This window comes from Brachyistius frenatus, unplaced genomic scaffold (genome assembly GCF_029030835.1).
Source record: "Brachyistius frenatus isolate BFR_SWC_R1_liver_20210118 unplaced genomic scaffold, ASM2903083v1 Contig_175, whole genome shotgun sequence".
In the NCBI taxonomy this organism is placed as follows: Eukaryota; Metazoa; Chordata; class Actinopteri; family Embiotocidae; genus Brachyistius; species Brachyistius frenatus.
The window spans coordinates 534,776-603,665 of record NW_027210774.1 but is presented as its reverse complement, the minus strand read 5'-3'; the positions used below and the strand labels follow the sequence as shown (position 1 = coordinate 603,665).

At 41.1% G+C, this 68,890-nt stretch overlaps 1 protein-coding gene across 1 annotated transcript; it reads right to left on the bottom strand.

The window, feature by feature from the left end:
- Nucleotides 1-14,440: 14,440 nt before the first annotated feature.
- ccdc88c (coiled-coil domain containing 88C) lies at nucleotides 14,441-68,285 on the bottom strand. Its single transcript, XM_069717430.1, is given in 32 exon segments — nucleotides 14,441-14,987; nucleotides 14,990-15,460; nucleotides 19,244-19,482; nucleotides 22,758-22,895; nucleotides 22,980-23,093; nucleotides 23,565-23,648; nucleotides 29,125-29,426; nucleotides 32,378-32,467; nucleotides 32,703-32,848; nucleotides 33,021-33,207; nucleotides 33,629-33,772; nucleotides 34,686-34,963; nucleotides 35,118-35,279; nucleotides 35,462-35,599; nucleotides 35,892-36,033; nucleotides 36,209-36,336; nucleotides 38,056-38,853; nucleotides 38,959-39,243; nucleotides 39,354-39,491; nucleotides 40,042-40,223; nucleotides 40,353-40,503; nucleotides 40,838-40,984; nucleotides 41,268-41,426; nucleotides 41,773-41,854; nucleotides 42,393-42,616; nucleotides 44,719-44,862; nucleotides 49,393-49,476; nucleotides 50,559-50,617; nucleotides 51,482-51,551; nucleotides 61,392-61,500; nucleotides 64,470-64,582; nucleotides 68,223-68,285. Coding segments are annotated over 32 exon segments (5,898 nt in total). The 5' UTR covers nucleotides 68,283-68,285; the 3' UTR covers nucleotides 14,441-14,657.
- Nucleotides 68,286-68,890: the final 605 nt, after the last annotated feature.

Genomic DNA, 68,890 nt, shown 5'->3' with positions numbered 1-68,890 from the left:
GTGACTCAGAGCGAACGGAAGGAGAAAAGTATTGCGAGGGAATGCAAAAGCAGTCCTGAAAAAAAAAATCTTTAGGGGCGCTGTATTAACAAACGTCAAAGTGAACCAAGAGCACTCGTCCAATATACTGAAGTTGGTTGCTGGTACGACGGTAAGGAGTGATCATAAACATTACACGCACTCAAAGCTCCCAATGCAATTCATTCATCAACAACGAAGATGAAGAGCGGTGCACTCAAAATGTCACCGTTATTGTGATGTTAATAAATGAATTGCATCAGGAGATCCAAGTGTGCATAATTTACTTAGCAGTCGTGAATTAAATGGCCTAAGCTATGTCGGGGGATGCAGCCTACAGCCACGTGGATGGAGAACAATGGAGAGGCCTTCATGAAAGTCAAAGCCTGACCACAATGCGACATTAACTACACATGCTTTGCACTTTACACCGCAGTGGGAAACCTTACGCGCCTGAGGATCAGGAATCTTGAGGCTGTTTCGGTTTGAGCTATTTCAATCCGGACATGCGCAACCTGGCCGTGACCAGACCACAAGTGGCCAGCAAAAGCACAGGTGGAAACACACTCAGGAAGTCATTGAGCTCTGATCTGTTCAGGCCACACTCTGAGGCACAAATCTGTACTTTCAGAAGTTAAAAGCCATCTGCATTCACGCGTACGCGTACATGTGCATGTGTTAGTACCCTTTTATATGGAAAGCCATTAGTTCCGGACTTTGGCCATATTTCCATTCATTAACTTTACTCCTGCTCCACACCACCTCGTTGTTGTTTGGGACGCCCGGATATGCACGGGGTTACATCCACCATATTTGAAGTGTCCACGTGTGTGTAGAAGTGTGATTATTTGTGCACATTTATTGTGGTAATAGCTGGATTGCAAAATCTGTGCTCTTATTTACAACTCCACTGTTCACTTAAAAGGTAAACACACCTTCATGAGAGGAAATTTGCCATTTGGGTATTGGTCTCTGTTACCAGGGTGGTGCCTCATTATTTTCAATAAATTTGTAAAAGTTTACGAACACTACTAATCATTTATAACCAAATCTGCTCCCGCTTGGGCATGACAGCTGGCATGCATAAATTGCCAAACCTTTTTAGCGCAGATGATGCATTTTCACACTCTGTGGCCATGCATGGCTGGGTAGATTATTAAACCAGACGAGTAGGTGAAAAGGATTTTGAATTAGTTAACCTGTTGCCTTTTGGAGATTGCAAAAACTGCAATATAGAGAACATGCGAAAACCTAAATAAACTAAATAAACAAACCAGATGAATAAAAGAATGCAACCTTCTTTAATCCTACAAAAAAAAGACTATTGACCTTTGTCTATTATGTTAGTTACACACCGCTGTGTCACGTGCTGGGGCGGGGGGGGGGGGGGGGGGGTTTGCGAGCCTGAAGGGGAAGAGAGTGCTGCACAGGGAAAACAACCTGAGGCTGGCAAGAGGTGGAAGACAAAAGTGCCGGCCCGCCAGCGGGAGGATGACCTAGCCCTTGTTGGACCTCCAGCAAGCTGGGTTTGATATGCTCGGTGCCATGTGTCTCAGGTTCAGCAACGGTTCGAGGTCACAGCTGGTCTCCATGGTGTCTGTGTACTGTATACAACACAAGCCCAGTCGATCTCGCTACCAAACCTGGAATCCACCTGTGACCTTCTCCCACAGTTCCACGCAGATACACAGCACCATCCACGTTACAGGAACGGTCTGCAGCACTGCGGTCGAGGGATGGGCATCTTCAAGAAAAATACTATTCGAAATTCCATTCCGCTCAATTCCACCGCACAACTGCATGCAAACACACACACACACACATAAAGAGGAGGAGAGACTCACTTGCACCGTGAATTCAGCAAATGTCATCCAACTTCTGAAACCCTCGCGTTGGGACAAATCTTGCGAGAAGCGCGTCTTAAATTTCATCTTGTTAAATGTTAAAAAAAAAAACGTGACATGGAGGGTAGTTACTTGCGGCCACTGCGCTGCAGCTCAGCTGCTCGTCACAGCTTTGGTGAAGTAAAGCCTTTTTAGTCTTCACTTTTGAACTTCCTCGTTCACAGGTGAATTTATATTTGACCAAAGACAGTGGGGGTTGTAATCATAATCCAGGCTATATTTACATACATAAATGGTCCAAAATGCACAAATTAGACAGGTTGTAAAGCCTGGAAGGTGTTCAGACAGTTGAACATCCCTTAAAAGTCTGGTACAAATGATGTGGGTGATCCCAAAGCTGACCCAAACTTGGTTATTTTGCTAATTTAGCTGCTTTTGAAGGTGGTTTAAAACAACATTTACTCATTTTATTTGTTTTAGGGAGCAAAGAGCAGACTGATCCCTGAGGACACACTGGGGACAAGTGGAGGAAGTGGAGGAAGAGGAGGAAGAGGAGGAAGAGAGCCAGCAGTGTCAGCTGGAGAAAGAGAATCAATAGATAGGCTTTTCTCTCTACTTAAAAAAAAAAGTTATTTATTCTAATGAATGAATTAAAATGAAATGTCTTAGATACATTATAAAGTAATACTATATAAGATTATCACATATTTATATCATTGCTGTTGTCCTGTAAACAGTGTACATAAATCAGTGCGCTGTGTTAAAATTCCATCACTGGTTATAATAACAAACTAAATCTGACACTGGGGGGAAAAAAAGCAATTTAATGGGTTGTTCAGCACAGTATTTAGTATTTAGTAATGAGTCATTTACCTGAAACATTATCAATTGCTTTATCTACTGAGCGCTTACCTAACTATTACTCTCTGGAAAAAATAACGTTGGAGTTGCAGCCATCACAAAAAAATTTAACAAGCAGAATTGTCGCCCTCAAATTAAAAAAAAAAAATCATCAAGTCTCAGCAAACTAGTGTTAACTGGTATTTTAAGTAATTTATCCTCCAGCACCTTGATGGGAACCCAATGTGCTACGGGGGCTACAAATATATGTAGATGTTATGATTTAAAAAAAAAAAAAAAAAGACACTGGTACAGCTATCAACTCCAAAAGTCTTTTAAAGTTCTTTTAATAAGAAAGCCTGACAGACAGTAACCGTCAGTAAAGGATGCTGTAAGACAGAAAGGGAGCGCACCGCAAAGGCAGGGATGATTTCTTATTGGTTAATGTCATACCTGACATTCTATTGGTTGGGAATTGTGACATGGGGCCATTTTGGGGTCGTTTCACAAACATGTGAGCGCGCAAACTGAGATCTGAGAGCAGAATTTCTGCCAGCATGGAAGCAGTCCGAGTGCAAGAAGGAAAGGTGAAGCCGGAGCACAGCAAGTCTGTGCAAGCAACAAGTGTATCTGAGTGCAGACGTACAGTTTTGAAAGAGGGCACTTTAAGTCCCCGAGCCAGCAGGGACGATTTGAGTCCCAGGGGAGACTTTTGAGAGAGAAAATCCAAATATTTGATTGTGAAAACAAGGAATCACGTTCTGAAATTGAAAGTGCATATGCTCTTGTGGATGCAAATAGAGCCAAAATGACACTAGAACTGCGTGAGTGGACACCAAGAGGGACCGAGTTGACCCTTTAAAATAGAGTCCAGTCATCCATTCATTTAATTACTTTTTACTGTTCCAGTATAAAGACAATCTAACAAACATAAACCAATAAAGCCTTTTTCTTCTCCGCTATACATCAGTCAGTCAGACTGTGAAAACCTACACAAAATCAAATGTGTGTGTGTGTGTGTGTGTGTGTGTGTGTGTGTGTGTGTGTGTGTGTGTGTGTATGTGTGTGTTTTTTTTTTTCTATGCGTTTTGATATTCTCATTCCAATAGCACCATCACATCAGATCACTGTAACTCTACAGATCCGCAAAGAACTGCGGCTGCGGAGAAATGCACAGATCACACCAGGTAATCCGGTGTATAATATATGCATATATCGTATATTCGCATAATCGTATTTATTCATTGACATGAAGCTCTCGGTCCATCCGCCCGCAAAAAAAAACAAACAACAACAAAAAAAGAACTACCACTTGAATACCTGCATCTGCAGCTTCCGGCAGTGACTTAATTAAATCCAGACAGAAAATGTGACTCCCGACACGATTGATCCAACTTTCGAGATTGAGATTAAAATCAAATGACGAACTCGGAACTGAAAGAGAAGTGGAACCCGTGTTCTCCCACGAGGCTCTGACGCTTCATCTGATCCATATTCAAATCCGACAATATGTCACTTCAGCTCATAATGAAAAAAAAAACAATAAAAAACAAAAACAAACCAATGTGTCGCTTTTAGCGTAGAGAAATAAATAGATTACACGTCAGAGGAACTCTGCTCGCTTGTTTCCCTGAAGTAGAAATATACAGAGAAGCTCTTGATTTCGACGAGAAGTTGTTTAAATACATATACAGGGAGAGACTTTCTTACCGTATCTTTCCGGTTTGAGGGTCTGCATCAAACTGACGCCTTCTCTCTCTGTGTCTCTCTGTCTCTCTCTCTGTCTCTCTCTCTGTGTCTCTGTCTCTCTCTCTGTCTCTCTGTCTCTCTCTCTCTCTCCTTACTGTGCCTACACGCGGAGATTGAAAATATGACTCAAAATATAAATACATATAAATGTATAATAGCTCTATCTCATTTTGCATGCATATCTTATTTATTGGTGACATAGCCTGTTGTGGAGTATTTAAAAAAAAAAAAAATTATTTTAGACTTCTAGGATGTTCAAGAGAACTTAAATTCGAATTTATGGGTGTGGATGTCACAAGAAGAATCAAACAACAATAAATATTAGACTATAGTGTCCTTATATAGTTCTGATGCATTTATCAGAAAGATATATGTATCTAATGCATCAATAGATTATTATAGATTAGATTAGATTAGTACAAAACAAGCACATATAATCAAATGCACAGATAAACATTCATGACTAAATAAAAAAAAAACAAATGATAAAATAGGCGAGTTACTGCGAGTTGTTCACCGCAAGGACCGCCAGTCACCCGTCCGTCCTCTGTCTGTCCTCCGTCCGTCCTCCGTCCCTCGTTTGTTTAGTGGAATAAAGACCGTATTTTGGAATTAAAACCCCGAGTCTGTGAGCCTGCGTTTGAGTCCTGGTAAAACACTCACCTCATAACAGATATATTATTTGACCTTCACCTTCACACATGTCTACCTGTCTGAAGTACTTTTAAATCTCACATTTTGAAATGTGTTTTCAGTGATGAATCCGCTAACAAAGACTTGAGTCGATGCATCGGCCCGCACTGACCGCTGTGCTGCAGTAAAAAAATAGAGACCACCTCAGATGGTCTCCCTCAGACCAGGGACACCAGGTGTTTAATGTGGCTGCCCCGTGTGGGTCCGGCAGCGCCACCAGCAACTCCCTGCTTAACTAAACAAAAATACAAATAAGCACAAACTTATTTATCTATATTTAAAGATTGTCGATTTCTTTAGCTACCTGCAGCCACCCTGTTCATCATGTTCTTATATTATTTTAGTTTTTTTATGGATGTTTGTATATTTTTGTTGTTGTAAATAGTTGTAACGATCCCTGAAAAACAATTAAACAATGTATTAACACATTTGAATTCATTTATTTCACTCCACTGCTAATCTCTAAAGTAAAGAAAGGAGCCCGTTCATTCTTTCTCCTGCCACTGGCTGGCTTTCCTCCTCCTCTTCTTCTTCTTCTTCTTCTTCTTCCTCCTCCTCCTCCTCCTGCCGCTTGCCTCGGCGTGTCCTCCGGAACAGAGACAATCAGGACAGTCTGTTCTTCGCTCAAATCAAACTTTGGCGTAAGCTTTGCTTCGCGTGACTTACAAAAGCTTAAGCAGCGAAGAAAGTTCAGGTCAGCTGTGTGATCACTCGCGTCGTTCTGACCGGACTTTGGAAGAGATACTCAACGGCCTGAAAACCTTGCGGGCTTTGCAACCTGTCAAATTCTCTTCACCTTGGACCAATTACGTACAAGCAGCCAGAGTTATGAACGCAGTCGTTACCGCGGCGGTGGTAAGCTACGAATCAAACTTTGAGCTTCAGTTTGAAAGCGAAGGCTGAAAAGGCTTCACTGTCAGAAAGCTACTGCACATTATCGTTCGGATGGGCGGCCGAGCTGCAGTCGGTGCAGCGGCTCCGAAGCGGCTATCTAACGTCGCCAACGTCCGGCATCATAACAAATACGTTTGAGCAAAACTTCGAGGTTGCAAGCCGCCTCGTTTCACGACAGCCGAGGGACTCCCACGGGTCTGCAACTCCGAAGAGAGCGTCCGTCAAACTGGGGAAGATTTTGGTCTGCTGTGTTTTCGTGTCGCATTTCGTATCAGTTCTGCTCACTCGAAACCCTGACTGAGACGATACTAAAATAGTTTCAGAGACCATCCACTGACAATAAATATTGATGGCTATTTCATGGCCCGGATCGGCTACCGTGTCATGACACGTGCCAACTGCCTGATTCGCATCCGGTTCAAATGACAAGAGTCAGTTTTTTTTTTTTTTTTTATGAATAAGAAGGTTGCAGTCCAAAAACAAAAAAAAAATCTACTCGCTCTACTATTACCGAGGCTGGATTCTGTCCACCACTGACCAGCTGGAGGTTTCCTGCACTTTGCCAACGTCTCAGACTCAGCCCTCCCCCCGGACTACCAGCTCCTCTGGACTCTGATCACTTCAATCATTCTGCATTTATCACAACTGTTCAGTAAACCTGTTCTTAAGCTACAGCTTTGTGTCCTGCGTTCTTCATTTAGGTTATCGCGCTAATTATAACAGCATTTTATTTGTAATTTTTTTTTTTTTTTTTATGTGGGATTAGATACGATGCCTATAAAACATATTCACCCTAACCCTTGGATGTTTCACCCTTTTGTTGCTTTTATACATGAAATCATGGTCAATATAATTTGGCTTTTTTTTTTTTTTTTTTACAAGAATTTGCAAAAAAAAAGCTTCTTTCATGTCAAAGTGAAAACACATTTTTACAAACTAATGTCAATTAATTAAAAATATATAGTGTAAAATAAGTGTTTGCATAAATATTCACCCCCTTTAAAGTGACTGACCTAATTCAACAGAGGTCCAGCTAGTTGATGCCAGCAGTGTCACAATTAGTGAAATGAAGATCACCTGAGTGCAGTTGATGTGTGTCAAGTGATTGTAGTATAAAAACACCTGTCAGGGAGGTCCAGTCTCTGGTTCATCAGTATTCATGCTGCAACTGCAACATGAAGACAAAAGAACACTCCGAGCAACTCAGAGAAAAGATCATTGGAAAGTATAAGTCAGGAGATGGCTGCAAAAAGATTTCCAACTCACTGGACATCCCACAGAGTTCAGTTAAATCCATCATTAAGAAATGGAAGGACTATGGCACTTGTTTAAATCTGCCTAGAGCTATCCGTCCTCACAAACTGAGTGACCGGGCGAGAAGAAGACTGGTGAGGGAGGCCACCAAGACACCTACGACCACTCTGGAGGAGGTAAAAGCTTCAGTGGTTTAGATGGGACAGACTGTACATACAACAACTGTTGCCCGGGTTCTTCACCAGTCGAAGCTGTATGGGAGAGCGGCAAAGAGAAAACCACTGTTGACAAAAATCACACATGAAATCTCTCCTGGAATTCGCCCAAAGGCATGTGGGAGACTCCAAGGTCAATTGGAAGAAGGTTCTTTGGTCTGATGAGACAAAAAATTTTTGCTTTTTCGCCATCAGACCAGACGCTATGTTTGGCGAACGTCTCAGACTCAGCCCTCCCCCCGGACTACCAGCTCCTCTGGACTCTGATCACTTCAATCATTCTGCATTTATCACAACTGTTCAGTAAACCTGTTCTTAAGCTACAGCTTTGTGTCCTGCGTTCTTCATTTAGGTTATCGCGCTAATTATAACAGCATTTTATTTGTAATTTTTTTTTTTTTTAATGTGGGATTAGATACGATGCCTATAAAACATATTCACCCTAACCCTTGGATGTTTCACCCTTTTGTTGCTTTTATACATGAAATCATGGTCAATATAATTTGGCTTTTTTTTTTTTTTTTACAAGAATTTGCAAAAAAAAAGCTTCTTTCATGTCAAAGTGAAAACACATTTTTACAAACTAATGTCAATTAATTAAAAATATATAGTGTAAAATAAGTGTTTGCATAAATATTCACCCCCTTTAAAGTGACTGACCTAATTCAACAGAGGTCCAGCTAGTTGATGCCAGCAGTGTCACAATTAGTGAAATGAAGATCACCTGAGTGCAGTTGATGTGTGTCAAGTGATTGTAGTATAAAAACACCTGTCAGGGAGGTCCAGTCTCTGGTTCATCAGTATTCATGCTACAACTGCAACATGAAGACAAAAGAACACTCCGAGCAACTCAGAGAAAAGATCATTGAAAAGTATAAGTCAGGAGATGGCTGCAAAAAAATGTCCAACTCACTGGACATCCCACAGAGTTCAGTTAAATCCATCATTAAGAAATGGAAGGACGATGGCACTTGTTTAAATCTGCCTAGAGCTGGCCGTCCTCACAAACTGAGTGACCGGGCGAGAAGAAGACTGGTGAGGGAGGCCACCAAGACACCTACGGAGGAGGTAAGACTTTTTATAGTCATTGTATGTCGAACATCCATCAAACTTGTCTGTCGGATTTGTGGATAGGTCTGTTCATGTGTGCTATGCCCACCGGAGCTACAAAAATAACTGTCCGCGGGATGCGCCGGACTGCAGAAGCAGAGGGCGCAACTTCCACACCAAAGTAGCACTGCACCAGTGCATCTTTAAACAACAACAACAACACCCCACCCCACCCCACCCCGCTGCAGTGTTTCGACCAACTTGGCGCACCCAGGTTCACCTTGGTCTGCGAAAATTGCGATTCTGTGCAAGCGCAGGAAAAAAAAGCTCACCGGAAACCAAAACGGAGTGTTGTGTCCCTTCTCACCACCACTGACGGGGAACCTGAACACATTGGATATTGAAATGGGCAGGACAAATCAGACTTCTAACTCAAAGCACAGCCAATGAGTCAACTAAATCTATAAAACATTACATTACATTTCGCTGACGCTTTTATCCAAAGCGACGTGCAATAAGTGCATTTCAACCATGAGGGTACAAATTCAGAACAACAACAATCAAGAAAGTACAATTTTCTTCAAGAAAGCCAAACTTCAAAGTGCTATCAGCAAGTGCCATTTTAAGTGCCACTAAAGTTCTACCTATCCACCAGCAATGCTTCAAATATAGATGTTGCTGCACGGAAAGAAACAACAACGTGTCAAAATTCAAACACCATCTTCAATCTGACAACATGGTCTTCCATATACAATTATCACAGCGTTGCATTGGACCGCCTCAATTAATGTCACCAATTTAGTACCGGGTCAAATTTGATATGCCGTCACAGTCTCAGCTTCTGTTCCCGAGTGACGGCGCCGATTAGAAAGGTTTGTCCCCTTTTTGTGATGACACTTTACTATTTTAACCTGTTAAAACATTTGCATGAAATGTTGTAATTAATTACCATACGAATTTGTGTTATGATCACGAATGTGTTTCGTGAGTTCACGAAGACCTTCGACTATCACGTTCTGATCAGTTCACACTCCAAGTGAATGTTTGCGCCCCAAAAAGGGGGGCGGATCAAACAATTACAACGTACAATTGTAATTGTACATTACAATTAACATGGTCATGTACAAGTGCGCATGATGGCGTCGTTTCAATTAAAAATGGCTTCTGCGCATTTCAATTTGCTGTCTTAAAACTGAAGCTTATCGACACGTATGCATACAGACACACGCGCAGATGATTTTAAGGATTTTTGGGAAGTAGCGATGCCGAGGTGCCTTAAGCGCAGGCAAAGACAAAGGCAACGCACAAAACCAAGAACAGGAAAACTGAAAGCGTTAACGTACAATTTCACTTCATTTCGCAAACATGACCTCACTACTGCAATTTTAGAAAATGTACAAATATCAAAGTTTTACAGAGGAGTCGTGTTTTTTTTTTTTTACCAGTTTACAGAAATGTATCTGAATTTTTTATTTATTTATTTTTTTCCAATATAAACATATATTCAACCTAAAATAAAGGTCAAGAAGATTAAAAAAAACATTTTTTTTTTAATATTTCCAATATTCAACCTGTTAATAAAAATCTAACATTTACAAATATTACAGGAAAAATAATTTAGCTTGTTGCATATCGACTTGACATTTGTTCAAAAATGTGTCTTGAGGTTACAGCGACGGATCTCAGCTCAGAGCTTCAGTTTCGCAACTCCGGTGTTACATCTCCCTCCTCAACGTGATCGTCATCGTGATTGCGGTGCCGTCGGGATGTTTTGCCGCTCGTTGTTCTGACGCCTACGCCTCACGTTGATCCCGCGCCCAGAACCTTTTTAAGCGGGTCTCAATTTTAACCGCCTCAGACCCGAGACCATGATATCCTCGTTGATCGTCTTAAAACGTTGCTTGGTGTGTCCGACAGCGTCTTAAACGGGCTCAGAAGCAACACGGAAGGGATGGAGTTCGATTCCAGCATTGGGGATCATGTGTCTAAGGAAAATAACAGCTGCTTCGGGGCTGCGCAAGGGAGCTGCTCGGTCCTTTGTTATCGTTGCTTTCTAAGTTTCAAGGCCCACGTTAACGAAAACGACATTTTTTTTTTTTTTTTCCCACCTTAGAAACATAGCCAAGGTGTTCCCATTTATAAAACAGACAGAGGCTCGAGAAGCAGATTCGTTTCTAGCCGACCGGATGACTGTAATGTACTTTTTTACTTGCCTCCCAAAGAAGAAAACAAAAACAAAAATTCAGCTCATCCAAAACTCTACAGATCAGCTGCATGTCATTTTCTTGCTGTAAAGCACTTTGAACTGAATTTCTTGCGTGAACGGTGCGATACAAGTAAAGTTGATCGTTATTATCATTATTATTATTATCAGTACAATCTCTTTCATCAACATCGTCAGCCGTCTTCAAGGTACAGGCTGCTTTTATTCACTTCTGCCACCTCTTCACTCTTCCATCTCATTCAAACGGGCGACGGAAATGGCATCAAGCATTTGCAATCCAACAGTGACAACAACACTCGTACCAAAACCGCCTATGTGCTTCAGACAGAAAGATGAAATTGAGATTAAAACAGTTCAACACCGAGGTCTTTTCGTGGGAAATGACACATTCCACTGAAATGGATCAGCTGTCATTTGGTGGTGCTTCGTTTGGTGGTTTGCCAGAATTGAAGGTGTTCAATTTAAAAAAAACAACAACAACAACTTTAGAAAATGATCTTAACCACACTTGGAAATAAGTGAATCTGAACGTGAGGTTTGGGCAATCTACCCTGGTTTCAGACTATTGCGGTAAATCAATGGGAAGGATTGTTGGTCATATCAAAAATGGCTATATTATTTTCAGATCAATATAACGAAACACCTTGATAGTGAAAACTGATTTTTTTTTTGTCTGGTCTGGGCACTAAAATTGTCTATATATATATATATATATATATATACTGGTGGGAATTTCTTGGTGTTTTTTTGGAGACCATCCGTTGTGTTGTGGCGCCCCACCGCGACCTCGCATGCAGTCACTGTCGGTAGCCACCTGATGCAGTGTGTCAGTGCCGTATGTCGAAATACTTGTCTTCAGTTTTGTTCTACCTTGTAGAGAATAGTAGAACTAAAGAAAAAAAAAAGTTCGATGAGTAGGTGTGTCCAAACATTTTTTTTTTAAAGTTTTTACTGTGATTTAAAACCAAAAATTAAAAAAAAAAATAGTTCTTACGACAGCACGACATCCAGCTCTGGAAATTATGAGGTGAAGTCTGCATTTTTATGACATGAAGTAAACAGGGTATCAATCGTTAATGCCCATTTAAGGAGATACACGTGATGATTGTGTCACCGGACGTCGTTGCTTTTTATTTCTATATTAGAGGTTGAAGAGACGCTGATGTCTGAGGTGACGCGGATAACGCAAAAATCTGTATTCAGGCATTATTGTAAATACGAAGGGATTCTGAACGTTAAGATTCGTGCAGCTGCTTGTCAAGTTTGCCAGCGCAGCGACAGCTGAACATTTTCTGTTTCAGTTTACTTAAGTGAGGGCTTAATACTGACGCGGCGTCTGATCTCGTGACTTGCGTCTGAGCTCACTCTCTTGACGAAAGACGACATTCTGGGACAGATCTCTGTTCACAGCAGGTTTATTAAACGGAAACGTGAGCATCTAACAACTAATTCTCTTGTGTGAAACCTGTGAACTGATCCAACTACCACGGAACCAAAGACGTGAATTCATACAGTCGTCCCGTTTTGACGACGGTGCATCTTGTAATAACAAGATGTGCGTTGCGCAGGAATGAGAATCATAACCGCACTTTTTGGTCTTTGGTGGATGCCGGGTGAATTTGCATATATCAAAATTTGAGCTTCAACTACAGGCTGTGTTCATTATCAGTTCATTTTCCAAACGATGACTTCTAATGTCGTGTGTCCCCCCCCTCCCCCACCTACAGTTCTAATATCCGGTATACAAAATAATAACGAACACAATGAAGTTTTCCACAGTTCAGACAGTATTTGGAATATTTCCTTGAAAAAACAAAAAACAAAAAACAAAATGGTTAAACAATTTCTGTTGTTGAATATTTTTCTGTGATTGACAAAAGTGATTCCGGAACTAATCGTTTCAGTTTTAATGAATATTGCAATATAAAATTGACATATAGAGATTGTATTGATATCACATCAGCTCCCGCTACAGATGGTACAATACTAAGCAGCTCCGCTGAGCATATTCGAACGTTTAACGTGCGCTGGCGTCAAACGATTCTACGAGAGACGCTGGGATGTTTTGTTCTCATTACATCGAGGGTTTGTTCACCGACAAAACAACCTATCAAAAAAACAAAACCAAAACAAAACAAAAAAAAAAAAATTGGTGTATTCAGTCATAAGTCTGAAATAGTAAGTTCATTCACATCCAGAGCGCGGTGGGCCCTGGATCCGGCCCGACTCTCCCGTCGCGCAGTGTTTACAACCGTCTGGCTAAGTTAGCGTGCAGCAGTACGCCCTGTCAAAACACAGCGGTCGAGCCAGTGTGTGAGTGTGTGTGTGTGTGTGTGTGTGTGTGTGTGTGTGTGAATTAAAGTCCCAAGTCGGCGGTCGGCGAAGCCACAAGTGACCCCCTCGAGGACAATGCCTGTGTGGCCGACTGTGTCATTATGTGCGTGCGCGTGTTTGCGAGGCGAGCGTTGGCTCGGGTCGAGCAACATTTCCAGTAAAGTGTCAAGAAGTGTTGCATGCTGGGACAGAATCTAAAGACGGAGGGAGAAGCACTGTAATTTAACTGGGAGGAGGCCTCTCCGTCTCCGTTCTATTTATCCACCCATCCTCTCCGGTCGCTCCGTCTTTAACCCCTTTTCTCCTTCACTTGCCTCGTCTCAGCTTGAATTCATCCATTTCCTCCCCACACACACACACACACACACACACACACACACACACACACACACACACACACACACACACCCTCGTCTTTTCCAGTGTTTGTTCTCGATAGCAGATGACCAGGGCAGAAAAAAAAAAGAAAAAAGAAAAAGGAAGAAGAGATATCTGATACATTCAGTTGCTCTGGGGTCTCTGGCACGGCTCCTCTCTTTAGTTCAATCGAACGGTTCGAGGCCGATTCCTGTTGCACACTTCTGCAGAATTGGTCAAATTCAGGTCGGCATTTGCGACGACCGCGTCACTCAGCAGTCCAACGGTTTCAGCTCAGCAGATGAGCCCGCTCTTAGTGTTCTGATCCACGGTGTTGTGGATTCTCAAGATATTGCAGCTTCCATTTTCCGTCTCTACTAAAAGCACTCTTTTAAATATTTAACATCTCAGTCATCATCTGGTCAAAACATCCACATTTCACACACACACCAAAAAAAAAATTATAACATTTAAAAAAAAAAAAAAAGAAGAGGTTCTTTGGTAGCTCCTTTGCCCCCAGAGAAAAATCCTTCTGCATCACAGTAAACATGGTGATGAGGCAGGCTATCAAACTCCAGCGTCCCCAGGGATCACCAACCGTTGTGGTGGTCGAGTTTAAATCTACAGAAGACCGCTAAAGACTCGAGTCAAACTTATGTCGCCTCCATCTCAGATTCAGCCCGTGATGAAAAGTGATGAGAGGAAATTGAAATCCAGCGGTTGAAAGTGTGACGTGACGTGAAATCCCAGCAGCTCCAGAGCTTATAAAGTTTCCGTACAGACTATTTGAATTGGGCGTATTGGCAGGCGGCACGGTGTTACGGTATCAAATTTGGTTGTTCATCTACGAAAACCTCCACTGAGAAAAAAAAACATACATTTTATTCTTTTACGCGGCGATGTTTTCCAACGTGGCTTTGTTTTCCCAGGAGTTAGCCAGAACCCCCCCCCCCCCCCGCCCCCATCCGATGCTGCGCTGGGACCGAAGAACTTCACCGCGGTCTTCGAAGGGTTCTGACCGTCGTCCACAATCCACCGAGCCTCGACCAAAAGACCGATAAATTCTATCTGAGGGTTTTTGATACGGGAACATGAGCGCCGATGCTTGTCAGCCCCGGCGGAGTATTTGGTTCCCGTCTTTACACGCAGCCACACTCGCGTACTCACGCCCACTGCTTGCAGTGTTTAGACGCAGCCGTACTCGTACCACACCGTCTGGGGGTCGTTGTTGGGGTCGGGCGACGCCGGCGTGCTTTTGGGGCGTTCCGCGGAGCCGCACCTCGCTTTCTCATTTTCCTTCTTTGTGTGGGAGGAGTCGCCCGGCCGCCCTCCCCCGAGGACCTCCCCCTGCTGCTCGGAGCCTTCGTCGGGCCGAGAGGAGGCGGGCGCGGCGGCGGCGGCGGCCCTGACGGGGGTCACCGTGGCGACCTCTCCGCGGTGGTGGGAGGGGGACGCCGAAGGGCCGTTCCGAGGGACGGGAGTCCTCCCCCTCCCCCCTCCCTCTCTCTCTCCGCGTATCTCTCCGTCTGCAGATTGAGAGAGGACGAGTGGTGAACGGGCGGGTTTAGGAAGCTGCCGTCTCCGTGCTGACCGGACGTGGCAGCAAAACGAGCCGACAGTGGCCGTTCTCTCCCGTTAGTCCCGCCCCCTTGCCGCCGAACCACCGCCTCCGCTTGGCCGGGGGATCCCTCATTTCCTCGGAAACTGTCTGGTCCGTTAGAGCGCAGCAAATCAGCTGAGGCCAGGCTGAAGGATCTGCTCAGGGACTGGCTGGTTCTCTGGGTAACCGGCTGGCCTGGGGGTTGGGGTTGGCCAACAGGCTGGTGGGGTGAAGGCTTCACATTCTGGCCCGGCCTCTGGGTAGACAATTGTACAGTCGGTGTGACGTAGCTGGTGGGAGTCCCCTGCTCTCTGCCAGTGGGGGCTGCGGGGGCCGGGCTTCTTTTGAAATAGTCAGTCATCAAGTCCTCCCTGCTGCCTGAAGACACCTGAACAGAATCAATAATTATTAATAGTAAAATTAGGACGAGATTTAGATCTTTGGGGTTGAGCAAACACATTATCTGAGTGATGCGGATATCTGAAAAAGACTAACGGCCTCTCTTGTCGATAGGGTGCGGTGTTATCGTACTGGTAAATGCCAATTGTGAATGGTATTCCACGATGAACTGTTCCTGCTGTTCTAATGCCACACAGGCACACCATTTTTTTTTAGCAGTTATATGTTCTCCAGGCTCTGTACTTTAGCAAACTCAATTTGTAATACAATATTGGATACAACATTTAATTGTCAAGTTTTCTTCTATGTTGTTGACAATGTTTGGTGTTGAAGATCTTTAAGAAAAAAATAGTTTACGTGAAAAAAAAAAAAAGGTGCCAAGTCTCAGCTGTCAGCTGATTAGGTTTACATCAATACAGACCGTGTAGGAGATACAGCCTTTATTACAAATGGTCACCAAAGTTAAGGGCTTCAAACATAACCGGGCAGATTGATGAAGGTCAATCCGATTCAGATCAGCTTACTGAATTGTCCAGTCAAGGACATTCCACCTCTTCAACGTGAAAATCTTTCTACTCTTGAGACAACTCTGCCCAATTCTTATGGAAGAGTCACCTGTCAATCAAACTGGAAATCAGTTTTTAGATCGTGATAAAGGCAACGATGACGTCATACCGTTACGCAAGTGCAACTGTGCGACAAGGTTGCAACTTATCCAGCAATGGCTGAAAGCCGCCGAATGGCCGAAAGCTGCTGCATTCAACTGGTTTTCAGCTCGGTGCGAGTTTAACTGACAGTTATCTTCGACTTCTGTTTTTCCAGTTTATCCTCTTCGTGTGCGTTACACAGGGCAGTCCCACCCCGCCCCCGCTCCACACAAGGCAGGCCATCGACTCGTTAAGAAAGAAAGCCCAGAACGAAGTGAGTAATGGGCAAATGTCGACCCTAAACTCCAGAAACTCCTTCAGTATTTTTGTTATATCGCCAAGAATATCGCAAAAATACCCAGATGCATCGTTCTATTATTTGAGGGCCATATTGCTCACCCCTAGTCAGCGGTGCTGTATTTTACTGTCATTTTAAATGACACATTTTTAAGAGAGTAACATGCGCCTACAATAGGTGGACGTACGATTGCGCGTACACTCTTGCTGGTTACACACACAGGGACATGCAGCAAATGTACGGACTCTGAAGAACAAGAGTTGTGTAAGTATCCCAGATATATGGGTATCTCTGTCTTATGAGAAAAAGCAGAAGAAATTGCAGAAACGACATTGTAAAGATGTTTTGTTTGGCATCCTTATCTGAATCCTCCTGTATTTAGTATTTTGTTTTCACAGGAATGTGTGTTGTTTTAGAGTCAACTCCCACTCTGCGGGATCATTAGTAAGAGTTATTGTGGATGTACGTAAAACAGTTTAACAGACTGACAGAAAGCAATATTCCCACGCTGATTTCACGTGTCTGCCTAATTCAATACATGTGCGGATGAAAAGGCTGGAATAAAACAATCTGATTTATAGGCAGGAGTTGGCCTCAAAACAGTAAGATCAGAGGCGATAAGAAGTACTTTCATAAAATTGGACGATGACTCCGTGTCTTGCTCAGACAGAAACAATCCGTGACACTTCATGAGCAATATGACTGGTGGATATCTCATACGCAGACTTCTATTATCAGATAAATCAAAAACAAGCCAGGTTTTTTTTCTTGCTAGGTGGTAGATGCGGAAAGTACTTTGTACAATCAGTAGGAGTACTTTCATTTGAATAAATTATAACATCTTATGCCATCTGAGAATAAACAACCCCTTTTAGGTGTACTTGAGAATTGAATCACTTTCAAAGTTCAGAACTTCCACTAGTCCCACTGCCTTCATTCAAATTATGTTGCTGTAGTTGTGAGTTCAAGTAAAAAAAAAAAAAATATATATATATATATATATATACAGTAGCAGTCAAAAGTTTGGACACACCTTCTCATTCAATGGTTTTTCTACATTATAGATTAATATTGAAGACATCAAAACTATGAAGGAACACATGGAATTATGTGGTAAACAAAGAAAGTAGTCACCTTTTGCTTTGATGACAGCTTTGCACACTCTTAGCATTCTTTCAATCAGCTTCATGAGGTCGTCACCTGGAATGGTTTTCAATTAACAGGTGTGCCTTTGTCAAAAAGAGTTAATTTGTGGAATTTCTTGCCTTCTTAATGTGTTTGAGACCATCAGTTGTGTTGTGCAGCGGCAGGGTTGGTGTACAGTTCTGTACAGTGAATAGGCCTATTCGACTACAGTTCTAATCCATATTATGGCAAGAACCACTCAACTAAGTAAAGAGAAACGACAGTCCATCATTACTTTAAGACAGGATCCACAATCACCCGACCTAAACCCAATTGAGATGGTCTGGGATGAGTTGGACCGCAGAGTGAAGGCAAAGCAGCCAACAAGTGCTCAGCACCTCTGGCAACTCCTTCAAGACTGTTAGAAAACCATTCCAGGTGACGACCTCGTGAAGCTGATTGAACGAATGCCAACAGTGTGCAAAGCTGTCATCAAAGCAAAAGGTGGCTACTTTGAAGAATCTAAAATATAAAACCTATTCTGGTTTGTTGAGCAATTTTTTGTTTACCACATAATTCCATATGTGTTCATTCATAGTTTGGATGTCTTCAATATTAATCTACAATGTAGAAAAAAATAAAGAAAAACCATTGAATGAGAAGGTGTGTATATATGTGTATTTATATATATGGTAAAATCAAGAACTACATTAACTGAAAGAACTGAAAACTGTATGTGAAATATGGTACTGATCATACAAGACTGTTTGTGGTATTGATACATAGCTATGAATTTTCCATTACATCTTTTCATTTTTCCGACTCAATTTGAAGCTGTGCCGATTGAAAATGAGGAGTCATTTTTGTTACTAATGCGAGTTTTGTTTGAAAAGACTATATAACTCTTTCACCAGAGATTCTGTTGAGGACATTCTATTGCGGAAAAAACAGGAATTTTTCAAAATTGCAAGCTCGCAGAAATATCGCTAGACTGAAAAGTAAGCAATATTATCAACAGTAGCTCATCTGAACCTTAAATCCATCAGCCCATTATTATCAGAAGTGAGTGTAATCAGTATTGTCTGACATCATAAAGTGATTCATACTGTAATATTAAAATATTCAAAAATATTAAAATCTGAAAACTGAATTGCTTCTGGTTTGATATCGGTTTTTCTTGTTGGGTGAACATTTAAAAATCAACTCCAGCTGGGCTAAACCGCACCATTCAACAGGAATTTGTGATTTATGTAAATAAATGTTATGTTATTTTCTATCAAAAGTGACTAATAAAAAAAAAAAAAAGAGGATTTACCCTGATAATGTCTGTTATCCAATGACATGTACAGAATAGCTCTCTCTCGACCCATGGGAATCCCATCATAATAATTTGGCCTTCATCACTGATGTTTGTTAAGTGAGTGTTACAGGTTATCAGAAAGTTCTCTAAAACATGAACCCACTAGTTAAAAGAGCACACAATCTGGTCTAAATGAGAGAAACCAGAAAAGGTGTGTGCTGTATTTGTGAAGACTGAGGTGTACATAATAAAGTAGATACTTTCTGTACTTTTTTTCATTCGGTTGTTTGTTTATATTTAATTCCACGAGCTGACAATAATTGCTGCGCGTGTACATATATATTTGCTTTGAAAGCATTTGTATTTATTTTTTTTATTTTTATATATGCAGGAATTTCTTACCACAGGAGGAGACTGTAGGTTGCTCTCTTGTAGAAACTGTTCCAGTGTCACCATCTCACTTCCAGGAGAAGATGGGCGAGTTTTGGTTTTAATAATGCCGCCGTGCTGTGGTTGGGCCCTCTGGGGTGTATGGTCATATGGGAGGGTGGAACTACGCGACAGGCTCTGCTGCGATTGGCCGAGAGCCATGACATCATCACTAGAGAGGCTGGCTGAGCAAGCCTGACGATCTGGTGTGTCTGAGACAGATATTAGTTTATTAGAAACTGAAACTGTGCACCACCTAACATAATATTAAATGTAAAACCTGTATGGACTACATATAGACTAAATTACATCAGTGTCAGCTATGTTTGTTAAGGATGGCAAAATCGACATCTAATTAACAACCCTGTTTCCAGAAAAGTTGGGGGGGGCTGTGTAAAATGTAAATAAAAACAGAATGCAACGACTTACAAATCACATGAACCCATATATAATTGAAAATAGACCAAAAACAACATATCAAATGTTGAAACTGAGAAATTGTGTTGTTTTGTGAAAAATACATGCTTATTTTGAATTTGATGCCAGTAACATGTCTCAAAAAGGTTGGGACAGGAGCAACAAATGACTGGAAAAGTTGTGTAAAGTGAAACCTGGTGGGACATCTCAAAACTAATTAGGTTAGTTGGCAATAAATCAGTAACATTATTGGTAAAAAAAAAAAAAAAAAAGAAAAAAAAGGCAGTCTACCAGCAGAGAAGATGATGAGAGGCTCACCACTCTGTGAAAGACTGTGTGGAAAAATAGTACAACAATTTAAGAACAATGTTCCTCAACGTGGCATTGTAAAGAATTTGGGGATTTCATCATCTATGGTTCATAATATCATTAAAAGATTCAGAGAATCTGGAGAAATCTCTGTACGCACGGGACAAGGAGGAAAACGATGATCTTGAATTCAAGATCATCGTATATCATGACTAAAGTTTTGATAAAAATGTATGCTCAAAAGCATGGAAAATATCCAAAGTGGTGCCAATATCAAAGAATAAAAAGTTCAAGTTTTCTAAATCAAACAGTCAACCTATAAGTTTTTTTTCCAATCCTAAGTAAGATGATGGAAAAAATAGTGTATGAACAAATTCAGATTTATGTTTCCAATAAAAATGTAATCACAAATTTCCAACATGCATACAGAGAGAAGTATTCTACAGCTGGCTCAAATGGTTGATGATTGGCTTATTGAAATAGATGACAGGAAAATTATAGGAGTGGTTTTCCTTGATCAATAAGGTCAAAAGCTGCAGAAAAATCATGTCTTAATGTTGGAAAAATGTAAATGTTACAGTTTTAGTCAATCTTCACTACTTTGTTTTCTGTCAGTCAAATAACTTTTTATCCAAACGGTGTAATTCAATGGAAGTTACTCAGATGTTCAAGGTGTAAAACTGGGAGTGCATCAAGGAAGTTGTTTAGGGCCACTCCTGTACACAATTTTCACCAATAAAGTATTACTACAACCAGTGTAGTAATTGGATCAAAGTATTCTTTATGTTCAAAACCAAAGTTTGGATCTCAGTATAAATAATATGTCAATTAAGCAGGTAGAAGAAACCAAACTTTTGGGAGTGATCATGGAACACATGGGACAAGCACATACAGAAATTGGGAACTAAAATGGGAAACACTTTGTCGATAATTAAGAGATGTGCAAGATATTTGACACAACAAACTATTAAAGAAGTAATTGAGGCTTTGGTATTATCTCAGTTTAATTATTGTTCAATTGTTCAGTCCAATACTTCACTAGGTAATTTAAGAAAACTGCAAATAAAGCAGCATGTGTAGCTCTTTTGTTGTGGGTTGAGAAGTAACGTTACTAAAATGCATGATTGTCTATCTTGGTTTGAAGTGGGAAATAGATTGCTGTAATTATTGGTGGTTTTCATTTGGAACGTCATAACAACAAAGACTCCACTTATTTAATATAAAAAAAATTATTTTGTAGTGCAGACACTCTCAAGTATTTAACTCATCACGCTGCTGGACGTTGTTTCACTTTACCAAGATGACATCAGCTCAACGTACATTAATTTACAGAGCAATGCAAGAATGGAATTCCCTTCCAAATTACATTTCACAAAAAAAATAATATGTATAGTTTAAAAAAAAAAAAAAAAATGCTAAAAGAGCACTACCGAATGAAGAAATTTCAGTGACTTTTAAGCATTCTGGGTATATAAGTGTCTTATGGGCATTTACGTTAAATGATGATATTCATTTTAGTTGATTCAATCGGAGCAGGTCTTTGTATTTTCGTCAAATAAAACCTTGCGTCAATTGTTTGTAAAAACAATGTATTATGTTTGGGTATTTTATAAGTTGTATAAAGCGTATTGTCACTGTAAATTACGAAAACCCCAGGAAGAGTAGCTGGTACTATGCAAAAGCTAATGGGGATCTAAATAAAGAAACAAAACAAAACCTATGATCTTTGGGTCCTCAGGCAGCACTGCATTAAAAACAGAAAATTCTGTCATGGAAATCATAGTCTGGGATAAGGAAAACTTAAAAAAAACATTGTCTGTGAACACAGTTCATTGCTGCATCCACAAAAAATACCATACAAAGAAGAAATGGGCCCGAGCCCATTTAAGATGGACTGAGGCGAAGTGGAAAACAGTCCTGTGGTCTTAAAAATCTAAATTTGAGATTCTTTTTGGAAATCGTGGACTCTGTATCTTACACGCTAAAGAGAAGAGGGACCACACAGCTTGTTATCAGCGCTCAGGTCAAAAGCCAGTATCCTTGATGGTATAGAGATGCATTAGTGCATGGCATGGGTAGCTTGCACAACTGGGAGGGAACAATTAATGCTGAATGATATATACAGGTTTTGGAGCAGCAAATGGTGCCATCCAGACAATGTCTCTTTTAAGGGAAGGCCTTGCTTATTTCAGCAAAACAAGGCCAAACCACATTCTGCATGTATTTGAACTGCATAGCGCTCTAGAGTTCGGGTGCTAAATTGGCTTGCCTGCAATCCAGACCTGTCACCCATTAAAATAAAATGTGCACATCATGAAATGAAACATACAACAAAGGAGACCCTAGACTGTTCAGCTGCTGAAATCCTATATCAGGCAAGAATGGGACAACATTTCACTTCCAAAACTCCAGCAACTCCTCTCCTCAGTTCACCAAATGTTTACAGAGTGTTGTTAAAAGAAGAGGTGATGCAACCCACTGGTAAACATGCCCCTGTCCCAACTTTTTTGAGACGTGTTGCTGGTATTTTAAAATGAGCATACATCTTTCATAAAACAATTACATTTCTCAGTTGCAACAATTTATATGTGATTTTTGGTCCATTTGCAACTAAATATGGGTTGATAGGATTTGCAAATCACTTCATTCAGTTTTTATTTACATTTTACACATTGTCCCAACTTTTTTGGCAATGGTGTTGTACAAACATACGGCTAAATATTTATTTTAAACAGGGATAACTGTTAAAATATTTCTGTACCTCTGCAGTTGACAGGTGAGCTGGAGCTGGAGGTGTTGTGGCTGAAGTCTGCTGACCCTGGGCGACCTCCCGTGTTGCCATGAGGACCAAACATGGAGTCAGAGGTGTTGTGGCGAGAGTCTTCATCAAATAACAGACCTGAAATTAATTTTTCAAATCACTCTCATAAATACACACACTACTGCTGACTTCTAAGTTAGGTCTTATCAATAATTGGCCTACCTCTGGGTCTGCGACTGGGGCCTTGTCCCACTCTGGAGTTGGAGTTATTAGTTAAGCCCAGTGAGGATGAATGATTGCTTGGAGTTGAGCTTAAATGGGTCTTTTGGGTATGACCTGGGATTAAAAAACACAGAACATTTCATTCAAGTTATATAGAAAAGTTACACTCTTTATCATTTCTGCATCCTTGTCAGTTGTGATAAAAAAATATTTTACATTAACTTCCTCAAAATTTGAAAGAATTAAGGTACTTGTCAAAACCAGGACCAGTTTTTGGACAGGACTGATGTTGCTTAATTCTCTGCCCTTTCCTTTCCACTATCTTAATTTTATTTTCATTTTGCAGCTGGTGACGAAACCAAAAAATGTAATGTGCTGGTTCCCGGTTAATAATTTCACACCCAATCTAAGGAAGTGCTACACAAAATAACACTTAATAGGCTGCCATATTGTTCGTTAGAAAGAAATGTAATTTATGTGAAAATGATGGGACATCTTACATTTAATTACCTCTTTCTGTTTCTCCTGTTTTGAGTGATATTTTATATTATTAGTATTGTTATCAATCATTGATAAATAGATTACCTTGTCCATCTTCTCCATTGACATTTTCACTACTGCCCCCGGGAGTACTGTTATGATAAACACCTCGGCCTCTGTCAGTCAATCCTGTGGACCAATCAAAAGGTTGTGAGGAAATGTATTTATAGAATGACCATGATGCATACACAAAGCAAGCACATTGTTGCCAGAGTGCATAATCAAATTCACTGCAGTTATGGGAATAGATATCAGTGTAGCATGAAAGCAAAGCAGAACTTTAAGCATCCACTCATTGGCTCAGGTACACTGCAATCTACACACTATAGTGTGCATGTGTATTGGTTTGTTGTATTAAAATTCATACATTTTATGACTAGCTTCCATCCAAATGTGCTCAAATATTTAATTTACTTATCAATATCAAAGAAAGGGGGTTACTGACATCTGTAAGGGAAATTTCTAACTCTGTGTCACTGAGTCATCTACAGACAAAACTAATAAAAAGGTGTGAACATGGATCCACCCGATAAAAATCTAGTTTCAGTGATTACAAAACCTGACACATACCAATACCGAAACATTATTAAACATTAACGGTTTTCACAAGCATAGGTGCATTTGCATTTTGGTGCAGTGCAAGAGGCTTTTCACCACAACTTGTGACGAGTTGCTATTTTTATGGCTCAACATGAAGCCAGCTCCTAGTTGAGTTTTTAAATCAGTGTTACACAGAACGAGGGCTGTAGACATAAATTTCTTTGGTAAAGGATTACTTTGAGGTCACTATGGAGAGTAGGGATGATGACACAACTTTAAACAGTTTCAATGTACATTAAAGACCTGTAAAGCAGGGTTTGGAAACATGAGCAAATATATAAGAACCTATCCTTTGAGGACATCAATATTATATCTGCATGAGAGCAAGTAGAATTAAATCACAAGCAGGAAACAACATACAACGTCCTGTTAATATACTATGTATTTACTTAAAAATGTTCAAGTTCATCTGTGACATGCTAAAATACAACCTAACAATACCTCTGCCTTTTGCTTTAATTTGCTGACATTAGCACCATAAGGAAGGGTAAGGAGTTATTGCAGCAGACAGACAAATTTGACAAAGAAGGGCGACAAGGAGTATGGTTGCTGTGGTGACGTGTCACTGCTGAATGAAGCTTTGTGAAGCAAACCAATCTATCTTAAAGCACAGCTTGCGAACTGACTAAAATGAGATCTGCTCTTAATCCAGCGATCAAGTCTTGTTGACAAGACACCAGTCAGATTAAAAACATTCAGGAAAGTGACAGCGCGCACAAACACACGCACACGCACACACACACGCACACACACACACACACACACACACACACACACACACACACACACACACACACACACACACACACACACACACATATCATTCAAAACACACGACTCCTCAAGGACATGCAGAAATGTGAAGGCAAGCCGGGTTTGCTTGGAAGCAGGAGCATGTACACAAACTCTTCACACACACACACACACACACACACACACACACACACACACACACACACACACACACACACACACACACACACACACACACATACATACATAAACCATGTCTACACACACTACTTACTAGTAATACTGGCCGGCAACATGGGCCCATTGTGTCTGCTGAGCAATGTTGATTGTTTTAGTGTTTCTGAAGAGCATGCAGGTATGATGTGTGTATTTTTTGTGTGGAAAGCTAAATGTCACAATGATGAGTGTTGATCGGGTTGACAGTGAGAGTGATGATGATGATGATGATGATGATGATGATGATGATGATGATGATGTGTATGGTTACAAATAATGATGAGGAGGAAATTAGAAAACTCCATTGGTTGAGATAGGCTGGCTAGAGATGACGTCGGCTGTGATGTCAGTGGAAGACCAAAATCGCAGTCGTCTGGTGAAAGAGAGGGAGGGGCGGTGGGGCGGGGAGGAGGGGGAGGAGGAGGAGGAGCAGGAGGAGGAAAGGAGCTTGTCTTGACTTTTACTGCGGAGAAAATGGAAGCGTTTTGGAGCAGGAGCAACTGAGAGGGGGAGAAATGGAAAGAGATAGAAGGGAGAGATGGAGAGATGTAGAGAATATGAAACAATGAGTAAATTAAACACTTGGTTAAGAAGTTATTAATTATGTGATTGTCAGAATGTGAAACAATAAATAACATGCAAGACCATTGCAACCCATTGGAATAAAACAAGGAAACAGGCTCCCATTGTTAAATGAAGCATTGGACTCAGAGCTGACCTCAACTCACACTGAATTTAAACAGAAGCATCAGAAATGACAAATAAAAACTGAAGGCATAACTCTAATCTATGTCAAACAAGACATACTGTATATACTTGTACAGTGGAGCAGTTGCGAGGATGCATTGTTTATGTTTCAACTTATCTCCTTAAATTTTGTAGTTGAGTATGGCAACTTTAACCTCAAAGCTTTTAAAAACGACTTGTTGAACTATGAGTGAATTGAGCTCAGCTTCATTAACACAATTCAGTTTAAGAGAAAAGGGACAGAAAACCCACAGACCTAAAATTATAAAAAGAGTTAAGACTGCATGCAATGATAAAAGGTATGAAACGGGTAGTTTCGGTGAAATGTAGTTCTCACGACCTGTGTTTTGTACAATATTTCTGTTGTAAAAAGAAATATTTACCCGTAACTCCTTGTCACGTATTGAATTAAAAGTGCCCCATTATAACGCATTTGAAAGCATTTTTACATGACTGACAAACAGGAAACTGTCGCAGTTACATTTGAACTATAGAGGGTTTGCCTTTTTAGAGTAGTGTTTAATCTGAGAACATTTGACACATTTGAGGCAACAAAAAAAAATTGGTTGGGAAACACTAGTAGAGCTGATACAAAGAAACAAAACAACAAAAAAAGTTGCTCCACAGGAAAAATGTGTGAGTTTCAGTTATTAAGCAAAACTACAATTACAATTACATTAATATTTACCAAGGGACTTGTCTTAATCCATCCAACAGATGTAATGAACAGAGGGGACAAAGTCATGTTATCCTGCTTTGACTGCATTCTCAAACACTTATTTGCAGACTACAATCAGCAAAAACCACAAATTTTGAAGAAGGGGCCCTATTTTCATCTGCCCAGGTGCAGTGCAGGCACGCCGGGAGTGCAAGTAGGTGAGGCCAGCTTGTCTGGTACTTTAGTGAATACAAATGTAGGCGCAACTCTGGCGCAGCGCGACGAAGGGGTAAAGTAGGGGGAATAGATTATTCAATAGTTGTGTCACAGCCACCATCATGGGCAAAAAAAAAAAAAAATCAGTTCCACTCCAATTCCCTTTAAAACAGCTGTGGTGTCGCGTATTATCAGTTTCTAATGGCTGACAAAGGAACAGACCGCCGGAACCACCGTCCGAACTTTACGCAGGAAGAAACTGACATACTTGCCCGGGAGGTTGAGGCTCATAATCACTGAATTTACGCTACTACGAGTCGGCCTCCAAAGGGTGATGATGTTAAATCGGCTTGGGAAGAGGTATCTAATATTCTAAATGCCTCTTTCCCTCAGGTTATGTGAACCTCTGCTCATTGTAGGACGCAGTTCAATGAAATAAGACAAAGGGCCAAAAGAAAACCTGCGTCTCGTAGACACCAAACACTGGCATTAGTTGAATGTCACAGTAAACAAAGAACACTCATTCCATTTGGAGAAACCAGGTGCTGGAACATTGTTGAGGAGTGAGCATAAGTGAATTACGCACATTTAAAAGTTCCCGGCGCTTTTAGTGTGCCTGACTTACTTTCCAATGAATGAATGAATGAATGAATTAAATGGCCTAAGCTTTCACATGTAAATGACGCAGGGCTGGCTAGATTACTAAACCAGATGAGTAGGTGAAACGGCTTTTGAATCTTTATGTGTAACTTTACTGCAATTCATTTGTAGTTAACCAGAGTGCCTTTTTTTTTTAGTTTATGCCTGGGATTGGCTACTGCGTCATGACACGTGCCAACTGCCTGATTCACATCCACTTCAGTAGAGTAAAAAAAATAAAAAAAATCTTGTTTTAATTATTAATCTTAGTAGGATTAGATACGTAGAACATTCACCAAGCCTTTCTTTGGCATTTTGTGCTGTTTATGTGCGCTCTTTGCCACTGGAAGTTAACCGTCAGCTGCGCTGCACTTTAGACGTGGTTTAAACTGGTGGAGGTCGAAGGCGCTATTTCGCCTCAAAATGAACACCAAAAATGCGCTGCACCGGCACATCTTTACTGACACACCCCCTCTTGCGCGGTTCCGGCCATCTCTGCCCAGCCTGGTTCACATTGATCCACAAAATTTGCAACTCGGCACAAGCGCTAAAAAGACCAAAAACTCACACACACCAATGCGCCTGGACCTGCACTGTGTTGGGCTTGCGCCGCGCCGGGTACAGAAATAGGGCCCTAGGCGTCTGTCAATGCAAAGCGAAAACACCAATCTACGACGACTTCCTGTTGCCCTTTCAGATTGCTCATAGATATGGGAAAAGCCTGCCAGCAGTCAGTTCTTCTTCAACCGTCCTCAATGACTGTTTGTCCCAAACTAAAAATGTGACATCTAGTCATCACTAGATGCCAGAAAGGACTAATTGAATGTTTGTTGTTCCTTTGTTTTGTTTTGCAGAAAGTCTATTGTGAAATTATCTTAATTTTGGCATATTTTGAGCAGTCTTGCATAATTATGAATCAATAACAAAACCGTTCTCTCTCAAAAGGCTGAAATACCCTTCCAGTTTTGAATACTGCCACTCTTGTCACAGGAGTACTATAAGGTCACGCAACTCCTGTGCACTGCTCTTCTGTTGCCACTATATCTAGGGATACATGTACATTGATATTTTGTTGCAAAGACCATCACAGTAAGAAATCTTGTAAAACATAAATGGGTTGGTCATTGTTTGTCTTTTTTGTTTTCCTGAAATGAATGATAACATAAGTATGTGTGAATTAACTTTTAACTGTTTGAATTATACATTATTTCCTTTCGGTTATTCCCTTAAAACATTAAAAAAAAAGGGTCAAAACAAAATGTAGAAACTTTAAGTTAACATAACTTAAAGAATTGACAAATGCCTGAAAAAATGAAATATTTAAGAAATACATCTGAAGGGTTCCTTATTTTACACCAAAACAAAGAGCTGCTTTAAAACATTCAGCGATACATCTACATGCTGTTAATGTCTCTACTGTGATAGCAGTATCCTGTTAAAACAAACACAGTGCATGTTAATAGATTTGAAAAACAGCGGGGTTATATCGTGGTCACCAGTGCCCTCTCATCAAAATCTGTTTGTCATCTTTTTGGATCAAAAACATCAATCAAACTACATTAGATGTATGTTACGTATTTGTATTTGGTAATAATATACTTCCCCTCTATCATAGCCCAACAAAACAAGACTAGAGACAATATTTATTCTGAATGAGCCCTCAGGGTAAAAAGTCCTGGAATGAAAAGGACTCATCTGCTGACATCTACTGGTAATAATGATCTATGAAGAGGGTTTTCTTTGTGTTTAAGTATGACGCCGTAGTAGTGTGTTTACCTCGGTTGATGGGTGTCAGTGCTGGACTCTGCGGCCCCGCGGTGGGGCTGGTGATATGGTTGCTAGGGCTGCTGTGTGCGTAGCTGACATCTTTTAAGTCACCACCAGTCCGTTGGGATAAGGGCGGCGGCTCAGGGGGGAGGAGGGAGGGTGTTGCAGGTAGGGGGATGTCCGGGGCACTCTTTGTTCGCTCTCTCTCTTTGCCCGCTTCCTTGTCTTGGTTGCCCCCTCTCTCCCTGCTGCTCTCCTTTCGGGGTTTAATCAGTTTGACTAAAGCTTTGGCTCCAGACCACTGACTCCTCCTGACAACATAAAACAACATCTTTACATGTCATACTGCATATTGAATGTGAGACTGGTTATATTGAAAACATTTTCTCATCATAATATTATTGATATCAGCTGATACATGTTATCAACCCAGGTCCAGAGTTCTAATGTGCTCAAAGATTCTCTTAAACTTTGAGGCTTATTTTAAGGGGAACAACAAGTGCAGGGCAGGTATTGGACACAGACTACTGAATGTGTGGGCTAACATGTGTATGTGCAACAGCACCAGGTGCAAAAGGGCTGGCTAGGGTGAATACAGATCAGAGGGTGTGGTGATTATTAAATACACAGCCGGTGACATTGCTGGTTTTATGGATCTGAAACAGTTGAGCCAGTCACCGTCAAGAAGGACAACATGTGAGCAAATATGCACCACAGGCAGTTGGTGTAAATATTCATTTTTATACTGATGATGAATAAATGATCAAAAATGTTGACAAAGCCATTAACATGATGGATCAATTCAGTGCTATTTCAGTTTTAATTCCACCGCATCACATATCATTAAATGGACAAATTGAATAAAACACTAAACACCACTCGCTAAAAGTAAATTTTGAAAGGAGGCAATCCGGGATTAAATGAGCCGCTGTAATCCGACGTCTCCCGCATAAACAACTGATTACTGAGATTTAACTGAGCAGTGTGGTGAGCGCAGAACTGCGTTTGGTGACTTTGGTGTTATTTACGTGTGATTTAGGTAAACATAGTGGACAGTGAAGTGTAATGCCATTTCAGAGGCTACAAATTCATCAACATGCGTGTCCTGTTCTATTCTGGTGGCTGCAGAGATTTTTAAAGAACAGGAGAAGAAACCTTCCTTCACTGGACATTAAATGAAGAAGCAGGATTCTTGCATTATGTGCGGATACATGCAGCCCGTTTCCAATGGTGTTCCTGCTTTAACCCATTTAAATATGAATTTCAGATGCAGATTAAAATGCATCTACAGATTAGGCAGTGATGTATTGAATTGTTTATTTACATTGGATCATTGCTGCGCATTTTTATCTAGTTTGATTTTGTTGATAAAAAGAGTAACACAAATTGTGTAAACCCATATTTAATTGAAAATAGAATAAAGATCTACGTTGAAAGTGAGAAACTGGATTGTTTCATTTCATTTAGATTTGGATGGCAGCCACAGGGGCACAAAAAAGACTGGAAAAACACCAAAGGTGGAACATCTCACAACTAATTAGGTTAATTGGCAACAGATCAGTAACATGACTGGGTGTAAAAAGAGCATCCCGCAGAGGCGGAGTCTCTCAGCATTGAAAAGTGGGAGGGGTTTACCACTCTGAAAGACTGCGTCGGCAAATAGTGCAACAATTTAACAATAATGTTCCTCAACATATGCAGGTTAAAACTCAACTCAGCAAAGACGAAACCACATATAAACATGATACAAAAAAAAAAACATTGCCGCCTTTATCTGGGCTCATTAAAGACGGCAAAGTCAAACACTGTCCTGTGGTCTGACAAATTCTACATTTTTTTTATTCTATTTGGAAATCATGGGTGCCGCATTCTCCGGGCTAAAGAGGAGAGGGACCATCAAGCTTGCTAATAGCACGTAGCACAAAAGCCAGCATCCTTAATGGTATCGGGGTGCATTAGTGTACAAGACATGGGAGGCTTGCACATCTGGAAAAGGCACCATTAATGCTGAACAATATATACAAGTTTTGGAGCAATCTACAATGCCATCCGGAAAACATCCTTTTCAGGGAAGGCTTTGCGTATTTCAGCAAGACAATGCCAAACCACATTCTGCGTGTATTACAACAGCAATAGAGTCCGTAGCAGAAGAGCCCAGGTGGTAAACTGTTTTGAACTGCAGTCCAAACCTGTCACCCATTGAAAATATTTGGCATATAATAAAATGAAAAATATGACAAAAGGAGATCCTGAACTGTTGAGAAGCTGAACTCCCATATCAGGCAAGAACGGGATATTTCACTTTCAAATCTCAATCAACTGGTCTCCTCAGTTCCCAAACGCTTGCAGAATGTTGGTAAATAAAAATTCCAAATGAGCACATAGTTTACAAAAAATGTCAACATTTCATATGATTTCTTTGTTCGATTTAAAATTTCATATGGGTTTACACGATTTGCAAATCGTCACAAGGTGATCAATATGAAAATATATCTTAATAAAGGAAGAACTACATAAAAAAAAAAAAAAAAAAAAGTCTCAAGTCCTGTCAGTATAAGTCTTTTAGTTTTGGGAGGTTTGCTGCATGCAGGAAGTATTACACATTTGTTAATTACATTCAGCAGCTCAAACTCCTACTTTTTGGCTTTACATATCAACAGTAAAAACACAAAAGCAACAGCAGTCTTTGTGTTTGTGTCTGTTGGTTTGTCTGTAGGTTGCAAAGCCGAAAGAAGTAAATAGTAATATGTCTGTTGCTGCCCGTTTCGATGGACGCGTCAAATTGCTGACATTTGCGACTTTTAAGTGCTTGCATTCGGAGTGCTACATTGCATGTCAGCTGGCAACTGACCTTTTGATACCAATATAAAAGCATCTACTGTGTTTAGTGCTGCAGTATGCTGTATTTCTGTGATGCGAGTGGCTGTTTGTGTGTCAAGCTTCGTTCCATCACCCTTGTGGCAGTAATTTCTCATTCTCATATTATGTACTACAGAATTCAATCCTCATTTTCCAACCCCAAAAAGCTATTCTCCATCTTCTCCAACCTCCTTGACCCCACCCAGTAGTTTGGCTTTCTTGAAGAAATTGTATTTTCTTGATTCCTGTTGTTCTGGGTTTTGTACCCTCATGGTTGAAATGCACTTATTGTAAGTCGCTTTGGATAAAAGCGTCAGCTAAATGAAATGTAATGTAATGTAAAATGTACCACGCGTATTGGTTCTATCATGATCTCTGATTCTAGAAAAAAAGGAATGATTACTTTTTAGGTGTGGGGTCATAGAACTTGTACTGGTCCATGATCTTCTCCTCTAGTTTCTCTTTTTGACGACGAAGAGCATTCAGCTTGTCGCTAATTGAAAAGAGTGACAGCGAGAAAGAAAGAGACAAAAAAGACAAATTTACAGTACTGTTCTATCTTTCTGAAGCCTTTTTGTTTAAGCAGTCTCAATATGTGTATATATATTTCTATTTTCTGACAACATTCATAGACAATTGTGTCCACTCTATAGTTCTACATGGTTTAAATTATACAACTACAAGTGTTAAGAATAGCTGCATGTGTTGCGTGCGTTGAGTGTCCTTACATGTAAAGTTTCTGCTCCTGGTGATACAGCTCTTTGCTCTCCATGCTCCTCTCCAGCAGGGTGTGATTCTGCTGACTCAGCAGGTTGATCTGACTGAGGAGGTGGTGGTTCTCCTCCTCCAGGTTACCTTTCAGTCGACTCAACAGCTGAGCACGCAAAATCCAACGCAGACAGGTAGAAACAAGTAACAAAGAGATGGTAATGCGGACTTGTTCTCCAGAGGAAAAGCTGAAGAGTTTTAAACACTTCAGCGCAGCATGAAATATTCACCAGTCGTTTAGTCCTTCTGCCTCTTGGTGAAATAAAAGGCCTATTTACCTCACAGTGGTTGTCGAGTTTGGCCAAGGAGAGATCCAGACCCTGGTGTTGCTCCATGAGTGTGTCGTATCGTGTCATCCATTGACTTACTTCCAGCTGGGCAGAGCTGAATGAACTTTTCAGGTCATTCATGCGCTGCTGGAGCCCCTCATGTTGCTCTGTCTGCTGTGACTGGCTCTCTGCCAATCTAAAGGTGCAAACAGAACAAGTCAGAAGGAATGGAGCAACTACTTCGCCAATGTGAGAAATGTCAAGTGATCGATCAACTCGGGTAGATTCAAAACTTGCAGATAACTGTGCCCATCCTCTTCTGAGGTGATTTGGACTAAGATTCGTTTGCCACGTGTTCTAACAAGCCATAATGCAAGATCAGACTACATAATACTACGGCTCTTTGATGTATATTGCGTCACTGGAGTGACCACAGAGTCGTACTGAGACGCATGCCAGGCTGCACACTGATCTCTGACTTGGACTTAGTAGTTGACCCTTGCAGAGTTATTCCGCATTAATACGGCACTTTGTGTCTACTGCAAAAATTTGACTTCTTCACAAAACAAACAATCTTTTTGCGAATGTGTTGCAGTGTAACTGTGTAACTAAAGTACCTGTCCACTTCTGTTTTTAGCTGGAGATTCTCTTGCTGCAGGAGCCGATTCTTCTGGATCTCTTGGTTTAGTTCCTCCTTTTCTTTCTGACCAAGCCCCTCCTGTTCCTCCCATTTCTCCTTATGCTGCAGCAATGTACAATACCTGCAGACACACAGAGAGACAGGCACATAGAGCAGAGGGCTTTTTTTTTTTTTTTTTTTACTTGATAGCATCTGTAAATAGCCTTACGGCCATGTTTGTCTGCAATGTTCACATAAATGTTTGACACCAGGCAGCTGAGTATGACCTCGACTTTTTTTTAGTTGTAGTAGGCACAGACTGCACATCTATCCACGTACAAATATAGAACAAAGGAAGCAGGATTGCTTCAGTATTACTTTTCTTAGAATAAGAGCATGAGCTGAACCTCTAAAATGTGAGGTAACCTTCAGTCACATATTTCAGTATATGTATGTTGGTTAATCGGTTATTGATGATGTGTCAACATAGACAGTCAGTACAAGGAGATCCTCAAACTGTTAAATGTTAGTAAAAGCTGTTCTTTGGCTAGTTAAACATTGACAGTCCTGTATTCACTGTGGATGTAAACAAATTTAGTTACCTTATGTTAATAAACAATGGGAAATGTACAAAGACAGTGGGGGGTTATTCTCACGAAACAGGAAACAAGATGAAAGAACATCCTTGTTACTGATCAATAATACTGAGGCCCTGTGTGTAAAACACAATGTGAATACAATCCAGGAATAATCAACAAGCTAAAGCTTGACTTGGAGCTGAGAACACTGTATACGTGTGTGTGTGTGTGTGTGTGTGTGTGTGTGTGTGTGTGTGTGTGTGTGTGTGTGTGTGTGTGTGTGTGTGTGTGTGTGTGTGTGTGTGTGTGTTTAGGTTTCCTGTGACTCCATGCATTTGTTTTTATACTGTCCAAAGCTTTAGTGAAGGTCAGTTGTGAGGCACAGAGTCGCAATGAATGTGGTTACCCTAAAGTCCGTCCTTTTAAGACCTTCTAATGCACGGTTAGTACCCGCATGTTTGTATGCTGTTCACTTACTTGCTGTGCAGCGTCCTGTGTTCACCCTCTATCGCCCTCTGCTTGCCTTTCAGTGCAGCATGCTGACTGATCAGCTGTTCATACTCATGAGCTTGCCTCTCGTGAACACTCAGGAGGCGTTCGTGATCGTTGAGCACGCTCTCTCTGCCTCGCCATGCCTCCTCTCGCTGCCGCTGCCATGACTCCACCTCTGTCTCCAAGGCACTGACTTGGCCCTGCAGCACCGCATTTTGGGCCATGAGAGATGCACTCTGAGATGATAGTGTGGAGTTCTCCACCTGAGATACAGGGAAATCTGTTAGAACACAATGTTAAAAAAAAAAAACCACAACTTTCTCAGGAGTATTATATACTGTATTTTTAAATGCTGTTATTCCCTTTTTTAAGAAACCAAATTTCGAACAAGTTTGTTAATGACTGACTGGACAGTACCTGTAGTTTTGCTGTCTGTGTATGTAAGGCTGAATTCTGTTCCTGCAGGGTGGTGGTGTGTCGCTGTTGTGTGGCCATCTGGCTGTTGAGAGAAGTGTTTTGGTTCTCCAGCTGTTTTAGCTGCTCCTTCAACAGACTGCTTTCTGTCTGCAGGGACGAATTCTGAGAGAAAATAATGACACCATAACTATTCGGTCTCATTGTTATACATGTTAATATGTTAAGTGAGGATAAATATTCTAACAATATAAGTAAAACGTATGAAGCACATAATTCGAAAAACAGATGATATGGTGTGAGATGCGCTTTGAGAGTGTTTATTCAGGAGTAAGAATAAATCTTACATTCTTCTCTACATCAATGAGATGATCTTTGATTCGAAGCAGTTCGGCAGTGGCACCCCGCTCGCTCCCTGAGTGCTGCTGGGAGTTGTGGTTTTCTTCTTCTTGTTGCTGACGCAGGGCAGACACTGTCTGACGAACCTACAGTGGTAAAAAAAAAACACAAAAACAACCACATCTAACAACAATACAGTTTGAAGTAATAAATGAATGTAATAGTGTGTAATTTTTGTGAATGAAACACTTGGTTCTACATAAAGCGTTGACCTTGTAATGTCATTTCGCTTGTTTTGCAGGGCTATGGTTTATATATGCACGTGTCTATGTTGTACTCACAAATTGTTGTACACCTTTAACATCACAGACGCACCAGCACGGTCAGGAAAGTGAGTGCTTAAAGAATTTTCTCAGAAGGTTGCGTGCGTGTCCTTACATTGGCCAGCTCGGTTCGAAGAGTAGCGTTGAGTCTGTTGCTCTCGTGTAGTTTCTTTTCCAGACTGGAGATTTTCTCCTCCTTTATCTTCATAGTCTGTTGGACAGTTTCCTCCAGCCGAGACTCCAGCAGCCTGTACCTGCTGGCATACAAACACACACAATAAAAAAAAATTTAAAAAAAAAAAAAAGAAATCTGTTAATCAGTTACCCATTGAAGATTGATTTTTTTTTTTTTTTTATATATACACAAAATATTTGATCTCTAACCAGTAGCCCAAGGACATGACCAAAACATCCGCTCTTAGAGAAAACTACCTGTCCTCCAGTGTGTGCTCTTGCTGGAGTAGTTTTTCTCTGTTCAGTCCAATTTTCTCCAGTTCTTCATTGAGTCTCTCCAACTCAACATTCTGTTGCTGGACACTCAGCTTCTCTGACACCAATTCCTGCGCACACACACACACACACACACACATAATGACACACAGCTAGGAAACCCTGAAAAGAAATCTAAATCTCCAGACAGATGACAGAATGTCAGGGTTAGCGCAATGCAGAACGATGCATATTTTACCACAGGCACTCAGAGAACGCACATCACAGTTTGTGCAGAGCACATATCAAGGTCCTGTCAAATATTTGGGGAACAGAACAAAAACGCAGGGAGCCAGATCTGGTGAGTTGGGGGGGGGGGGGCTTATGTCACGTTGGAGAACCGTTGGGCCAGGTTCAACTCGAGTTCAGGTCTTTAGCATTTAGAATGTTTTCCCTCAGAACATCGCAGCTGAAATCAGTGTTGACAGTCCTACCCAGGGGCGATAAATTCATGATGCACAACCCCACAAATGTCAAAGAAAACCCACTTAGTTGCGCCCCGGAACTAATGTGCCTTTTTCTTTTAACAACACTCCGTAAACGTCTGGGAACTGAGGATACCGGTCACTGGAGTTTTGAAAGTGAAATGTTGTCCCATTCTTGTTTTATTTCAGATTTTGGCTGCTCAACAGTTTAGAGTCTCTTTTGCCGTTTCTTTTTTCCATTTCATGATACGCCAAATGTTTTCAATGGATGACAACTCTGCACTGCAGGCAGGGCAGTTTAGCACCCGAACTCTATTTATCCCAGAGAACGCAGCGCCGATGATTTCCAAAAATAATTTGAAATTTGGATTCTTTGGACCACAGGACAGTTTTCCACATCTTAAACGAGTTTCAGCCAAGAGAAGGCGACGGCCTTTTTGCATCAGGTCTATACATGGTTTTGTCTTTGCATAGTAGAGTTTTAACCTGCATTTGTGGATGCAGTGACGTGTTGTGTTCACGAACAACGGTTTTCGGAAGTGTTCCTGAGCCCATGCACCTGAGGGCCTAAAGATCACGACCATATAATATTGAATTTCAGCCGCCTCCCTTGTGTACAGAGATTTCTACGGATTTTTTGAATCTTCTTCATTATATTATGTAACGTAGCAAATTAAATTCCTAAATTCTACCCTGAGCAACCTTATTCTTAATTGTTGCACTATTTGCCCACAGTCTTTCATATAGTCGTGAATCCCTCCCCATTTTCACTGCTGGGAGAATCTGCCACTTTGAGATGCTTTTTTTTTTTTATAATCAATCATATACTGACCTGTTGTCAGTTAATGTAGTTATTTGTGAGATATTCAACCAGGTGTTTTGTTTTAGCTTTTGACTTTTGTTTCCCCTCTCTCACCTTTTTTAAAAAGTGTTGCTGGCATCAAATTCAAAATAAGCATATATTTTTCATCAAGCAATAAATATTTTCACTTTCAACATTTGATAAGGTTGTCTTTCTTAAATGTGGGTTTACATGATTTGCAAATCATCACATTGTTTTTATTTACATTTTACGCAGCATCCCAACTTTTTTGGAACACGGGGTTGTAAGTCAACACGGAGAAGTCCATTAACTGTTCAGACAAAATAGAAATATTAACATTAAAATTCCATAACATCTGGACAAACTCCAACTGCCGATGTAGCTACAATTAAAGGCCTCAGAACAGCTAGTAAACAGACTTAATGCTGAAAATGTTTTGACAAATACTGTTCTGGTTATCCGTGTGAAACCCTTAACCCAAGCATTGATTCAGTTCTTCCTCTTCTAGAGACCTGTTGTGTGACAAGTTTTATTCGTCTCACCTCTCTCAGTGTAGCCAAAGTCCTCTTGTCAATAGTTGCTTGTTTTTGAAGCTCTTTGTACTCCCGCTCTAACTCCTTCGCTTTGATTGCCGTCTCCTTTAACCTATCCACTTCCTTCGTCAGAGCTGCACCTTCCTTCATCACTGTAGTCAATCGCCTGGTTTTCTCCTCGAGCGCCGTCTCTTTCCCCTCCAGCACTGTTCTGATCCTCCAGCTCTCCTTCTCCAGGTACTTCCTGTCCTTCTCTGACTGCTCCAGGTCCAGCTGGAGCTTCTTTCTCTCCTCATCTCCCGCCTCCCTTCTTCTCCGCTCCTCCTTCAGCTCCTCTACTTCCCTTTTCAATTCCTCCTCTCTGCTTTGTGTCTCCAGTCTCTTTCTTTCTACCTCTGTTCTCTCCTCTTTGACGTTCTCTATTTCCACCTCTAAGCGATGCTTCTCCTGGTTCACACCTCCCAAGTTCAACTCGAGTCTCTCTGCTTTCTTCTTCTCGCCCTGTGTCTCCTCCCTGGCCTCATCCAGCCTTCTCCGCAGCTCCTGTGTCTCTCTCTGTGCCTCCTTCATCTCCTCCTGCAGGGTGGCCAGGCGAGCGGAAGAGGAGCGGAAATTTTCCAGGGAGCACCGAAGATCCAGGTTTTCCTTTGACAGCAAGCTGTTTTCTCCCTCCTGCTTCATCAGTCTCTGCAGCTCCCGCTGAGCCTCCTCTGCCTCTCGCTTCAGTCTGTACACTTCCTGCTCCAAGAAGGACACTTGCTTCTCTTGAGCCTCTGACCGTTCGCTGCATGCACGCAGCGATGCTACCTGAAAGCAACACGGGAACAAGTATATACATTAATAGACTGAATTAATTACTGCAGCGATCGCATTCATTTTAAATGAAGAGAGATCACAGCACAACATTGTTACCTCTCTGTTCAGAGCGTCCCTGCTCCTCTCCAGCCGAGCAGCCTCTCTCTCCGCCTCCTCACACCGCCCCGCTCTGTCCCTCAGCCTCTCTGCCTCCTCACTGGCTACTTTGAGTTGAGTTTCCAAGCTGGCCAATCTGGACCCCGTGTCAGTGATGCTCTGGTGCAGTAAGCGGTTCTTTGCTTCCACCTCACGGACCCTCGCCTCGCTGTTAGACTGCGCGCGGTCTTGAAGGGATGCCACTGCATTAGACAAGTGCTGCCTGTCACTCTCCAATTCTGAGATCTGATTGGACAGACGAGTAGAACAAGGGTGTCACCAAAAGAGGCATTCTGATCTCTTTTATAACTAACGTCAAAACAACATGTGACCAACTGCAAGTGTGTGTTAACTACCTGTCGATCCTTCTGTGCCCTCAGAGTATGCATTTCTCTCTCCAAACTCTGTTTTTCCTTTAGTAATTCCTCTCCCAGAGACTCCATGTCCTGATTGGTCAGTCTTTCCTGTTCCAATAATCCCTGGAGACGCTCGAACTAGCAAACACATCAGAAAAAACAAAGTAGTAATTAGTAACTCTGTAGTTGAGAAATTTTAAATGTGTTCTGTTGCTTAACAATTAAAAAATCATTAGGAAAGTGATTGTAACTAACTATTTATAAGATTTGTCCGCATTGTCTCCACACTGTAGAAATCATGCTGTATGACTGGTTGTTTTGATGTTAACTGGACATCATTTCAAATAGCTAAAACTGGACACTTGAATACATGCCAGTGGTTTCTGTTTGATCTTTGTGTAACTTTAGCGTCTTTACAACAATCGCAAGTTACTTGCAGTCGTAAATTCTTAGTTGATTTGCAGTAAAATAAGTTAGCAAGTCATTGGTTCTAATTAGTGACGTGCAATGATTAACCAGGTGTCAATTTACACCGAAAGCTTTTTTCTATCTATTATTTAGGCAACATATATTCTTGTCTTACACGGTGTCTATTTTTTTTTTTAATCACACAACTACAGAGGGTCATCACTGTAAGAAATAATAATAATAATAAAAAAATGTATAGTGGCCCATGCAGATCTCCCACCTTGTTGCTGAGACTCTGGTTCTCCCTATCCACCTCCTGGGTGTGAAGCTGCTGCTCCTGTAGGAGGTGGTTGTCTTCTTTCAGTCTCTCTATAGAGGCCTGCAGCTCCCGGTTCTCCTTCTCCAGCTTCAGAACCCGGCTGGAAACGCACTCATTCAGCTCATGGACCAATGACTTACGAGCTGCGGCAAAGAAAAGTATTTCAGTTAAAAAAAAATTAATTAAAAAAAAATAATGTAGATGATAACATTTCTACAAACGCAAACAGAATATGTAAAAAAAAAAAAAAAATAGGAAAGTGGGAGTCTTACTCTCTGTGTTAGTGTTGTCATTGTTCTTGGCCAGCTGTTCCAACTCCCAGCCCAGATGAGCCGACTCATTCATGCTCTGTTTCTGTCCGATCTCCAGCAGCATGTTCTCCTCCACCAGCTCCTCCAGCCTACGACGTTCATTGTCCCTCTCCTGCACAACACGTACACGTGCACGCAAAAGCACAAGATGAGCAAACTTAACAGAAACGTGCGAGTACTTTCAAAGTTTAATACCAGCATTTTTTTTTAACCAAGAGTGATAATAGGCAATATTTTGTCCTAATGTGTAATGTTAAAATAGTCCAGGAAAAAAAAAATACATTTGGGACACACCAAGACATAATTCAAATTTTTGACATTCTTTCCTTTAAGTGGACAAGCATTTAAAATTAACTTTATATGACATTGTAACTCCATAAATTGTTTATGTATATTAAACAAATATTGCACGTCTGACTATAACAAATAGAAGTAAAGTGTAATACCATTTCCAGGTCATGTATTTTAGCTCTAAGTAACAAATTGTCTTTCTCCATTGTGTGCAGCTTATCACAGCGCCCCCTGGAGGCTGTCAGCTGCTCCTCCAACAACACTTTTGTTTCCAGCAGAGTCAGGTTGTCCTCCCGAAGCTCCTGAATGACCACACACACACACACACACACACACACACACACACACACACACACACACACACACACACACACACACACACACACACACACACACACACACACACACACACACACACACACACACACACACACACAATGAGAGGACTGCAACAGGAAAATAAACTTCTGCCAGTACAGGAAATGAAGCAGGTCACTCATAATGTCTACAATGTAGCATTTCTATTGGTGCCATAGTTTGATTATTCAGTGTATAATGACGTGTAGTGTGAAACTCCTGTTGTACCTCCACTCTGGTCTTGTAGAAGTGTACATCATTGAGTTTCTCTTTAAATCTGGTCAGTTCAGTCTCCAGTCGATCGACCCGAGCGGCTCTTTCCCTTAGTGAGTCCACCTCGTCCCGGTACACTCGGATCGAACGAGCCTCACAAGACAGTGACTGGTTCTGTTCACACACACACACACACACACACACACACACACACACACACACACACACACACACACACACACACACACACACACACACACACACACACACACACACACACACACACACACACACAAAAGAGACTAATTTTAAACTGCTCAGGAAGCTAAACTCGTACTTTTTAATTTCAGGATTTGGTAAAGGTATAAAGAGAGGGGAATTCTTTAGAATGCTGACAAAGTCGTGTGCTGCATCACAAAAGCATTAGACAACAAAAAAAACATACAGCCTGGCCTGCTTTCATTCTTTCTTTTTTTTCATCAGACAGATTTGAATCTATTCTTTATGAACACATCCTCACCTCTTGTTTCAGTCTCTGTAACTCCTGATCCAGCCGCTGCCCTTCATGTTTTGAATCCATCAGCTGCTCTGTCTTCTCCTCTCTACACACACACACACACACACACACACACACACACACACACACACACACACACACACACACACACACACACACACACACACCGCGTCAAAAAAAAAAAAAAAATACTGATTCTGTAATCAGTCTTACTGTAAATCTTTTGTTATATTTGATTAAAGAATCTAAACAGTGTGTTCGGCAGAATGACTTTCAGTAGCTGAGAGTAAATTGGGAGTGTCTAGTTATTCTCCATATAGATGGACCCACTGTGTGATTACACTGTAGATTTAATTGCACTAGACAGCATAATAGGCTATGTTGGCTTTATAATGACTTTCAGACTGAACCACATTGCCACAGTGTTACTCACAGAAAAATAGTTGTAAAAACTGTTTCAATGGTAGATAAATCTTTTTAGTGTGACTAAAGCAGTAGTTTATTACACAGTACTTTATTTGATCTTAATTTTGGAACGTTAGAGCAGTTCTGGGACCATCATTCGTTCTGATTATTCTTTTTTTAATTTTTTTTATTATTTTTTTATTTATAAAAACACTCACAGTTCTTGTCTATATCTTCGGAGTTTGGCTTTGGTATCAGCAAGTTCCACAGACAGATGCTGCCTCTCCTCTTTGGTCAGCCCAGACACAGTCACATCCGATCCACTGTTATTCCCTCCGGAGCTCTGCCCGTGCTCTGGGTTGCTTAAACCCAGGTTCCTGCGGCCTTCTTGAGGCTGCTGACTGGATAGATAGTCCCTCTCCTGGGTGAGATCCACAATCACCTGGAAAGCATGTTAAACATTTTCCTTATATAATTGTATATTTTATGTTTGTCTGAATGTAAAATCCTCTGAAATAGCATTATACTATTGGACACGACAAATCTGTACTTTAGATAATTAAACATACAGTGCCCCAAAAAAGAAAACAACTGAGGACACCCCTGTGCAATATCTCAACTGTATCATTTCCAATAAATGGGCCGTTATCATCACATAAGTTAAAGTCTTGGAGATTCGATCTGATGTATCATTAAAAACAAACAGGTTAGATAAACTACACTGAAAATACAGGCGTTAAAGTACAACTTCAATGGAACGAAAATCTGTTTACATTGCTGCAATGGTCACAGGTGCATGCGGTTTTAAGCCTAACTGCAAGAACAAGGTTAAACAAGAACCTGTGAACAACACAGATTTCTTAATAGTGGTCTGCTCAGTATCTAATTTAACCTGGTAAAAAACCACAAGCTCATCAGTGATACAGAACATAAGCCGAAACACAGTTTCAGCAGTGGTTAAGGGTGTTGAAAGAGACATACTACATACTTTAAGAGAGACAACGTCTTTCCACAAAAAATGGTTCCAAGTGTAAAGCCTGACCACAAGGATTATTATGAAAACAAACATAAGGACACTGCATATCAACGTCAAGGCAGCATCCAAGAAGACAACCATGGTCACAATAGGGCATAAAACTGGAAGATTCAACTTTGATAAAAAAAAAAAAAAAAAACACGAGACATGAATGCAAGTTTGTAAACCCAAATACTGTCTAAAACAAAAGTTACTCCAAAAGCTTGGCAGGAATCGAATTTTGCAACGTGAAAATTCCAACACTGCAACAATCACGTAGGCGGTTTGAAAGAAGAAATAATTGAAAACGATGAACTTGCCAAGTATGTCCAATGACATAAATCCAACAGAAAACCTTTACAGTATTTTGAAATAAAAGATCAGTTGAAATGTGTGAAGAAGAGCACAACCACATATAGATGCCACTTGGTATGTTTTTTTTCGGTACGGTTTGTGTTATTAATCGCTGCACTTAAAGTCTGGTTTTGCATTGTTTAAACAAGGTAAGAACATCTGGTTTTGTTCGCTAGATCAGTTTGGCATATCAACACACAGCTAATTTAACATATGAACACTGTCAGTAAGGTCAGTCCTCTTAGTTACCATCTCTACATAGCCAATGTTAGCATTAAGAGCTATTTGTATTACAAGACGGGACGGGCAGGGGTTAGCTGGTTAGCATGCTCAACTCAGTAGACATCTGGGCAACACAATGTCAACAAAAAAATAAATAATTCTGCGCATTCTGAGTGAAGCGCACAAAACGCACCTTTCAAATTGAATTAGACAAAGTAGTTGACTTGATTATTCTTGGGGCTTTGGGTGAAAACAAATTAAACTACCTTCCAATTAGTAGATAGTAATTATTCAACGTTTTAGCGTTTTCTGACCAGGGGTGTTTGTTGCATTCTGTATGTCGGTCTTTTCAGTGCATCGTTTCCATTATACAAGAGGAAGACAATAATGACTGTTTTTTGATTTTTAATAGAATTTTTGCAAATTACATTGTAAGAGTATACCATATTCTTAAAATTAATACTACAGAAGCTCTTTGGATTGCTTTATGTCTCACAATGATCTCCATTACAAAAATTGTAAAGTTAAAAAAAAAGACCTCATTAAAACACGTACCAAATGGCACACCAAAATCATATCATCTTCTCTATATGAAGTACCTGTGGCATAACTATGGATTGTTCTTGAGTATTTATGCTTTTTTTAATATTTTTTTTTTATTAAAATGGCATGCATGCTACATACCTGACATTAATTTTAATTTATTAGCTTTAAGTGTGAATGAGTTACAGCAATTTCTGGAAAATCCGTGTTCCCTCATTAAAAAGACAATTTATAGAATCAGATCATCTACTTCATATGAGGGTCTGTTGTGTAAGTTAGAATTTTTTTGCATTGTTCTTGAGTTTGATGTGCAGAAAGAACGTGAGCAAGGACATATTATGTGCCCGGTGGCAAGACATGAAAGTGCCAATATCAGTCTGGCAGAGGTTGCTGTGTTTGTGTCTCTGTACCTCGCTCGCTTTGTCTCGCTGTTCAATGAGTTGCTGTAGGGACGAGGCCATGTTACGGGACAGGGGTTGCAGCTCTTCATGGGCGAGCTCAGTTCCTTCCTCCAGCCAGGACAGGTCAAGAACATTCAGCTGGTTGTGGGTCACCTGCAACAAAACAGGCACACACACACGAAATATTGCAAATTACTGCATAAGTTAGGTTGTGTATAGTAGTAGAGGCCCTTCCTCTTTGCCTAAAGTAGGATGACCATATAAGGGGGTAATCAAATAGTTCCGAGTTGGTTTTGGTTGCACGTGGTGCAAAGAACCACGATGTGCACAAAGGAGGTAAGCTATGATCTTAATGAGTAAGTATTCCAAGCTTTGCTTCATCTACGTGAGCACCTGTTTAACAGGTTTTTGTAACTGCAAATCAAAATCAAATCGCAAACTTGTGAAATTGGCATCCAGAAAGCCTAGAGCAAGGAAGCAATGAGCCTGAAGAGGTGTTTTCAGTGACATTCACATTTTAAGAAGGGCAGAACTTTACAGTACAAAACCTAAATAAATACATCAGGTCAGGAGCACAACCAAGTGGGGTTTTCTTTGACATTCACGGGCTTGTGCACTACGAGTTCGTCCCCAGGGTCAGATTGTCAACACCGAGTTTATCTGAGACAAGACATTTTGGTGCAAACGACCTGAGGGCTGTTGCACAAAACCTCGATATTGGATTAAGCCATTTTCCAGCTATCCTGGCAAGTTACACATGGAAATTTACTCTATGCATTTAGCCTGCTTAAATTTCAGGTGCGTGGAGAAATTGCAGACAACCAGACAGTGGTCACAAAAACGTCTGTAACTCAGGTGCTGATCATGATCAAGCTCCCAAACTTGGACTACTTACTTACAAAGGTTAAACGTTGTAGCTTGAATGTCACGGTGTTGCGCACTGTTCACATGCAACAGGAACAGACTTTCAACTTTTTTTTTATACACCCTCATTTGTGAACCACTTGAATTATTTTATTTAAATGTACTGCTTAAGTACAATTGGGAGGATGTAGCTCAGTTGTTAGAGTGGGTTGCACACTAATCAAAAGGTTGGTGGTTCAATCCACAGCTCCTCCTGTCCACATGCCTAAATGTCCTTGAGCAAGACACTGAACCCTAAAAAAAAAATTGCTCCCGGTGTGTTGTAAGTTGCTTTGGATAAAAGCGTCAGCTAAATGAAATGTAATGTAAAAGTAACTTAAAATTTAGATATATGTATAAAAGACTACATTTCCAATATGTTTGACAGCAGAGAACTTTTCCTTTGATCAAAATATTACAACCCAAAGTTACTTTTGCAGCTGTCCAATTTAATTTGATTGAAAATGGTAGCTTACTTACATTTGTATACTCAATTACTGCTGCAATTTAGCTCGAATTGTTCGACAGACTTGGCAAATATGGGATCTGGACAATGAATTCCAAATAATTAAGTTCAGTTAGTTCAGTAGACAATCATTGTTCTGTGGATGCAACAGGTGATGACGGACTCTTTTAAGTGTCACTCGGAGGAAGAGGTTAATTTGCATGGTAACACCATTAGCTCGACCTCGTCATCCAGTTCTCTCTGCAGATAATAGTTTATCTGAGAAGTAAAGAGCCGACCTGACATGGCTGGTCAACGTAAACAAACAAGCCGTCTGAAAATAGGACACAACTGTAATTATAAGCACATTTAGAACAAAATTGACAGAGCTTTTAAATTGATTACTGTTGAGTAAGCTGTTCATGTTGTTTGGTGTCAGCTGATGCTGGACATGTTTCATGCTGCATAAAGATTAAAACAATGCACAGAGTGTAAGGAATTACTGGGTCATTTATAGCATGTAACAACTTCTAACTCCGCCAAGCATGGAGCACTGGTATGCGGATAACGCTTAAATCTGCACAGCACTGCTTCAGCATCAACATACCAACAATGTCAACCAACATATTAGGTCTACAAGCTAACAGGAGGTAGAAAACACAACCCTGTTTAAAAAAAAAAAAAAAAAGTTGGGACGCTATGTAAAATGTAAATAAAACTAGTTATGATGATTTGCAAATCATGTGAACCCATGTTTAACAATATTGAAAATAGACCAAAGACGACAAATCAAAGGTTGAAACTAAGACATTTTGTTTTATGAAACATTTATGGTCATTTTGAATTTGATGCAGCACATTTCAAAAAAGTTGGAGCATGTCAGGGGGTTTACGCCACTATGTTGTATCACTTCTGTAAAAACACTGTAACATTCTTTCCTGATATAAGAGTTCAGCTGCTCAACAGTTCGACGTCTCTCTTGTCATATTTTTCACAGTGCACTAAATGGTTTATTTTAGTGGGTGACAGGTCTGGACTGCAGGCAGGCCAGTTAGGTGGACTCATTTACAGAGTCATGCTTGTTGTAATACATGCAAAATGTGGTTTGGCATCGTCTTGCTGAAATAAAGCAAAGCCTTCCCTGAAAAGTACGTCGTCTGGGTGACAGCATGTACTGCTCCAGAACCTGTACATATCGTTCACCATTGATGGTGCCTTCCCAGATGTGACAAGCTACCCATGCCCTCTGCACTAATGCGTCCCTATACCAACAAGAATGCTGGCTTTTGATCTGTGTGGAGATAACAAGCTGGATGGTCCCTCTCCTCTTTTGCCCAGAAAATACAGCATTCATGATTTCACATTTTGATTCGTCAGACCACAGGACTGTCGGCGATGGTGTTTGCAAGTGTCTCTGAGCCCATGCAATGATTTTCACTGCAGATTTGTCTGTTTTTACTGCAGTGCCACCTGAGCGCCTAAAGATCACGGCCATCGAATATTTGTTTTTGGCCTTTTCCCTTGTGTAGAGATTTCTCTGGATTCTCAAAATCTTTTATTGTATTATGTACCGCAGTTAATGAAATCTCCAAATTCGTTGCAATTTTATGTTGAGTAATATTATTATTTAATGGTTGCTCTCTTTGTCCACGCAGTCTTTCACTGGTGAACCCCTCCCCATGAGAGACTCTGCCTCTCTTGGATGCTCTTTTTAGATCCAATCATGTTACAGACCTTTTGCCAGTTAACATAATTAGTTGAGAGATGTTCGACCAGGTGTTTCTTTTGGTGTTATTCAAATTTGATTTTTTTGTTTTTTTTTTTTTTGTTGCACCTGTTCTAACTAGTTTGAAACATGTTGCTGCCATCAAATTCAAAATGATTATATATTTTTCAGAAAAGAAACATTGTCTTTTTTTTCCCATTTCCATAGAAATATGGGTTTTACATTATTTACAAATCGTCGCATTCTTTTTTTTATTTACATTTCACAGTGTGCCAACTATTTTGGAAACTGGGTTGTAAGGTGGCACCGTGTACAGGAAACCTTGCAACACAGATCAATATCTAATTTGAACTCCAACCACCTTCAGTTACACTAAAGGGAAATGTTGAATTTGAGCATATCAATTCCAGATGTTATTTTCATTATTATATAAGCTGTTGACTAATTTCTTGATTAATGGCTAAATTCTTTAACAGTTAAAATGTGTTATCATCAACATAACAGTTTTTTAAAGCTCTATACATTCCTTCGTGAAAATAAGCTAGACATAAAGGTTTAGCAGGTTTGTGGTGCACTGAGTACAAAGAATGAGGATGAGAATCCTGCGCTGTACAATGGTAGGTAGGTAGGTAGGTATATACTTTATTAATCCCCGAGGGGAAATTTTTTAATGGCTGCGGAGAGACCTATATAGGTGTATGGGTGGGGTTGCAGAAGCTCACAGAGGAGCCAACATGATACTTCCAAAATTTTAGCAGTGCATCATGCAAACCTGTATGTCAAGCAAGCTGACTGATAACAAAACCATTTTTAAATAAATGATTCAAGAGGCTATCACAAAGTTCCAATACTGCTCTGGATGTGCGCAAAGAAAGCACAGCAGTAATGCACACAGAACAGAGGGAAAGCAAGAACCTTCATGACTAGCTGCTCCAAGCGATCAACGTCCACGCCTCTATTTCACACATTTTTGTGACTGGTGGTAGGTGTGCATTTGCAAATCTACCATTTAAATTCTAAGCAAAAAACAATTCGATTTTTCATTTTGTTCTGAACCGTGCAGCCTTATTTGGACTCACCCACTTCATTACTTTATTGCAGTAGGCTTTCTGAAGCCTCCCAAGACTCCAGTGGTCATTAAAGCACGTGTAACAGTCTATCAAGTGACGTAACTTGGAATACTTTACTAAGGTTATCGCTTCCCCGGCTTCATGCACAACACCGTGCACTGCTCTGTTAATGCATAACAGGAACAGTCTCAGAACCTTTTGATCGCCTCTCGTATCAGCTGTGAACACCTAATTAAGACTGGCTCCAGCATCAACAACAAAGAGGTCAAGGGTTTTCAGAAACTGATCATAACAATACATTTTTCAGCCTCTGTAAAACCAATAAGTGGCTATGGAGAGTATTTTGTCATATTACTACGAGTCTTCACAGTTTAGATAGTAACTGAACATTTCAAGCCAAGTCAAGGAGATGCACCATTTTTCAGTGACGATTTTAGGAAACTTGAGGAAAACACTGCAAAAATATTGAAACTACATTTATTACAGATTTTTTTTTTTTATTTTTATTAAAGGCTAGTCTGGCATTGTGCTCCACTAACCTCCTGGATGTGAGATACAATGGCAGCTTGGGTCTCGATGTCGAGCAGCTTGATCTTCTCTATCATCTCCTCCTTACGCTCACACTGAACACACACACACACACACACACACACACACACACACACACACACACACACACAGAGAGACAGAGACACAGAGAGAAAGAGAGAGAGAGCAAACATAAGGAATTAAACTAAAAACGTATTTTAATCAAACTTGAAAATGTAAATACAATAAAAACTGCCAGTTATGGAAGTTCCTGTTGGTTGTCATTAAATTGGTCAACAGAACATGGGGGAAATGGGAAACATAGTTTCATGTAGAATGTTAGTTGATTCAGCAAATGTTTGCTAGCTTTGAAAAAGTGTTATTTGTCATCAACAACAACAACAACAACAACAACAACAAAGTGTTGTGGCTTTATCCACCCCTCTCTCCCTCTGTCTTCCCATTTATCGCTCCCTGATGGCTTTCCCTGTTCCTGGAACCAGTCGGACCAGTACAGGTAGGAACACAAACAAAAGAAGGCTAGAAATAAAGGGAGGGAGGGAAATTTGGAAGGAGAGAGTGAGGAAGGGAGAAACAAAGGAAAACAAGGGAAAATTCAGATAAAAAAAAAAACCGGTTGGTGTTCAAAGCCATGGACGCCAAATGAGGCCTTACCTCCTACATGATCCTCTTTTTTTAATTACAAGTAAAACAATTAACTCTTAACTCACCTCATCTGGCTTATTCTTACATTACATTCAGGGTTACGAAGAATGGATTTCTGAAATTGCTGGCTCACGCTCCAAAATGTTTGAACTGAATTAACTTGGACCAATATTTAAACTGTGCAGTTCAAACAGCCAGTGATTTCCCTCCATAGTTCCATCATCCTCAAGATGTGTTTTCCTTCTGTGACTCCATGTATTTTGAAATTCTATATAGTCCCACCCACAACCAGTCCCACCCTGCACCTCTTCAGAGGACACAATCAACAAACTATGCTCAGACATGCAAAAAAGACAAAGAGACACATGTTTCCTGGGAGAGGCCGGGTGGTACAGTAAGTTACTGTGTTTGAGCGTGCGTGCGTGTGTGTGTGTGTGTGTGTGTGTGTGTGTGTGTGTGTGTGTGTGTGTGTGTGTGTGTGTGAGAGAGAGAGAGAGAGTGGGTCTGTTACCTGTACAGCACAGCCAAGTATCAGCAACAAAAGACTTTTCAACTCTTCCATGCTTTTGGCTGGTGGAACAAAACACAAGAGACATACTGTTATGTCAGACACATTATTATTCAACACCTTTCAGAAACAAGAGTTTACAGCAATCTTCATATGGCTAAATAAAAATATATATATAAAAAAAATACAAAGTCACAACAAGAGAAAAGGTTAATAAAGGTCACATGGGAAGTCGTTGATCACAATGTTGTGAGGAAAGATCTGGAGGTTGACGGTGAGTGTTGCAGCATACACTGTTACAGCTAACCACTCACTGCTGACTACAGCAATTTAACACTAAAAGCACCATGCTGAACTCCAATATTCGTGTACAATATTGACACTTTTAGATTCATCTGCTGCAATAACCCGCTCAAAGCATACTTCATCATCATGGATTATTTCCAAGTAATCAATTAATTAATATTTTTTTAGTGTTATTCTGTCGGAGGTTGGTTTTCTCGTGTAGGTGAGAAGCGTGCTGTTTAAATTTATGGTTGCTACAAAACTGCATCTGAATTTCAGGACTTTGAAAATATCATCCTCAATCAGTGATTCTAAAATAAGAGAAACTGCCTCCATGTCTTGCAGCAACTTAACTTTAACTTCTCCAATAAGGTAATGTTTGAAATCAGGTAATAGCAGCAGATTTCAAGTACAAGAAAAAAAACTAGATATTAAAACATTCATTTTGGTCCCCCACAATTCAGTGCGGACCTTTGAAATGCGAACAACATCAGGATGGTATGATGGTAATAATGGAAACGACATTTTGCAGTTCATGTTTGTGTCTATTATTCATCTCTATTAAAGCATATACAGGACAGTAGTTTAAATAAATAGGATTTGATTAACAAGAGGTTGTTTGTTGTGTAGAAATGTGTTACCTGATATCGGATCCTTTGCAATCCAGAGGATGTTGGGAAGGGGCATGACTATTAACTGCTGTAAGGTCTCCTATATGGGGGGAGGTTGGCGGGGCAGACAAAGAGAAAACAAAATAAATTCTCCATCTTGTAGTGATGACAATGATAACCGGGCATCAGACAGTGAAACTGACAAACACAGCAGGGAGACAAGAAACTGTCCATGAGCAGAACAGCTGGGGACAACAAAACAATAATGTGGGCCCTTCTCAGAATTTAAATATCCGGTTTACTTCTCTCAAAGTCTGTATGAAGCAGCAGCACATAAAGTACAGGAGTCTGACAAATGCTGGGTTGACACCGACACTGATTGACATTTGAGAATAAAAGAAATTCAGTAGCAATTTATGCGTTGACATTCGAGCAATTTATAGACCTATATACTATTTTAGTTTTAAGCTAAAATGAGATGAAAATAGAATTAATGTCGAGGCATCTACTGAGCTGACAACTTGATGGCAGGAAAATGTAGATCATCAGAATTCACATTGTGTAGCACACAGATGGAGATGTGCCTTGCATTTGATGAACTCTGAAATAAAGAATAAAGTATAGTCCTGTAAAAAAAAAAAACACAGCATGAAATCAGAAACCGTGTAGATCAGCACATGGGAAGCAGGGGAAGAGAAATCTAAGTAACATTCCATATTTGAACAAGCAGTTTTTCACTCAGAGCACATTTCCTCTTACAGCACAGTGGCATTACTGATCTGGGTGTGGAAGCAAAGCTGACAGTGTCTGCCTGGTGCTGCTCTTGTTTTTACAGGAGGCTGCGCACCCTTGATCCAAACACCTATTGTATAAATGAATCAAAGTCCAGCTAGCGACTGACCCAGACATGTACGTGTGTGTGTGTGTGTGTGTGTGTGTGTGTGTGTGTGTGTGTGTGTGTGTGTGTGTGTGTGTGTGTGTGTGTGTGTGTGTGTGTGTGTGTGTGTGTGTGTGTGTGTGTGTGTGTGTGTGTGTGTGTGTGTGTGTGTGTGTGGGCAAGCAGCCAACAGGAAACATCCTGCTGTGGACAAATTGTGAGTGTGTCAGGAAAGAAACAGTTCACTAGGAGGGAATGCTTTCCATTCCAGAATATCCTATCCTGGCGACCAAACACACTTGATTTTGAGATGGGGCCCCAGACCAATTAAAAAAAAAAGTTAAATATTTTTCTGACATCTCTAATGAATAAAATTCTTAGAAACCAGTGCATGGTAAAGGAGAGGAACAGTGTCTTTATCAAAACATGTACTTTTGTCTGCCAAAGCAAGTTGTTTTGCGATTGTGGAAACCTAACAGGGAAATAAGGTCGCATTAGAAAGACATGTTTGGAGAAAGTTAACATGGGAGGGACACCGGCTGATCTGACCTCTGGCTGCGGAGGGGGGAAACGGATTAATCGGAGTGGTAGTCTTTGTGTGCGTGTTTGTGTTAGATCTGGGTGTTTTGGGAGACGGGAAGTGACTGTCAGCAGGGAAGGGCTGGCTGCACTAATACACAAAAAAATACACTCACACTCACACACACACACACACACACACACACACACACACACGCACACACACACACGCAGTCTGACATACACTTCTGCACAAGGGGGCAAGATGTCAGAATTCACATGGCGGTGCTGGATACATAATAAAACGGGCCGTAAAACCCCCTTAAAAGCCGTGAGAAGACCAGTGCTAATGTATATATTCGGCCGCTGTAACGACTTAATGAGATGTAGACCTCCAGTCCAGAGCGTCATCTGCTAACCAGGCAAATAAATGCACTATCAGCTTACCGCAGTTACAACTGAGCTGCAAGGACAGCTTTGCCGTAGCGAGTGCAGTGGTAGTGCAATACCTGCAGATACTGTTACACTGGTCCATACACCAGGAGGCAACACGATAGCCGACCAATTTCTATCTCTCTTTGTCTCTTACACACACACACACACACACACACACACACACACACACACACACACACACACACACACACACACACACACACACACACACACAGAGTACAGAGTACAGTGTGAATAAAACATGTGAGCTGGCTACCAGATGTCTTGAAGGTAAAGTGAGGCTTCACCTGAAACTCACCGTCAGTATGAAAGTTTTGCCAATAAGTTTTGAATTTTTCTTAAGACACAATTACAACCATTTTGATCCAAATATTACACCGGCGATACCAGGTGACACCGGAAGGATTTCCATGTTGCCACCTACAGAGTCACGAGGACTTATTCACTTTGGTCATTTCAGCAGGTCTCAGACTAAGCTCGTCAGACTCGGCTCTAATCTTTCGGACTCGGGCCTCGGGTTTCTCCTGCCATTACGATTTTAACAGTCTGTCTGCACAGCGGGCATGATGCAAGCAGCACGGTGAGCAGAGCAGCAGCAGTGAGTGTTCCGTCTGTGTGTCGACACGCAGGAGGCACTCAGGTACAGCGTTGAGTGCAGAACGAAGCGTTTGGAGTCCAATGAACTGTAACTGCAGCTCCACGTGTAAAATGGAGAAAAATAAACTCGAAGCATCAAGATGTGCTTTTCGGACACGACTGTGGACTGTGCACGCGCTGCAACTGAATCATTACACCAGACGTGTAGACAGGTGTATATAAAGATGTACTTTATTTATCCCGCAAGGGAAAATTGCCTCGCTATAACAGCACAGGTTAAAAGATACAGAGTAAAATTTTTTTTTTAAAAAGCGATAAATTGCAGAATTAAAAAAACAGAGGTAGTAAAGTATAAAATATGTACTCGTGTATATAACTAAAATAAATAAAATAACAGCAAGCGGTAGTGCAAAGTAAGGTGGTCGAACAGTATGATTTTTTTTTAACCTCCACACAAAGGGAAGACGCCTGTTGTTAAAAACATACGTCCAGGGCAACAAAGGAGTGGCTCAAGAAGAACCACATCAAGGTCACGGAGTGGCCTAGCCAGTCTCCGGACCTTAATCCCATAGAAAACCTGTGGAGGGAGCCGAAGCCTCAAGTTGCCAAGCAACGGCCTCGAAACCTTAAGGATTTGGAGAGGATCTGCAAAGAGGAGTGGACCAAAATCCCTCCCGAGATGTGCGCAAACCTGGTGACCATCTGCAAGAAACGTCTGACCTCTGTGCTCGCCGACAACGGTTGCTCCAAGTCCTGAGTCATGTTTTGCTCGGGGGATCAAATATTTATTTCACGCAATCAAATGCAAATCAATTTATAACTTTTATATGATGTGATTTTCTGGATTTTTTTTTTTTTAAATTTTTTTTATATTCTTTCTCTTAAAATAAACCTACCATTACGATTATAGACCGTTCATTTCTTTGTCAGTGGGCAAACTTACAAAATCGGCAAAGGATGAAATGATTCTTTTTGAATGAAGGTTTGTGAGTTTTTGGAGCCAGCTCAGTAGCATTTCACTTTAAATGTACCCTCGTACCGCCCTCACTTTTCAGACTCGCAAACGATACCCATTTTATATGCAACAAATGAGTGGATTGCCACAGCACCTCTCCTGTGCTGAGGGTAGGGATGGGTTTCAACAGCCGGTTCCACGTTTGTTCGTCCGACCCCGATGAAACCCGAACAGCAGCTTTCACTCTTCTTTCTCTTTTGCCACGCCTCTGACACTAGCAGGCGTTCGCAAACAAAAAGACGCCCCCGTGACATGAAAAGTCAGTAACGCAGTTGTAAACAAACATGGGGAACATGGCCTCTTAACCTCCTCGTCTTTGCGTCCTAACCCGCATCCGCATCGAGCTGTTCTCTACAAAGCCGCACCGCTATACCCACGAGTCAAGCACTTATATGTCAAACAGGCTGTTTGGAACAGCACTGCACAATCATTTACAAATTGGACACAGAGTGAATAACGTGAACCTCAGTGTGGAATCAAACTGTTGTCTCTGACTTCAGCTGTGTGAGTGAGTGGGGGCTCTGATCGATAGATATTCTCCTCCAGCAACATCACCAGCAGGATCTAACACTTAAAACTGACAAGGGATCAATATAGCCTGCTACACTGACCCGTTTAGACACACACATACTCAGCAAGCCTAAATCCGTGGCCCACTAACACCGTGGGCTCACATTTCTAATCCCAGATCAATAAAATGGTGGCAGCTAAGAGGGGATCTGACTTTTACCGAGCCACCAGGCTCCGTGTTACACAACTTTCTAACCACTTTGACCATTTTAAAACCCAAATTCATTATCTGCGTCTTTCCTCTGAAACCCTGTATTGTTCCTAACTATTTCTAAATTGCCAAATAACACGTAAAATACCTCAATGGGTATTACAGGCTGACATCAGACAGGCTCTAAATCCAAAAAGCACTAATTGAGATGGATAAAAGAGAAAGTGGCAGGTTTTTAATGTGATATGATACGCTAAATAAGAAGAGATAAATGAAGAGTTCAGTCAAATCTAACCACTTCTGGGAATTGGGACCCAGTGGTCTAAAACAAGTAAATGAAAATCATATCAACACAACTTTTAAAAATAGAAAATACTTTGAAATGGCTTATGGCCATTTTAATATGTCTTATTTCCAGCTGCAGTTGAAATGCGAAAGCATTTTGCTGAATGTGCTCAATGCTGCATCATGAAAAAAAAAAAAAAATGCAACAAAGGGGACCTTGAATGTTTGAGAAGCTGACATCAGGCGTTTTCAGAGTTTATAAAAGAAGAGGATGCATTCTGTCTTTACTGACGTTTTACACAGCCTCCCAACTTTTATGGAAACAAGGTTTTGCATACATATATACATCCATCCATAAATACAGTGAAAGATCCCTTGCATTATATATAGCAAGATAAGCAAACGAATTTGTGCACAGTGTGGAGTTACAAAGGTCATCCACATCAGAGCTCACATAAAAATTGGAATGCCTTTTTATTCCTAATCCTCTGTCATAAACACCTGCGTGCGTTTCGAGATGGAGTAACTTCCAAATTCTGTCAATTTCTGTCATTTTTGTCGAAGGAGCAACTGGGATCAACCAAAATCTCAGGCTTTCAATTAGATTCTGCCACTGCAGTTATGATGCAATCGCTACAAAGCAGAACCCACAAATCAACCGACGGATGACACGACATTCATCAGTGACATTGAAGCGTGAAGTGGCAAATAACAGTTATTTCAACCATTGATAAATTATAAATTATTAATAATGAGTCTCTAAATGGTCCAAAAGGGAGACAAAAACCTGTCGTTAGTTCCCAGCGTTCAATTTTGAAATTAGACCAAAAGATTTGCCAAAAATACTCAATTACATAATTAATTAGACCGGTTCAAATTGTATGTATATTAGATATAGATTTAAATTTGTCCATGCCAGCAATGACTCTTGCGGGCAAAAGAATTAGTTATGAGTGCCACAAGGTTCGGTGCCGCACTTTGCACAGCATACACGCTTCCCTTAGGCGATACCATAAGAAAACACGGCATAAACCTCTATAGCTATGCAGATGACACCCAGCTATGTGTTTCTATTAAGACAGAAAAGACTAATCAGTTAGTAAAACTCAAGAGAATGTCTAAAAGAGAAAGGCCTGGATAAACTACAATTGTTTTCTTCTTAACGCAGACAAAATTGAAGTTATTGTATTTGGCCCTGGAAACACCTTAAAAAGTCTTTCTCCACTCACTTAGTCACTCTGCCACGGGCCTCCAGCACCACTGTGAGGAACCTTGGAGTGATCTTTGATGTGGATTTGGCTCTTAACTCAACACATAAAGCAAGTCTCCAGGACTGCTTTCTTTCATCTAAATATTAAAATCAGGAACATCCTGCATCAGTGCGACCTCAGAAAACCTAATCCAGGCATGTGTTACTCACAGGCTAGATCACTGTAATTCGTAGTTGTCAGGAGGTCCAAATTAATCATTAAAAAGCCTGCAGTTGATAAAAAAAAAAAATTCCGCAGCCAGACGACTGACAGGATTTAGCAAAGCAGATCATATTAGCATCTCTTGGTTGGCTTTCGATGAAGAATAGAATTTAAGATTCTCCTGCTGATTGACAAAGCGCTTCGTGGACGAGCTCCACTTCATCCGAAGGAGGTTATAGTACCGCATCGTGAGAGCTTCGTCCTCAGAATTCCGGCCTGCTTTTGGTTCATAAAGTTTCCAAAAGCAGAATGGGAGGGAGAGACTTAATCTTTCAGCCCCTCCCCTGTGGAAACAGCTCCCTGCTTCGGTTGATACACTGCGCTCCTCTCTCTCTCTATGCATTCATATGGCACCATTACATCTCATTAACTTCATGCATTCTCTCTCCTATAGTTTTCTTTATTGTTTGTTGTCTCTCGATGCCGTTCCCCTTGCTTGTGAACTTCTGTGGGGGTTTTGTTGTTGTTTTGTTGCAGATATCCCAGGCAGCTTGTCTCTGGTCTGTCATTAATGACCCAACCAACAGTTTATTGTCTTGGATTACTGTGCTGTTCTATCGTTTTGCTCTCCCCTTCTACCAAACCGGTCGAGGCAGCTTGTCGCCCACCTCTGAGCCTGGTTCTGTCAAGAGATTTCTTCAGGTTAAAGGGGTGTTTTTCCTCCCAGCTGTTATTCATGTGAGAATTATTGGGTTCCTTTGAATAATGTTGGAAAGTTCCGTTATAAGGACTTTAACATGTTAAGTTAGCGGAAATAACTAGTGTTTTGATTTGGCACTTCATAAATACAACTGAATTGAATTGAATTAAATGAATCAATTCTTTGTCCGTGCAATTAAGCGGAGGAGTTGGATGAAGAATCTGGCAACAGCGTGAAAAGAGTAAATATCTCGGTGTTAAGAGCTCATGATATCAGGTTACCGTGCTTTGTACAATGGAGAGGATGTGACACCTCTCTCTTTCTCTTTCTTGTTCTCTCTCACACACACACACAGAGAGGTTGGTCACTGGGGAGACAGAGGATTCACCAAACCAGCATGTGTGTCACCTAATTAGGGGAAAGCCAACGCCTCTGAACACTTGGAGATGTGTGTGTGTGTGTGTGTGTGTGTGTGTGTGTGTGTGTGTGTGTGTGTGTGTGTGTGTGTGTGTGTGTGTGTGTGTGTGTGTGTGTGCGTGTGTGTGTGTGTGTGTGTGTGTGTGTGTGTGTGTGTGTGCGTGTGTTTTGTCCTTGCAGCTGAGCCACAACTAAAACACACTGTAAAGCTCATAACTCAATGATTTAAGGTTATAATTTGACAAACACGTACACGTGTGCGATTGATTGTGTGTTAAAGCCAAAGAGATTAACCATCGTGAACAGATTAACTCCACACTGTCAAGAATGACCCACTTCACAGAGTGTACACATGCATGAACTTAATTGTGTCTGATCTCCATGAGCCAAAAATGATCCAAATGAAACATATAATGATTGTATTGATTGGGCCGAAGGATTTGGGAAAAAAAATATGATATTGTGTTTTTAATGACTCCAAACGACTTTCTGTTTAAAAATTTTTATTTAAATCTCCACATCTACAGTATATTGGTGGTCTGCATAGTATTGGACATGGAGCTGAACATGTAGGCTGAAATATCACTCCAACTGCTGGTAACATCGGGTAAATGTTAAATCCAGCTCAATGATCTGACTGGCAGATCTTAAAATGATACTATTCTGTAGGCTGGGGTACTCAGCCCTTGTAGATGTGGAGTCCAGCAAGGGGACAAATAGTTGTCCACCAGTGTGACAATATCAGAAAGGGTGTGCCTTTTCCTCTGTTTCCTTTCCGTTTCTTGTGGCTGAAACAACAGAGAATTCCTCACCTTGCACCAAAAATATTAGAGACACTTTTTAATATAATGCTGTCGAATACCCACAACCAGTTACAATTATGAAGTTTCTGACAATTTCACAACAACAACTGAAAATAAAGTTTCCTTAAAAAAAATAGAAATGATAGCACAACTGTTGCACAGACCTTTTTCAGAAGAAGACATTTCGAGTTGTCACCAAAAGGAAAGCACAGGTGAAATAGTGATGGCTCAGTTCGCAACTAACAGTGCGGACAGTCTGTCCGGTGAGCGGAACGGATTTGGTGTTTCCGCATACCGACCTATCTGTATGGGTTACTGTGGTAGTGACGTACGCGTAGCTACCCTGTTGACGCGACTTTCCGTGTCTGTTCACGGACTGTTGTCCTCCCCAGCATTCAAATTTACACCGTCTGCTCACGCTGTGCTGGCGGTAGCATGGCTTCTGTAGAAATCCGATTGGAATCGCACTTCAAACCACCTCCGGATACGGTTTGGATCCGATTTGCAAAAGTCGCATTTCATGCGTTTTTTTTTTTTGTTTTTTTTTTGCTGTCCAAACTTTCAAAAACACAAAACGGATTTGACCTGGCAGTCTGAACGAGGCCTTTTATGGCCCGGTAGCGAACACTGGCTCACGGACTGGTCATTGACAATCGCAAAAGAGGAAGCTCTGTACTTTGACTGCAATGTGGTGACCAGATGGACAGTGATTTACACTAAACTCACTGTTCAGATACCTGGTTACCGGCTACAGGAAAATGACTACAATGCAGCCAAGACAAGCTGTTCAGGACGAATCCGGTCACAGCGACACTGGGAATGACGTCGTTAAAAGCCCCTTTACCGCTGATGCAAATTTGGGCCGTCTTGAGATTTATGTTGCATCTGTGGTCGTCATTTATTTTCTATTGTTCTCTAAAGTGAGAAACGGTTTCCCTGATTTACTTTGCTCAGGTCTCGAGGTAATAATGCAGAAAGGATTGTATATATATATATATATATATATATATATATATATATATATATATATATATATATACAAGAGGGTCAAAATGGCCAGCACGCCACGGGCACACCGTTCGACGAAAACAAATGATCTGAACAACTTTTAATCCCAAAGGGTGTTAAGAGTGCGCAGAGACAATTTCAAGTCGGTCCGACAAAATCTGTAGGAGGAGTTTGTTGAAGTGCAACACGTGCGAATCGCAACTAAATTGAAAACGGCAGACTTCCCGTTGAGTTGAGGTTAAGGGTGCTATGGAACTTTTTTGTACATCGAGGTGTGATACACGTGTCCACCGAATTACGCGCATGCGGGTAAATGTTTAGGGGGCGCTAGCGAGCCATTTGGCCACGCCCACTTGCAGAACCACGCAAAATACGTAATTTTGTCCGCTGGGACAGAAACCAACAGTACAAACTTTCATGAGTTTTTGAGTCTGTTAAAGCCACCAAAAAGAAAACAACTTTAAAAGAATAATAATAATAATACATTTGCATTACAATAGGGCTTTCACACCATTCGGTGCTCGGGCCCTAACTACTGTCCAATGTCCTGTCCAAATGCAAATGCTATTTTTTGAAATGCTATCACCTTAAGAGTTATAACTGATGATTTCCCATCATTTAAAAAAAAAAAAAAAAAAGAACTATATTGCACTGCAACTTTGGGGACAAAGACATCTAACACATTTCCACATTTTAAAAGAAAAAAAAAAACTTGAACATAACATTTGAATGAGATTTGTTAGCACGAAGTCTCGTGTTATTTCCTGCCAGCATTCATCACTGCAAATTATTGACCATCGAGCACGCAAACTAAAAGAAACGACTTTAAAGTTTGCCTGCGGGGGGGGGGGGGTGGGGGGGGGGGGGTGTCTGCTCATGTTTGTAACCCCTGAGCTAAAACAGACACATCAGAAGACAAAACACATGACAACGATGGATGCCTAAGAAGAGAAACAAAACAAGCACACAAACACACACAGGCACAAACATTTCCCTCTTAAGCAAAGTCTATAAACTGAGGTTACAATAAAGGCACGCAGAGTACTATAGTATAGCTTGACTCATGAATGAGTGTTGACACTGTGTGTGCGTGTGTGTGTGTGCGTGCGTGCGTGCGTGTGCGTAAATACCTGGTAGTATGTCTTGATGTGCCTGGTGAGGACGGTCAGGTTGTGAAGACGAAGGGACACGTCGTTGTTCACATTCTTGCTCAGTCTCTGATTGGTGGGGTTGGAGTCACTATGGAGACACACACACACACCATGGGAGCGCTTAGATTGACATTTGTGGGGCTAATTAGGACAAACACTGTTACACACGCACACACACACACACACACGCGCACGCACGCACACACACACACACACACACACGTTCCAGGTCCAGGGAGACTATTGTGCGAGAGAAGGATTTATGTTCACACCAACTACAAGTCAGCCTGCGCCAGACTGATTTGCATGTTGAACAGGGGGTTGCGTCCACTGTCTGGCTGACCTACTGTGACTGTCCTGACGTCAGTTTGACGGCGGACTGTTGCATTTGAGATGAGAGTCATTACCATCCGAGCTTCTGGGCTCGACACGGCTGAGGCTGGCTCAGTACAGATCAAACTGAAGCTTCTTCTTGAAACCAACTTTAATAAAATCCGAAAGGTCTTTGGTCTACAGTTATTTGTTTCATGAAGATGGCCACCAAGAAACTTGAATCAGCCAACAAGTCAATCAGAGACGCAAAGATTTCCTGTCTAGAAAAACAGGTTACAGACCGGCTGACATCTGCTTTCAATCACTTACTCTTTAAATTACAATTTAACAGATTCACTGCGATTCATTTCTTTCTTTTTTTTTTTTTTTTAAACCAACACTGTATCTGTTTAAGTTCACTGTGACTCACTGTGTCACTGAGAATTTAAAGTCTGTTCAGTAATTTTTCAGTTCAGACTGTTTTTACAAAATGCCCTCTACAGTTTTAAATGAAAAAAAAAACAGCAGCCTGGTGGGTTTTTTTGTTGTTGTGTTTTTTTTTTTAAATATAGTCGGCTTTTCCAAAATGAGGACATAAGCCGGCCCAGTGACGGTCAAGGGGCTGTTTGCCAGTAACTTTCTCAGTGAATACAGAAAGGCAGGTGTAACTCGGCACAGTGAGCAGCCATGCGTGGAGCCACAGTTGGGAGTCATGTAGCAACAATTACAAAGCACAGCTGTTGTCACTTCACCACTATTTATGAAAGATGGCAAAGAAGAAGATTTGGCTTCTTTTTTCTTTTTTTTTATGTTGTTCTTGTTTATAATTGAGGACAGAGATCTCTACAAAGACAACGTGCAAATCTGTTTCACACAAAAACTTTTTTTTTTTTTTTTTTTTTTACATTTAAATGGCTCCTGCAACTACAATATCAGCTTCTTTAGTCATTTTATTTTTTTTTACCAACAGTTCAACTTAACCCTCTTTAGGCGTTTTAATTATTTCAAATAATGTATACAACTGCATATTTTTAGCACGAAAGTTGTCTTGTTGTTGTTGTTTTTTTATTCTTTTGAAACAAGAGCACTAATGTTCTGAAAGGTGTCTGACAGAATAACATGCTTCAACTAACTGACTGACATTTGAACTGCTTTTGAAATTCAATTCAGCAGTTTGTCGCGTGCTTTCATTTAATTTCATTCTTTACCTGAGGTTTCATCTTGCTTAAGTGAAAACACTCAGGGGTGAAAGAAAATTTAAGCTCTTCTGATTTTTACTTTATACTTTTCCTTGCATCCATTATCTCGATGCACTTTTTCCTGAACCAGGTCACTGCGTTGCTGGAGAGTATCCCAGCTGACTTCAGGTGAAGGCACCTTGGACAGATCGCCTCTACTTTCAACTTTTAGTACACAACGTACTGTGTTTTAGCAGTGGGCACTGCAGCCCAAACTTCAAATGTCAAGTGGAACTCATTTCTTATCACTTCCAACTAATAATTCAACTTTATTACTTACACGATTTTCACATATTTCCGCAGGTTCACTTTAACTGATACTTCCAACTTCAGTCTGCATTAATAAATTGACACTGCAGCTTCATTCAAAACTCCTTTTTATTTTTTTTTTAATTGTATTTTAATGGCATTGCAGATTCTTTCAGCAACTGTACTTGACAGGGTACTTAATTTCAACCACCAAAAATATTACAGATTTCTGCCACAGCTCAGTATTTTTTTATTTTTTATTTTTTTAAAGTCAAAAAGGATAATATGTTGACAGATTTTACAGTTGACTGGTTCTCTGACTGACTGGCTGGTTTAGCAACGGTCTCTCCTGACCCCCCCCCCCCCCTGTAACCCACTTTCCCATGAACCCCTACCAAGTCCTACTCACCCCCCTCCCCTCCCCACACACACACACACACACACACACACACACACACACACACCCCTCTTGGCCCCTGCCAGTCAGCCAAGCCTACTATTCAGTGTGTGGAGAACAATAGCGTGGTATTAATTGTTTCTGAAGACAATAACTAACAGCAATAATCACATATGAACATGTGGTGATTGGGGACAGAGGACCATCTGGATGGAAGAAGATTCAAAATCCCACGTTGAATACCAAAGCTGTGGGGGCATATCGGAAGGCATAAAAATGAAATGGTCAGATTTAAACGAAACCAAATATAATCCCTTCATACTTACAGTGCAGGTGTCAGTGTTTTAAACATGAGCTTAAAAATTGTGACTGATGCTTTCTATTCTGTGGATTCTCCTGAAGCCTCACGTATTAAACCTATGCTTCGTGTATGTAGAGATGCAGACTCTCAACATGCTGAAAGGGAATCTAGTAAGTCTTGTCTCACCACAGCCCTCCCTGCCCATTCAAACCTGATTCCTGCTTCCTGAATTTCAGAACAGACCGACTTCAGCTTCGCTCTAAAGCGTCTGTCGATGATAAAAAAAAACCCGGGTCTTCTAAAACACCCGTGTCTTGCTGCAAGTGCTGAGCGGCACATCTGGCTGTTAACATTTACAACCCGAAACCAGCGAGTCAGGATGTGGTCGCGCAGGAACTTACAGAGACGCATGCAGGAAACACCGGATTAACTCACGCACCGCTTATATACCCAGTCAAGACAGACACACACACACACACACACAAAAAAAAAAATCCACACTAATGTGTTTTTCACTGACATGAAACATGAAGGCTCTCACTCCGTTTGCTGCGACTTACATATGTGTCATGATCTTGTGCAGGAAGACGCCATCCACCAGCTCCATGAACATGTTGACCCGTTCCTCTGAGCCCACGTCGTCACAGGAACCCAACGGGCCCAGTGTCCGCACCTGGAGACAGACGTGTTGAAACAAGACACGATCTCACACACTGAAATATCCAATCAATGATTTATTCTTTCAACTAAATATGAAGTCCTACTGAACTTTTTGCACGTCAAATTTCTAAACGCTCGTAGTTAGGCGGCGGTCATTTGTCTACTATTCTTGTTTTCAAGACTCAAAGGGTCAAAGGTCACTGCGGAACTGCTATAGAGACATTAAACCAACTCACCCTGACGCCAAAAGGGAGACACTGTAGGTACGAACCCATCGAGTAAATGACATCACTCATTCTCTCTCGTTGAATGGCGGATACGTGCGTCATACAAACATGTTCGGGCTCTACGACGTGACTATTATTTTTTTTTTTTTTAATCGCATATGCACCTAAAAATAGATTTAATAAGTTGGGAAAAATAATTTAGAAGCACAGCACGCGAGTCACGATGACAACCTACTGTAACCTTTGGTTTCCAACAGGACGTAATCGCGATTATTAAACATGAGCAAGAGCGTGAAGTGGAAACGTAACCTCGAGCTTGCAGGCATTGCAGATGCAATGACTGATGTTGTCCCCCTCTCACGATGCTTTCTACGAAGTAAAAGGCCCGATTTTGAAAAAGGAGGTTTTCTTTTGGTTAACTAAAGGGGAGACAAGGTTAAGTCCATCCCAAGCAACACGTGAGTATTTGTCCAAATGAGTGGACGGACCAGTTCAAATGTCAAGTAGGCGACTGTTCCCTAACACGAGGTCTGTGAGGGAAAAGAAAACGCTGCGACAGACGACGGACGATGAATAATATCCACGCGGGTCGAGACCCAAAGAACCAGGTCGCGGCTGCGAGCGGCTGAAATGAGTTTCCTCCGTGGGGTGGCCGGGCTCAGCCTCAGAGACGGGGGAAAGGAGCTCCGACAATCAGGAGGTGAACCGCCACTCCTTCGCGTCGAAAAGGAGTCAAGCCGAGGGGGTTCGGGCATCCGATCAGGATGCTTCCTCGGCGTCTCCCACTTGAAGGTGTTTTTTGTTGTTGTTGTTGTTGTTGTTTTTTCCGGGCACGCCCAACCGACAGGAGGCCCCGGGGAAGACTCAGAACACGCTGGAGGGATTATATATATCCCATCTGGCCTGGGGACGCCTTCGGGATCCCCCAGGACAAGCTGGAAAATGGTGCAGCGGAGAGGGAAGTCTGGGCCAACTTGCTTGTCCTGTTGCCACCGCGACCCGATCCCAGATACGCGGAAGAAAATGGATGGATGGGTGGGTGGGTTCTGGTTCTGGTTTAATATCCGCCTGCTTGTATACTTTATGTTAAACCTAAAATAACTGCGTGGTTTCGTGACGGACCGCAGAGCGCCGGGTTCGCATCCCAACACGCAGCTCCTGTGAAGGGACGACTCTCATCTCGCCGACGTTTAGGTCGAACCCAACACTCGGTACGCGCCCGTCTTGTTAGCAGCCGGCAGCTGTAAAGCTTATTAATTCCTTTAAAAATAATACAAACTCATTATTCCTCCTCCTTGCTACCAGTGCTGCGACACAAACCGAGATACAAAACCGAACTCTGTTCCTCCGTCTCGGGAGGGAAAAGTCAGGTCGGCGCCAGTAAACATGTCAGAAGGGGTTTTGCCATCAGTTTTGCGTTAGCTCGATCCTGAAGTCCTCATTGAAAGGAACGAATGGAAACTTCTGGGAACCAGCAAAAAAAAAAAAAAAAAAAAAACTGTGAAAATGTGCCAAAACATTTTCTGGTTCGAAGGATTTGCTGCTTTCTTCTGTTATTTAGTAAACTCAAAAAAAATCTTAGTAGTTCTGGACTTTCGGTCAGACAAAGCAGGACATCTAAAATACTCGAGGAGCTCTGAGAAGTTGTAATAAGTGTATTTTTTTTTAAAGTATTTTAGACATTTCATCGAAGCAAATGGATGTGAACGTGTTTCTTATAGAGCTTTCTTTAAAAAAAAATCGACGATCTCGTTCAGTTTGTGAAGAATTCGACCGCATTGAAGTATAGCGCTGAAATCCACAAGGCTTTATATTGTAATTGCTGTAATAAAAAAAAAAAAAAAAAAAGAATTATATTGAATAACACAATGTTTGATGAAACCCCCCCCCCCCCCCCCAAAAAAAAATGTGTTATTTACACTTCAGGATAGCTTCAAAACTCCACTGCAATGTCTGCTGCTTGGAGCCAGATCCAAATAACATAACCAGATATACTGGAGTTAAAATGACATATACAACATGTTTAATGTCTTTTTTTCAACCTTTACTTACTCAGAGGGGGTTTCTGCCCTCAGAGAACGCCCTGCTCAGGCTTAGTGACACAGCTGGAAGCTGCCCAGTACTACCCACAGTCTGATCTTTTGGCCACTGAGCAGCTCCACTGGTGCAGTTAGGAATTAAGGGCCTTGCAAAAAGGCATGCGCTGTACTTTCATTTTCCACACTCGAATATTTCCAAAAAGCTTGTTTTGTTCACAAAATCTGGCCTGTAAACTTCTGGTCACAAAAAAAAAAAAAATAAAAAAAAATCCCTTTTCCTTAAACCCGTGGATGTGCAAAACTAAGAAATACAGAGGATTTTAAAAAAAAAAAAAAAAGGGAGAGTAAATTGCTCAGGTGAAAGTTACCGCTTTGTGTAGACGTATTGTATATGTTCCTCTGTCAACAAAGACAGGAGGAGGGGGGGGGATGTTTGGTTGACTGGGCAGGTCAACAGGATATGAGGTCATGGGGAAGCAGGAAGCACTGTGGGGTTAATAATCTATTGACTGCTTTGCTGGTGGTGGTAGGTGGCACTGGGAGCCCACATTGGACGGGAGGAAGGTTAAAATGGGTCCCAAGCAAAAACTAAATACCGTACAGGTACTGGTACACCTAACACGTTCGACTGAGGTATCAACACACGTCATCACACATGAGCTGTTTTCAGCTTTCTTGCAATGTTATAAAGCAGCTTTAACTCCACAGAAAAGCACAATTAAATAAATGCACGATTATTGCTGTCAGATGGATCTATTGTTTTTAAATTATTATTATTATTATTTCTGCTTGAAGCTTTTTCTAGATGAAAACAAAGAGCTGTATTCTGGGGTGGGGGGGTGTGGGGGGAGGTTTGTGTACATGAGAGGTAGAAGAGACAAAAACTCCCAATGAGGTAAAATCAGCTGTAAGCCAAAGTGTTTTTCTGTTATCAAATATGAGAAGTCGGAAAGTCCCAGGTCCATCAACCAAAATATCTCAATGGGTCAATTACTTATTTTTTATTTATTTAATTTTTTTTTTTACAGGGAAAAACCTGTCAGTGAGGGGGAGGAGGGAGGGAGGGAGGGAGGGGATCTGTCCATGAATACAAACCAGTTAACAGTTAATTATATTTATATTTATATATATATATATAATTAACTTTATATATATATTATATATATATATATATATATATATATATATATATATATATATATATTACTACTTGTATATATATATATATTAATTAAAGCACCTGACATGAGAGAAAGTAAAAACGGAGGTCTGCGACTCGTGGGCATCACCACCATCACCACCACCACCCTCCTCCTCCTCCTCCACAACCTCCTTCCTCCCCCCCCCCCCTCTTTGCAACTTGTGTGCGCGTGCAGCTCCCACTCACCCAAACCACCAGCGGTGACTCCATGAAAGTGGCCAGTAGCTCGGACAGAGTCACGTCCATGGTCGGTCCCCCCTTCTCCTTCTCCTTCTCCTTCTTCTCCTCCTCCGACTCCGCTTATCAATCACCAACCGAGCATCGAGTCACCGGCGAATCAGTCGACGTCCGCCCGCAGCGGGCTCGCGGTAGGTCTCCTCCACACGGAACAGAACAAAAGCCCCCGCGAGGCATCGATCTCCTCCTCCTCCACCACCTCCTCCTCCACCTCCTCCACGAGTCTCTCTCGCGCACCACTATTGTCTCGCGCTGCCTCCTGTTTTCGTAAACTCTTTTACAACCTAAATAAATTACAAACGAGCTCCAGGACCGTTCACGAAGCGCTCCCGGTGCTCCCCGGAGTCCGTTACGGTTGTGAATGTCCCGCCGACCCTCCGTCCGGAGGGAGAGACACTTGATCCAAACTTCGCCAGGACAGTTGATCGTGTTGCCAAGGATACACGGCAGGGAACCGTAAAAGCGGTAAAAACCGCCGTAAAATAGGAAAAGTTTAAAAAAAAACAAATGAAGTAGAAAACGGTAAAAAAAAAATTAAAAATTAAAAAATTAAAAATGCACGACAGAGGAAAACACGTAGTATTAAATGTGTCGTTTCCGTTGTAGGCTACAGCTTA